The sequence below is a fragment of the Pinus tabuliformis genome, chromosome 1_1, assembly GCF_031772625.1.
Source record: "Pinus tabuliformis cultivar Carrire ecotype Pingquan chromosome 1_1, CPIR1, whole genome shotgun sequence".
In the NCBI taxonomy this organism is placed as follows: domain Eukaryota; kingdom Viridiplantae; phylum Streptophyta; class Pinopsida; order Pinales; family Pinaceae; genus Pinus; species Pinus tabuliformis.
Window position 1 is genome coordinate 591263518 of NC_142297.1, and position 72089 is coordinate 591335606.

The window sequence follows — 72089 nt, forward strand, 5'->3', positions numbered from 1 at the left end:
TTTCAAAACTCTATATATAAAAGTATCTCATATTTTATTTTATTAAAACCTTGATTTAATATCTATGGAATATCCACTAAATACTTTTAGTGAGGGTATAAAGTTTAGATATATATCAAAAGTATAACTTTTTTTCTTCTAGATTTAATTTTAAAAAAATGTTATAAAATAAGTTAAAATAAAATATTTTGATTGTGATATGAGTTACGATTTTTCAGCGTGTGAAATTGATAAGTCATAGTATTGGCCCATGGTCCATGGTAAAGTGGGGGTGAATATAAATTTTGTTATGTTGTAAGTTTATCGCAAGTATTAAGTTTTTATGTGCTTATTAATTAAATTTAAATATGGTTTGACTCTAAAAATAGATTTTCCGATTGACCATTATTAATTTATCATTCACCTATTCAACTTATAATGTTTAACTTTGAAAAACAATATTTGGTTTTCAATATCATTAAAAAAAATAGTTTTCAAACATTTGATGGAACCATAACTTGAAGGTCTTATTGTAGTTTTTGCCTAATATAATCTCATCTAGATAACTACATCACATATTTTAAGCCATAATTTATAGATATGATTCCAATATTCATGCATGATTTTTAGATATTTGTATCCAAAAATAAAAATAAAAATTCAAAATAACTCATACTCACGTAAATAACATATTTACCATAAGTTACTCCCCATCATAATTTAATCAAGTCCTTGCATAAAAATGGGTAGAAATAAGATGTAAATAAATATACTTATTAGGAGTCACTTCCCACCATTATTTATGCTTTCCTTGCCACTTATTAGGAGTCACTTCCCACCATTATTTATGCTTTCCTTGCCACTTTTGTAGGAGTAAAACTATAAATGTACAACTTATTTATTTAACAAAATTTATGCAAGTCCTTGGGCCTCCATGATCAATTAATTTATCCACTTCACAGCTCAATTTATTAGCTTCTTCCAAGGCAAGACTATACGATTGCAACATTTGTTTTAATATATATGTTAAAATAGATCTTAAAATATAACTAGTATTTATATGTTATATATTTTAATGTGAGCATAGTCTAACTTATAGACATTTAAATGATTTTTATTTTTTTCAGATCATTTTTTCTAGTTAATTTTAATCAAAATCTAGCAAAGATTTTTAAAAACTTGAGTTTAAGTTGTTTAATTTGTAAAATTTGAGTGTCCCATAAGTTTCTCAGAACAAACCAACATTAAAATATTTATGCCGTAAGGCGTTTCCCTTTGAAATGAACTTCCCTAAAATCCACTTGTCATATCTTTGTGTGCCGTTAGATTGTGTGTTAGACGATTAGAAGATTGTTAATCGTTCGATCAATGGAAGGTAGTTGAGTGGTTGCAACTGTTCACAATATTTGAAACAGTTGCAAACCCTCCGCTGAATGTTGCTAGATCGGAGCCTGAAAGATTTGCCTGGGGTACCCTTTTCGTCTTCTTTTCTCTTGCTTCCCATGCTGCCCTGACAGACCTCTGAAACAGGCTCCATCGAATCTCTGGGGCAAATTTCATCCATGGCTTTCCTGAATGTAGAAATGAGATCTTGGGATATTGTGTTACATCATAACAGTGTTTTCTGAGTCGGTAGGCATGGCGGCCCTATGATGCTTGTAGTTTAGCGAGGAGGAAGAGAAGATGATGCCAATGAAGACGAAGCAGGCAAACGGGAATGGAAACGGGGTCGTGTACGGGAGGAAAGGTCCGATGGTGCCCTTGGTGGAACTTCTGAAGCGTGAGCTCAAAAATGAGAAGATCGAGAAGCCGACTATTCGACATGGCCAGGCGGGCCAAAGCAAGAAAGGAGAGGACTTCACTCTTATGAAATTGGAATGCCAGAAAATTCCAGGGGACGGGTCCTCTACCTTTGCTGTTTTTGCGATATGTTCTGCTTATCCTCTTGTGGCAATTTATTCAGAAATTTTCTGTTTATTTTGTTTTGTTCAGCTTATGGTTTAGGTTCCTCGGCTATCTGTCTTTATTTATTCTTTACCAATTAAATCTTAGGGGTTTCTTTGTGCGAGAAAAGAGATTTGAACTCGTACCTCGTGCATAACTAAATAGTATTTCACCGTGGGAAAACAAAGGGTTGAGGGGGGTCATAAAAGAAGTTGTGAATTTGGTTTGCGATGTCTAATTTTCAGGTCTCCGTTCTTCGGAATTTTGTCGGTCGTTGATTTATTAGGACGAAGAAAGAAAACGAGCCCTTAAATGCATTTAGGCACATTTTTTTCCCATGCTTGAAAACTTCATTATATTGTGTGTGAATCATGAAATGAAATGAGCAAGTGGAGTGATAAATGTTGTTATGTCATTTCAGATCTTCAATGGGCATAATGGATCAGCAGAAACTCTATATTCAAAGGAAAATACACTGAAAGATATTATAAGTGCCATGCCAACAGGTTTGAGTAGAGAAGACTGGTTATCAGCATTGCCAAGAGCCATGGTCGTAGGCTTTGTCAAAACCGACAAAGAATTTCAGGTCAAAGGTATATAGATATATGCCTGTGGATGTGCCATTAATATTTTGTTAGCTGCATGTCTTGTATATCTTTACTAGTGGCGCTTCCTATCCTTCTCGTTCTGATATCTGTTGGTTTTACCAGAGCAAATATATATATATATATATATATATATATATATATATATATATAGATATAGCACTCTTTTGTTAACTTTTCTAGAGTTTTGCAAAGATAGAGATAATTAAATGCAAATTGGACGTTTTGGATTAGGTAACAGATGGCGGTTTGAATGCTTCCACCACGTGGAGGGAAGAATCTTGATTTATGGCTCCAATCTAGACTTCATGTCTTCATCCAATTGGTATTGGGCTAGTACATTCACATTAATGGTGGTATGCGGGAATGTGGTGGTTGCTCTAAGTCAATTGCTGAATGTGGTGGAGGCAATTACAAGAGGTGTAATGTTATGGTTAAATGATGGTTTCGGCATCAAGATTTAACAATGTAAACTATGAAACGGGAACTATAAACTCAAAACGGGAACTCTGGCCAAAAAACCCCAAAAAAACATCAAAAACAGTGCTAAAAACGAAAAGTGTGTATACTAGAACGATGTTTTTATTTTTTAGGCGTTAATTTTGAACATGTTTTAAAAATGGCAGTAACTACGAACTTTACTATGAAATTTTCGTGCAAAATATAGGTTCAAAATGAAAGTGATGATACTGGAATAATGATTTATTTTTTTTAGGGTCAATTTTCAACATTTTTAAAAAATGCTAATAAAACCAAATTTTTATGTGTCAAACAAAGTTGTTTATGAGGAAAAAAAACACATTAATGTTTTTGGTAGAATATCATTTTTCTTTCCTAAGTATAAATTTAACATGTTTTCAACCATAACATGCTAGGGTGGGCGCCACAACGCGACTCGTCCCCTACCTCTAACCCCCCTCTCGACACCCTTACTACCTTCACCCACAACCCACACCCATGGCCCCTTTAATCCCTACCAACCCAACCCAACGCCTGCCCGAGCGCCCTCACCCTTCCCCCTGCCCGGCCCGGGCGGCCTCTCAACCCCCGCCCCCCCCCCCCCCCCCCGCCGGGCGCCTTGCAACCCTCCCCGCCCGGGCGCCCACACAACCCCCCGTGCCCAATCCCTCTCCATGCCCCCCTCCCCTGGCACGGGCGCCCTCACCCGCCCCCAGAACCGACCCCCCACCCGGCCCCGGCGCCCTCACCCGCCCCCCGGCCCTGGTGCCCTCACCCACCCTCACCCGTCGACCCACCCGGCCCAGGCACCCTGCCAACCCCCCCCGCCCGGGCGCCCACACAACCGCCCGCGCCCCAACCCTCTCAACCCCCCCTCCCACCAGCCCGGGCACCCACAACCGCCCCCCCACCCGGCCCCGGCACCCTCACCCACCCCCGAGCCCGGGCGCCCTCAACCACCTTCACCCGCCTGCCCGCCCGGCCCGGGCACCCTCACCCGCCCGCCCGCCAGGCCCGGGCGGGTGAGGGCGCCCGGGCGGGCGAGGGCGCCCGGGCGGGCGGGTGAGGGCGCCCGGGCGGGCGAGGGCGCCCGGGCGGGCTCGGGTGAGGGTGCCCGGGCGGGCGAGGCCGCCCGGGCGGGCGGGTGAGGGTGCCCGGGCGGGCGAGGGCGCCCGGGCGGGCGAGGGCGCCCGGGCGGGTGAGGGTGCCCGGGGGGGCGAGGGCGCCCGGTGGGCGGGTGAGGGTGCCCGGGCGGGTGAGGGTGCCCGGGCGGGTGAGGGCGATTCCGGGAATCGCCCGGGCGCCCTCACCCGCCCGGGCGGGCGGGCGAGGGCGCCCGGGCGGGTGAGGGCGATTCCGGGAATCGCCCGGGCGCCCTCGCCCGCCCGGGCGCCCTCACCCGCCCGGGCGGACGGGCGAGGGCGCCCGGGCGGCTGAGGGCGCCCGGGCGGGTGAGGGCGATTCCGGGAATCGCCCGGGCGCCCTCACCCGCCCGGGCGCCCTCGCCCGCCCGGGCGCCCTCACCCGCCCGCCCGGGCGGGCGAGGGCGCCCGGGCGGGTGAGGGCGATTCCGGGAATCGCCCGGGCGACCTCACCCGTCGGGGCGCCCTCGCCCGCCCGCCCGGGCGGGTGAGGGCGCCCGGGCGATTCCCGGAATCGCCCTCACCCGCCCGGGCGCCCTCACCCGCACGGGCGCCCTCACCCGCCCAGGCGGGCGGGCGAGGGCGCCCGGGCGGGTGAGGGCGATTCCGAGAATCGCCCGGGCGCCCTCGCCCACCCGGGCGCCCTCGCCCGCCCGGGCGCCCTCACCCGCCCGGGCGGACGGGCGAGGGCGCCCGGGCGGGCGAGGGCGACCGGGCGGGTGAGGGCGATTCCGGGAATCGCCCGGGCGCCCTCACCCGCCCGGGCGCCCTCGCCCGCCCGGGCGCCCTCACTCGCCCGCCCGGGCGGGCGAGGGCGCCCGGGCGGGTGAGGGCGATTCCGGGAATCGCCCGGGCGACCTCACCCGCCCGGGCGCCCTCACCCGTCGGGGCGCCCTCGCCCGCCCGCCCGGGCGATTCCCGGAATCGCCCTCACCGGCCCGGGTGCCCTCACCCGCCGGGGCGCCCTCGCCCGCCCGGGCGCCCTCACCCGCCCAGGCGGGCGGGCGAGGGCGCCCGGGCGGGTGAGGGCGATTCCGGGAATCGCCCGGGCGCCCTCGCCCGCGCGGGCGCCCTCGCCCGACCGGGCGGACGGGCGAGGGCGCCCGGGCGGGTGAGGGCGCCCGGGCGGGTGAGGGCGATTCCGGGAATCGCCCGGGCGCCCTCACCCGCCCAGGCGGGCGGGCGAGGGCGCCCCGACGGGTGAGGGCGCCCGGGCGGGTGAGGTCGCTCGGGCGATTCCCGGAATCGCCCTCACCCACCCGGGCGTCCTCACCCGCCCGGGCGCCCTCGCCCGCCCGGGCGCCCTCGCCCGCCCGGGCGCCCTCGCCCGCCCGGGCGCCCTCGCCCGCCCGGGCGCCCTCGCCCGCCCGGGCGCCCTCGCCCGCCCGGGCGCCCTCGCCCGCCCGGGCGGGCGGGTGAGGGCGCCCGGGCGATTCCCGGAATCGCCCTCACCCGCGCGGGCGCCCTCACCCGCCCGGGCGCCCTCGCCCGTCCGCCCAGGCGGGTGAGGGCGCCCGGGCGGGCGAGGGCGCCCGGGCGATTCCCGAAATCGGCCTCACCCGCCCGGGCGCCCTCGCCCGCCCGGGCGCCCTCGACAGTGAACTCACAAGCCCGCAACAATCTAATTTCCTTACCACCTCTCGAAATAACAATGTAAACTATGAAACGGGAACTGATACTGTTACCCGTTTCGTAGAGATAGCTAAAAAGTGACCTGATTTTGAAAATGGGTGATGCAGAACGCACATGTTTTTTCTAGAGCATAGTTTTTAGCACTTTAGTTTTTTTTATGTACATCACGTTTTAGAATGGTAGTGATTTTCATGCTGATTTTAAAAAGTGAGCATTCTGCATCACACTCCTTTCTTAAAAGCCCTGTTTTTTGGCTTTAAATTTTTTAATGTATAAAATGTAAATAATTATTTAGTAAATTTGATAATTTTTGAAGTGGTCGTTTTCTTCACATTTCCTTGTTTTCTATTATAATTTTAAAATTTTTTTTCGTGAGCTTTTTACTGTTTTGCATTTTTAAATTAGAAGGTCGATATTTAGACTTTTCGATATTCTACATATTTATACATCCTTAATTAATTTTTCAATCGACATGAAATAATTGTTTCTAAAAAACAATATTTTTTAACAATGGACATAAAAATAACCATTTTTAACATAAATATAACTAAAAAACTACACGTTTTGATAATTTTTTGTTAGAATTGACATGTCAAAATCACAATTTTTATACGATAATTTTAACTAAAAATGGTTAAATAATAGTTTTTTCTATGAATTTCATGTCAAAAAAATAATAAAAATCACTTTTTTTTTTCAAAAAATAATGATTAACTTAAAAATCAATGAAAAAATCACATATTACCAATATTGAACGTATAACAACCATAATTGAGTGTTTATTCTTCTCATAAAATGTCAAAGTCAAAACATTGCAAAGCTTGATTTACAAGCATAACTTAAATTTAATCAACAATGTCACGTAATCCAAACTCTTCGTCCTTTAGAGTTTCATCATTGTCCTCTTCCACAATATTTTCTGTTTCATTTTGCTCATTTTCCTCTTCTAATGGGTCTTTGATGTCTGCGAAACTCCCAATGTATGTCTTTCCAAACATTCCATGTAATGGTGGTTGGGGTTCCTTTGCCTTTTTTGCCACACGTGATTCACCAGGCGGGGGCGCGGGCGAGGCAGGCGCCACCCGGGCGGCCCGCGCCCTCGCCCGACAGGCGGCAGGGCGATTACCAGAATCGCCCTGCCGCTTGCCGGGCCGGGGCAGGGGCCGCCAGGGTGGCGCGGATGAGGCAGGGTGGGTGAGGGCGCCCCGGGGGGGAGGGTGGGTCAGGGCGCCCGGGTAGGGGGGCGGGCGGGTTAGGGCGCCGAGCAGGTGAGGTGGGTGAGGCCGCCGGGCGAGCGGGCAGCCGGGTGAGGGCGCCGGGGCGGGCGGGCGGGGGCGCCCGGGCGGGTGAGGCGGGTGAGGGCGTCGGGCGGGCGGGCGAGGGCGCCTGGGCGGGTGAGGGCGTCGGGCGGGCGGGCGAGGGCGACTGGGCGGGTGAGGGCGCGGGGCGGGCGGGCGAGGGCGCCGAGCGAGTGCGGGCGGGCAGGTGAGGCGGGTGAGGGTGCCGGGCGGGCGAGGGCGCCGAGCGAGTGCGGGCGGGCAGGTGAGGCGGGTGAGGGTGCCGGGCGGGCGAGGGCGCCCGGGCGGGTGAGGCGGGTGAGGGTGTCGGGCGTGCAAGGGCGCCGGACGGGCGGGCGGACGAGGGCGCCAGGGGGGGCAAGGCGGGTGAGGGCGCCGGGCGGGCGGGGGGGTGAGGGCCACCCGGGCGATTGCCGGAACCGCCCTGCCGCCTGCCGGGGGGGGTGCGGCCGAGGCAGGGTGGGTGAGGGTGGCCGGGGGGGGCGGCGGGTCAGGGCGCCCGTGCGGGGGTCGGGCGGGTCAGGGCACCTGGCGGGCAAGCGGGTGAGCGCGCCGGGCGGGCGGGTAAGGGCGTCGGGGCGGGCGAGGCTGGTGAGGGCGCCGGGCGGGGGGGTGTGGCGAGTAACGGCGGCGGGCGGGCAGGCGAGGGCGGGCGGGCGAGGGCGCCGGGCGGGCGAGGGTGGGTGAGGGCGGGCGGGCGAGGGCGCCGGGCAGGCGAGGGCGGGCGGGCGAGGCGGGCGGGCGAGGGCGGGTGAGGCGAGTGAGGGTACCGGGCGGGCGAGGGCACACGGGCGGGTGAGGCGGGTGAGGGTGGCGGGCGGGCGGGCGAGGGCCGGGCGGGTGAGGAGGGTGAGGGCGCCGAGCGGGCAGGCGGGCGAGGGCGCCCGGGCGGGTGAGGTGGGTGAGGGTGCCGGGCGGGCGGGCGAGGGCGCCCGAGCGGGTGAGGGCGCCCGAGCGGGTGAGGCGGGTGAGGGCGCCGGGCGAGCGAGGGTGCCGTGCGGGCGGGCGGGTGAGGGCGCCGGGCGGGCGAGGGCGTCGGGCGGGTGTGCGGGTGAGGGCGCTGGGCGGGCGGGCGGGTGAGGGCGCCCTGGCGATTCCAGGAATCGCCCTGCCGCCCGGGAGCACTCACCCGCCCGCCCGCCTGGCGCCATCGCCCGCCCGGCGCCCTCACCCGCCCGGCGCAATCACCCGCCCGCCCGGCGCCCTCACCCGCCTCACCTGCCCGGCGGGCGGGCGGGTGAGGGCGCCGGGCGGGCGGGCGGGTGAGGGCGCCCGGGCGATTCCCGGAATCGCCCGGGCGCCCTCACCCGCCCGCCCGCCTGTGCCCTCGCACCCCCGGCGCCCTCACCCGCCTCACCCGCCCGTGCCCTCGCCCGCCCGAAGGGTGAGGCGGGTGAGGGCGCCGGGCGGGCGGGTGGGTGAGGGCGCCGGGCGGGTGAGGGCGCCGGGCGGGCGAGAGCGCCGGGCAGGTGAGGGCGCCGGGCGGGTGAGGGCGCCAGGCGAGCGGGCGGGTGAGGCCGCAGGGGCGGGTGAGGCGGCCCGGGCGGGCGAGGGCGCCTGGGCGGGTGAGGGCGATTCCGGGAATCGCCCGGGCGCCCTCACCCGCCTGGGCGGGCGGGCGAGGGCGCCCGGCCGGGTGAGGGCGAGGGCGCCAGGGCGGGTGAGGGCGATTCCGGGAATCGCCCGGGCGCCCTCACCCGCCCGGGCGGGCGGGCGAGGGCGCCCCGACGGGTGAGGGCACCCGGGCGGGCGAGGGCGCCCGGGCGATTCCCGGAATCGCCCTCACCCGCCCGGGCGCCCTCGCCCGCCGGCCCGGGCGGGTGAGGGCGCCCGGGCGGGCGAGGGCGGCCGGGCGGGTGAGGGCGCCCGGGCGGGTGAGGGCGGCCGGGCGGGTGAGGGCGATTCCGGGAATCGCCCGGGCGCCCTCGCCGGCCCGGCCGCCCTCACCCGCCTGGGCGCCCTCACCCGCCCGGGCGGGCGGGCGAGGGCGCCCCGGCGGGTGAGGGCGATTCCCGGAATCGCCGGGGCTCCCTCGCCCGCCCGGGCGCCCTCACCCGCCCGGGCGGACGGGCGAGGGCGCCCGGGCGGGCGAGGGCGCCCGGGCGGGTGAGGACGATTCCGGGAATCGCCCAGGCGGGTGAGGGCGATTCCGGGAATCGCCCGGGCGCCCTCACCCGCCCGGGTGCCCTCGCCCGCCCGGGCGCCCTCACCCGCCCGCCCGGGCGCCCTCACCCGCCCGCCCGGGCGGGCGAGGGCGCCCGGGCGGGTGAGGGCGATTCCGGGAATCGCCCGGGCGACCTCACCCGCCCGGGCGCCCTCACCCGTCGGGGCGCGCCTCGCCCGCCCGGGCGCCCTCACCCGCCCGGGCGGGCGGGCGAGGGCGCCCGGGCGGGTGAGGGCGATTCCGGGAATCGCCCGGGCGCCCTCACCCGCCGGGGCGCCCTCGCCCGCCCGGGCGGACGGTCGAGGGCGCGCGGGCGGGTGAGGGCGCCCGGGCGGGTGAGGGCGATTCCGGGAATCGCCCGGGCGCCCTCACCCGCCCGGGCGACCTCGCCCGCCCGGGCGCCCTCACTCGCCCGCCCGGGCGGGCCAGGGCGCCCGGGCGGGTGAGGGCGATTCCGGGAATCGCCCGGGCGGGCGGGCGAGGGCGCCCCGACGGGTGAGGGCGCCCGGGCGGGTGGCGGACGGTCGAGGGCGCGCGGGCGGGTGAGGGCGCCCGGGCGGGTGAGGGCGATTCCGGGAATCGCCCGGGCGCCCTCACCCGCCCGGGCGACCTCGCCCGCCCGGGCGCCCTCACTCGCCCGCCCGGGCGGGCCAGGGCGCCCGGGCGGGTGAGGGCGATTCCGGGAATCGCCCGGGCGACCTCACCCGCCCGGGCGCCCTCACCCGTCGGGGCGCCCTCGCCCGCCCGCCCGGGCGATTCCCGGAATCGCCCTCACCCGCCCGGGCACCCTCACCCGCCCGCCCGGGCGCGCTCGCCCGCCCGGGCACCCTTGCCCGCCCGGGCGCCCTCGCCCGCCCGGGCACCCTCACCCGCTCGCCCGGGCGCCCTCGCCCGCCTGGGCGCCCTCGCCCGCCCGGGCACCCTCGCCCGCCCGGGCGCCCTCACCCGCCCGGGCGGACGGGCGAGGGCGCCCGGGCGGGTGAGGGCGCCCGGGCGGGTGAGGGCGATTCCGGGAATCGCCCGGGCGCCCTCACCCGCCCGGGCGGGCGGGCGAGCGCGCCCCGACGGGTGAGGGCGCCCGGGCGGGTGAGGTCGCCCGGGCGATTCCCGGAATCGCCCTCACCCGCCCGGGCGGGCGGGTGAGGGCGCCCGGGCGGGCGAGGGCGCCCGGGCGGGCGAGGGCGCCCGGGCGGGTGAGGGCGCCCGGGCGATTCCCGGAATCGCCCTCACCCGCCCGGGCGCCCTCGCCCGTCCGCCCGGGCGGGTGAGGGCGCCCCGGCGATTCCGGGAATCGCCCTCACCCGCCGGGGCGCCCTCGCCCGCCCGCCCGGGCGGGTGAGGGCGCCCGGGCGGGTGAGGGCGCCCGGGCGGGCGAGGGCGCCCGGGCGATTCCCGGAATCGCCCGGCCGCCCTCACCCGCCCGGGCGCCCTCGCCCGCCCGGGCGCCCTCACCCGCCCGGGCCGGCGGGCGAGGGCGCCCGGGCGGGTGAGGGCGATTCCGGGAATCGCCCGGGCGCCCTCGCCCGCCCGGGCGCCCTCACCCGTCGGGGCGCCCTCGCCCGCCCGCCCGGGCGGGTGAGGGCGCCCGGGCGATTCCCGGAATCGCCCTCACCCGCCCCGGCGCCCTCGCCCTCACCCGGCCGGGCGCCCTCGCCCGCCCGCCCAGGCGGGTGAGGGCGCCCGGGCGATTCCCGGAATCGCCCTCACCCGCCCAGGCGCCCTCGCCCGCCCGGGCCGCCTCACCCGCCCCTGCGGCCTCACCCGCCCGCCCGCCTGGCGCCCTCACCCGCCCGGCGCCCTCACCTGCCCGGCGCTCTCGCCCGCCCGGCGCACTCACCCGCCCGGCGCCCTCACCCACCCGCCCGCCCGGCGCCCTCACCCGCCTCACCCGCCGGGCGGGCGAGGGCACGGGCGAGTGAGGCGGGTGAGGGCGCCGGGGGTGCGAGGGCACAGGCGGGCGGGCGGGTGAGGGCGCCCGGGCGATTCCGGGAATCGCCCGGGCGCCCTCACCCGCCCGCCCACCCGGCGCCCTCACCCGCCCGCCCGCCGGGCAGGTGAGGCGGGTGAGGGCGCCGGGCGGGCGGGTGATTGCGCCGGGCGGGTGAGGGCGCCGGGCGGGCGATGGCGCCAGGCGGGCGGGCGGGTGAGTGCGCCCGGGCGGCAGGGCGATTCCCGGAATCGCCAGGGCGCCCTCACCCGCCCGCCCGCCCAGCGCCCTCACCCGCACACCCGCCCGACGCCCTCGCCCGCCCGGCGCCCTCACCCGCCCGCCCGCACGGCACCCTCGCTCGCCCGGCGCCCTCACCCGCCTCACCCGCTCGGGCGCCCTCACCCGCTCGAGCGCCCTCGCCCGCCCGCCCGGCACCCTCACCCACCTCACCCGCCCGGGCGCCCTCGCCCGCCTGCCCGCTCGGCGCCCTCACCCTCCTCACCCGCCCGGCCCTCGCCCGCCCGCCCGGCACCCTCACCCGCCTCACCCGCCCGTGTGCCCTCGCCCGCCCGGTACCCTCACTCGCCTCACCCGCCCTCGCCCGCCCGCCTCGCCCGCCCGCCCTCGCCTGCCCGGCGCCCTCGCCCGCCCGCCCTCACCCACCCTCGCCCGCCCGGCGCCCTCGCCCGCCCGCCCTCGCCTGCCCGCCCGCCGCCGTTACTCGCCACACCCGCCCGCCCGGCGCCCTCACCAGCCTCGCCCGCCCCGACGCCCTTACCCGCCCGCCCGGCGCGCTCACCCGCTTGCCCGCCAGGTGCCCTGACCCGCCCGACCCCCGCACGGGCGCCCTGACCCGCCGCCCCCCCCGGCCACCCTCACCCACCCTGCCTCGGCCGCACCCCCCCCGGCAGGCGGCAGGGCGGTTCCGGCAATCGCCCGGGTGGCCCTCACCCCCCCGCCCACCCGGCGCCCTCACCCGCCTTGCCCCCCCTGGCGCCCTCGTCCGCCCGCCCGTCCGGCGCCCTTGCACGCCCGATACCCTCACCCGCCTCACCCGCCCGGGCGCCCTCGCCCGCCCGACACCCTCACCCGCCTCACCTGCCCGCCCGCACTCGCTCGGCGCCCTCGCCCGCCCGGCACCCTCACCCGCCTCACCTGCCCGCCCGCACTCGCTCGGCGCCCTCGCCCGCCCGCCCCGCGCCCTCACCCGCCCAGTCGCCCTCGCCCGCCCGCCCGACGCCCTCACCCGCCCAGGCGCCCTCGCCCGCCCGCCCGACGCCCTCACCCGCCTCACCCGCCCGGGCGCCCCCGCCCGCCCGCCCCGGCGCCCTCACCCGGCTGCCCGCTCGCCCGGCGGCCTCACCCACCTCACCTGCTCGGCGCCCTAACCCGCCCGCCCCCCTACCCGGGCGCCCTGACCCACCCTCCCCCCCGGGGCGCCCTCACCCACCCTGCCTCATCCGCGCCACCCTGGCGGCCCCTGCCCCGGCCCGGCAAGCGGCAGGGCGATTCTGGTAATCGCCCTGCCGCCTGTCGGGCGAGGGCGCGGGCCGCCCGGGTGGCGCCTGCCTCGCCCGCGCCCCCGCCTGGTGAATCACGTGTGGCAAAAAAGGCAAAGGAACCCCAACCACCATTACATGGAATGTTTGGAAAGACATACATTGGGAGTTTCGCAGACATCAAAGACCCATTAGAAGAGGAAAATGAGCAAAATGAAACAGAAAATATTGTGGAAGAGGACAATGATGAAACTCTAAAGGACGAAGAGTTTGGATTACGTGACATTGTTGATTAAATTTAAGTTATGCTTGTAAATCAAGCTTTGCAATGTTTTGACTTTGACATTTTATGAGAAGAATAAACACTCAATTATGGTTGTTATACGTTCAATATTGGTAATATGTGATTTTTTCATTGATTTTTAAGTTAATCATTATTTTTTGAAAAAAAAAAGTGATTTTTATTATTTTTTTGACATGAAATTCATAGAAAAAACTATTATTTAACCATTTTTAGTTAAAATTATCGTATAAAAATTGTGATTTTGACATGTCAATTCTAACAAAAAATTATCAAAACGTGTAGTTTTTTAGTTATATTTATGTTAAAAATGGTTATTTTTATGTCCATTGTTAAAAAATATTGTTTTTTAGAAACAATTATTTCATGTCGATTGAAAAATTAATTAAGGATGTATAAATATGTAGAATATCGAAAAGTCTAAATATCGACCTTCTAATTTAAAAATGCAAAACAGTAAAAAGCTCACGAAAAAAAAATTTAAAATTATAATAGAAAACAAGGAAATGTGAAGAAAACGACCACTTCAAAAATTATCAAATTTACTAAATAATTATTTACATTTTATACATTAAAAAATTTAAAGCCAAAAAACAGGGCTTTTAAGAAAGGAGTGTGATGCAGAATGCTCACTTTTTAAAATCAGCATGAAAATCACTACCATTCTAAAATGTGATGTACATAAAAAAAACTAAAGTGCTAAAAACTATGCTCTAGAAAAAACATGTGCGTTCTGCATCACCCATTTTCAAAATCAGGTCACTTTTTAGCTATCTCTACGAAACGGGTAACAGTATCAGTTCCCGTTTCATAGTTTACATTGTTATTTTGAGAGGTGGTAAGGAAATTAGATTGTTGCGGGCTTGTGAGTTCACTGTTCTGAGTGGAGTAGGAATTCTTGAACAGAAGAGCTCCTTCCAGTCGACTACGTCTCACAGGTTTATAGGGTTAGGCTCTCCTTCAATTTAGTTCGGCTGGCTAGTTAGGAGGGTTACATCCTTGCTCTCCTGATCTTCGCTCACATTTATGTTGGTTCAGTTCTCCTGTTGGGTTCTTTGGCGTCAAAGATTTTGGTGCTTGCTTTGTTGGAACTAGTTGGGGGGTCTTGTGATTGCAGTCGGTCTGTTATTCTAAAGCTCTGGTTCATAGGTTCCTTTTGGAAATCCATTATCCATGCAGTGTGTGCATTATTCAACAAGGTGGATTTCTCTAAATTTGTTGCAAACATTTATGTTGTTGTATTGCTAATTTATTTAGAATCTACTACTACCTCCTTTTCTTGGAATATTAAATTTATTATCACCCCATGATGATAATCCCTCTAATTATTGGAATCACAATTTTTTCCACTTTAGTGGGTTTACCTTCAACCTAAAGAAACATGAATTTGAGTCACTCAATTAAAAAGAAATTGCTAAATTGCTATTTATCAGGTTTTGAGTAAAAACAATTAATAACTCATATTTACAACCCTTCAAATATTTACAACCTTTTAAGTCTTGTATTTATAACTCATATTTATAACCCTTTAAAATGAAACTAACTATCTATATTTTTATTAATAATAAAAAGAATCTTCTTTATCAAACTGACACTCACATGCTACTCCTATTGAAAAGGAATCAATACTCTTTGATAAGCAATATTCTTTGATAAGCAAGGAAAGCATTATACTCGACCTCAGGGAACTCAGTGGGCAAAATTATCAATAACTAGTTAATATTGATTTGCATCAATTTCTTTTGGTCCAACCAGCGATTAAAATCCATCCCCTGCCACTGCAACAATAATACACCATATATCACCTTCCCATTAAAACTGAGAATGAGCTGCAAGTAAACTATGAGAATGTGGATGCCTCATAAGCATGGAGTTAAGTTTGATCCCTGAGCTTTGCTACAATCCTCAACTGTAGAAATATTGAAATTTTTAAGAAGACTCTGGCCATTTCATAAGCAGCTGAGTTGACAGCAGAGTTTGTCTGTTGCTGAGTCCCAATCATAGAGATGTCTATATGAGTTATGTCAATGTCTAAGTAGATCTGTTGAATATGGAATGTCGGTGTAAGTCCTCATCTCTATCCAACTTATGTCAAAGCAAGGATGCTACATAGGAAGAAAGAATTGGTTAATCGGTTGTGGATGATGGCATTTTCTCTAGAACATGCAATATCTCCTTCATTGATTTCAAAACTCCATTGCTTCACTTTCACCTATCTTCTCAGGCTTTCATACTGATAAAAACAATGTAGAAAATTTCGGTTGAGTTAGTTTCAAACCATAAAATCTACCCCAACTTCATCTAATGGGCTTGTAATATAGCCTTCTTTCCCACAATTTCTTGATTATAAAATAATGTCAAAGTAAAACGAGAGTTAGAAATATTTTTCAACAATAGTCACTTGCATCAACTGATTATTATCTCGCTTGGTTTTCATCCTTATGGCTTAATATGGACGAACCATTTTCTACAAGATTAGGAAAGCCTACTTTGTCTTTGAAAGATTGATTTGATTAATGAAAGACATAAGCTAAAAATGCAGTGATCATCCTGTAAACAAATATATATACTCTATATATATCAAAGCAGCAGACTGAAGGCACTGAATTTGCCCATTTCAGACTCATATATGATATATCTATTCAGATGTTTACATAAACCAATATTTCATCCACAGTGGCTAAGAGAAGTATATATCAAAGACTGAAGGCACTGAACTTGCCCATTTAAAACATATATCTATTCAAATTTTTAAACAAACCAATGTGTGATCCACAGTGGCTAAGAGTATCTATCAAAGTAGCAGACTGAAGGCACTGAACATGCCCATTGCAAAATTCAGACTCATATCTATTCAAACTTTTACACAAACCAATGTTTCATCCACATAGGCTAAGAATATATATCGAAGTAGCAGACTGAAGGCACTGAACTTGCCCTTTTCAGATTCATGGCCATTTCATAAGCAGCTGAGTTGACAGCAGAGTTTGTCTGTTGCTGAGTCCCAATCATAGAGATGTCTATATGAGTTATGTCAATGTCTAAGTAGAGCTGTTGAATATGGAATGTCAGTGTAAGTCGTCATCTCTGTCCAACTTATGTCAAAGCAAGGATTCTACATAGGAAGAAAGAATTGGTTAATCGGTTTTGGATGATGGCATTTTCCCTAAAAATGCAATATCTCCTTCATTGATTTGAAAACTCCATTGCTTCACTTGCACCTATCTTCTCAGGCTTTCATATTGATAAAAACAATGTAGAAAATTTCGGTTGAGTTAGTTTCAAACCATAAAATCTACCCCAACTTCATCTAATGGGCTTGTAATATAGCCTTCTTTCCCACATTTTCTTGATTATAAAATAATGTCAAAGTAAAACGAGAGTTAGAAATATTTTTCAACAATAGTCACTTGCATCAGCTGATTATTATCTCGCTTGGTTTTCATCCTTATGGCTTAATATGGACGGACCATTTCCTGCAAGATTAGGAAAGCCTACTATGTCTTTGAAAGATCGATTTGATTAATGAAGGACATAAGTTAAAAGTGCAGTGATCATCCTGTAAGCAAATATATATAGTCTATATATATCAAAGCAGCAGATTGAAGGCACTAAATTTGCCCATTTCAGACTCATATATGATATATCTATTCAAATGTTTACATAAACCAATATTTCATCCACAGTGGCTAAGAGTAGTATATATCAAAGACTGAAGGCACTGAACTTGCCCAATTCACTAATATATCTACTCAAATTTCTACACAAACCAATATTTCATCCACAGTGGCTAAGAGTATATATCAAAGTAGCAGACTGAAGGCATTGAACTTTCCCATTTGAGACTTATATATCTATTCAAATTTTTAAACAACCAATGTGTGATCCATAGTGGCTAAGAGTATCTATCAAAGTAGCAGACTGAAGGCACTGAACATGCCCATTGCAAAATTCAAACTCATATCTATTCAAACTTTTACACAAACCAATGTTTCATCCACATAGGCTAAGAATATATATCAAAGTAGCAGACTGAAGGCACTGAACTTGCCCTTTTCAAATTCATATATCTATTCAAACTTTTACATAAACCAGTGTTTCATCCACAGTGGCTCGTGATTTTCAAAATATTTATGTATGCCATAATAAGCACTTCACGAATCAACTAGGAATTGAAGGCACTTGCACAAAGAATATAATAACAGAAAACCAACGTATTCTTGCACAATAATATTATTGATGATAACACTATGCATAAATTGCTATTGCTTTGTTGTAAGCCAGAGCAGGATCTTGATCTTCCTTGGCACATATGTTACTATCAGATGGACTGAGATGAATTTTTGTAGCCCCATTCCTCAATCCAACTTTATTCCTTTTCAATTTTGGGGCCATGAGAATCTGATAGCAGCTAACAGCTTTCTTCTTCTCCTTCTCAACCATCTCACCACCATCTTTCTGCTTTTATTGATCTTTGCCATGTTCCTTGCATGCACTACTGTTGAAGTCTTGACAGCGGGATTGCTGTTCTTGGGCATCAACAACATTATTAGGTTTAATGGACAGTAATTTTCCCACAAATGAAGGCCTGGGTTCGACAGGATTCCCCATCAAATCTCTGAAACCCACAGCCCCCCCAGTTGCAGGGATGAATCTGTTCATTCTGTGAAGATCTACTCCATCAAGAATCATGGTGCCAAGGTTGAGAATGCCCTGTGGGTGACCAGAAGGACGACGGACCTGCAGTGCCAAGAAACTCATCCCACTGAAATCTGTGCTCCCGTAGCCCTTGAGGAGAGTGGAAAGCAAGACCCTCACAGTGCCTAGCAGGGTATCCCTGAGGCAACCCACGCAATATATCTCCATCATCACAACAGAGGTTTCACAGCGGAGAAAACTCTCTTCCACTCTGAATATGGCCTTGTCGTTCCAAGTAGGGTTTGCGCCCCCTGTTCTGTCAATTTGCGTCGTCAGTTTTTTCTCGAAATTGATCCATACAACACAGTAGGTCTACATCATGCTAAAAAAATGCATCTCCTTCAGATCTTGAGCTGAGATGATGTTAAGCTCCAACTGTGTGTAAGCTTCCCCCATGATGTAGAGTGAATTTACTGCACAAGGAAACACAATATTCAGAGAGCACCCTGATTGAAATTATAGGAGAAGAAACGCCATGAATGAAATCATTTGAAATCTGAACATTGTATAGAACTGACTTATAAGACAAAACACATCATAGACTCTCTAGCTCATGATGATGAAAGCAGATGGAAATCAGTGCAGAAGCCCACCCCAAATGGTCATGATCGAAGCCAAGAAGCAAAAAAACCCATTCATAGATACAACAATAATGGAACAAACAAAAACAAATTTGTACCAAATCCATTTGTTGTTTCATTTTAGAATTTTATTGTTGTAATTTCCATTTCAAAACTCGATTACTTCACCTGCACCTATAGTCTCACGCTCTCATATTCATAAAAACAATGTACAAAATTTTGCTTGAGTTAGTTTTAGATTATAAAATCTACCCATTTCAAAACTCCATTGCTTCACCTGCACCTATCTTCTCAGGCTCTCATATTGATAAAAGCAATGTAGAAAATTTTGGTTGTTAGTGTTAGACTATAAAATCTACCCATTTCAAAACTCCATTGCTTCACCTGCACCTATCTTCTCAAGCTTTCATATTGATAAAAACAATGTAGAAAATTTCGGTTGAGTTAGTTTCAAACCTTAAAATCTACCCCAACTTCATCTAATGGGCTTGTAATATAGCTTTCTTTCCCACATTTTCTTGATTATAAAATAATGTCAAAGTAAAACGAGAGTTAGAAATATTTTTCAACAATAGTCACTTGCATCAGCTAATTATTATCTCGCTTGGTTTTCATCCTTATGGCTTAATACGGACGAACCATTTTCTGCAAGATTAGGAAAGCCTACTGTGCCTTTGAAAGATCGATTTTATTAATGAAGGACATAAGTTAAAAATGCAGTGATCATCCTGCAAACAAATATATATACTCTATATATATCAAAGCAGTAGACTGGAGGCACTGAATTTGCCCATTTCAGACTCATATATGATATATCTATTCAAATGTTTACATAAACCAATATTTCATCCACAGTGGCTAAGAGTAGTATATATCAAAGACTGAAGGCACTGAACTTGCCCAATTCACTCATATATCTACTCAAATTTCTACACAAACCAATATTTCATCCACAGTGGCTAAGAGTATATATCAAAGTAGCAGACTGAAGGCACTGAACTTGCCCATTTGAGACTTATATATCTATTCAAATTTTTAAACAAACCAATGTGTGATCCACAGTGGCTAAGAGTATCTATCAGAGTAGCAGACTGAAGGCACTGAACATGCCCATTGCAACATTCAGACTCATATCTATTCAAACTTTTGCACAAACCAATGTTTCATCCACATAGGCTAAGAATATATATCGAAGTAGCAGACTAAAGGCACTGAACTTGCCCTTTTCTGATTCATGTATCTATTCAAACTTTTACATAAACCAGTGTTTCATCCACAGTGGCTCGTGATTTTCAAAATATTTATGTATGGCATAATAAGCACTTCACGAATCAACTAGGAATTGAAGGCACTTGCAAAAAGAATATAATAATAGAAAACCAACGTATTCTTGCACAATAATATTATTGATGATAACACTATGCATAAATTGCTATTGCTTTGTTGTAAGCCAGAGCAGGATCTTGATCTTCCTTGGCACAGATGTTACTGTCAGATGGACTGAGATGAATTTTTGCAGCCCTATTCCTCAATCCAACTTTATTCCTTTTCAATTTTGGGGCCATGAGAATCTGATAGCAGCTAACAACTTTCTGCTTCTCCTTCTCAACCATCTCACCACCATCTTTCTGCTTTTCTTGATCTTTGCCCTGTTCCTTGCATGCGCTATTGTTGAAGTCTTGACAGCGGGATTGCTGTTCTTGGGCATCAACAACATTATTAGGTTTAATGGACAGTAATTTTCCCACAAATGAAGGCCTAGGCTCGACAGGATACCCCATCAAATCTCTGAAACCCACAACCCCCCTAGTTGCAGGGATGAATCTGTTCATTTTGTGAAGATCTACTCCATCAAGAATCAAGGTGCCAAGATTGAGAATGCCCTGTGGGTGACCAGAAGAACGATGGACCTGCAGTGCCAAGAAACTCATGCCACTGAAATATGTGCTCCCATAGCCCTTGAGGAGAGTGGAAAGCAAGACCCTCATAGTACCTAGCAGGGTATCCCTGAGGCAACCCACGCAGTATATCTCCATCATCACAGCAAAGGTTTCACAGTAGAGAAAACTCTCTTCCACTCTGAATATGGCCTTGTCGTTCCAAGTAGGGTTTGCGCCCCCTGTTCTGTCAATTTGCGTCGTCAGTTTTTTCTCGAAATTGATCCATACAACACAGTAGGTCTGCATCATGCCAAAAAGATGCATCTCCTTCAGATCTTGAGCTGAGATGATGTTAAGCTCCAGTTGTGTGTAAGCTTCCCCCATGATGTAGAGTGAATTTACTGCACAAGGAAACACAATATTCAGAGACCACCCAGATTGAAATTATAGGAGAAGAAACGCCATGAATGAAATCTTTTGAAATCTGAACATTTTATAGAACTGACTTATAAGACAAAACACATCATAGACTCTCTAGCTCATGATGATGAAAGCAGATGGAAATCAGTGCAGAAGGCCACCCCAAATGGTCATGATCGAAGCCAAGAAGCAGAAAAACCCATTCATAGATACAACAATAATGGAACAAACAAAAACAAATTTGTACCAAATCCATTTGTTGTTTCATTTTATAATTTTATTGTTGTAATTTCCATTTCAAAACTCCATTACTTCACCTGCACCTATAGTCTCAGGCTCTCATATTCATAAAAACAATGTACAAAATTTTACTTGAGTTAGTTTTAGATTATAAAATCTACCCATTTCAAAACTCCATTGCTTCACCTGCATCTATCTTCTCAGGCTCTCATATTGATAAAATCAATGTAGAAAATTTTGGTTGTTAGTGTTAGACTATAAAATCTACCCATTTCAAAACTCCATTGCTTCACCTGCACCTATCTTCTCAGGCTTTCATATTGATAAAAACAATGTAGAAAATTTAGGTTGAGTTAGTTTCAAACCATAAAATCTACCCCAACTTCATCTAATGGGCTTGTAATATAGCCTTCTTTCCCACATTTTCTTGATTATAAAATAATGTCAAAGTAAAACGAGAGTTAGAAATATTTTTCAACAATAGTCACTTGCATCAGCTAATTATTATCTCGCTTGGTTTTCATCCTTATGGCTTAATATGGACGGACCATTTTCTGCAAGATTAGGAAAGCCTACTGTGTCTTTGAAAGATCGATTTTATTAATGAAGGACATAAGTTAAAAATGCAGTGATCATCCTGTAAACAAATATATATACTCTATATATATCAAAGCAGCAGACTGAAGGCACTGAATTTTCCCATTTCAGACTCATATGATATATCTATTCAAATGTTTACATAAACCAATATTTCATCCACAGTGGCTAAGAGTAGTATATATCAAAGACTGAAGGCACTGAACTTGCCCAATTCACTCAAATATCTACTCAAATTTCTACACAAACCAATATTTCATCCACAGTGGCTAAGAGTATATATCAAAGTAGCAGACTGAAGGCATTGAACTTGCCCATTTGAGACTTATATATCTATTCAAATTTTTAAACAAACCAATGTGTGATCCACAGTGGCTAAGAGTATCTATCAGAGTAGCAGACTGAAGGCACTGAACATGCCCATTGCAAAATTCAGACTCATATCTATTCAAACTTTTGCACAAACCAATGTTTCATCCACATAGGCTAAGAATATAAATCGAAGTAGCAGACTGAAGGCACTAAACTTGCCCTTTTCTGATTCATGTATCTATTCAAACTTTTACATAAACCAGTGTTTCATCCACAGTGGCTCGTGATTTTCAAAATATTTATGTATGCCATAATAAGCACTTCACGAATCAACTAGGAATTGAAGGCACTTGCACAAAGAATATAATAATAGAAAACCAACGTATTCTTGCACAATAATATTATTGATGATAACACTATGCATAAATTGCTCTTGCTTTGTTGTAAGCCAGAGCAGGATCTTGATCTTCCTTGGCACAGATTTTACTGTCAGATGGACTGAGATGAATTTTTGCAGCCCCATTCCTCAATCCAAATTTATTCCTTTTCAATTTTGGGGCCATGAGAATCTGATAGAAGCTAACAACTTTCTTCTTTTCTTTCTCAACCATCTCACCACCATCTTTCTGCTTTTCTTGATCTTTGCCCTGTTCCTTGAATGCGCTACTGTTGAAGTCTTGACAGCGGGATTGTTGTTCTTGGGCATCAACAACATTATTAGGTTTAATGGACAGTAATTTCCCCACAAATGAAGCCCTGGGTTCGACAGGATTCCCCATCAAATCTCTGAAACCCACAGCCCCCCCAGTTGCAGGGATGAATTTGTTCATTCTGTGAAGATCTACTCCATCAAGAATCAAGGTGCCAAGGTTGAGAATGCCCTGTGGGTGACCAGAAGGACGACGGACCTACAGTGCCAAGAAACTCATCCCACTGAAATCTATGCTCCCGTAGCCCTTGAGGAGAGTGGAAAGCAAGACCCTCACAGTGCCTAGCAGGGTATCCCTGAGGAAACCCACGCAGTATATCTCCATCATCACAGCAGAGGTTTCACAGCGGAGAAAACTCTCTTCCACTCTGAATATGGCCTTGTCGTTCCAAGTAGGGTTTCTGCCCCCTATTCTGTCAATTTGAGTCGTCAATTTTTTTCTGGAAATTGATCCATACAACATAGTAGGTCTACATCATGTCAAAAAGATGCATCTCCTTCAGATCTTGAGCTGAGATGATGTTAAGCTCCAGCTGTGTGTAAGCCTCCCCCATGATGTAGAGTGAATTTACTGCACAAGGAAACGCAATATTCAGAGACCACCCTGATTGAAATTACAAGAGAAGAAACGCCATGAATGAAATCTTTTGAAATCTGAACATTGTATAGAACTGACTTATAAGACAAAACACATCATAGACGCTCTAGCTCATGATGATGAAAGCAGATGGAAATCAGTGCAGAAGCCCACCCCAAATGGTCATGATCGAAGCCAAGAAGCAGAAAAACCCATTCATAGATACAACAATAATGGAACAAACAAAAACAAATTTGTACCAAATCCATTTGTTGTTTCATTTTAGAATTTTATTGTTGTAATTTCCATTTCAAAACTCCATTAATTCACCTGCACCTATAGTCTCAGGCTCTCATATTCATATAAACAATGTACAAAATTTTGCTCGAGTTAGTTTTAGACTATAAAATCTACCCATTTCAAGACTCCATTGCTTCACCTGCACCTATCTTCTCAGGCTCTCATATTGATAAAAGCAATGTAGAAAATTTTGGTTGTTAGTGTTAAACTATAAAATCTACCCAACTCCATTGCGTTTCCTGGACAGTCACGGTAGCATTTGTAGGTGATTCTTGCTGCATTCTTGAATCGCCTAGAGGGTTGGTTTCTCTTTTAACTGTTGATCACAGGCTTGAGGCCAATCTTGAAGAGTAAGATTCTTGCCATGATGCAGAACAAACCATGACCCTTTGTGCTATACGAGTGTCTTTATTCCTTTGGTCGGTTGATTGTGGAAACCAGTCTTTGTTTAGCCAGTTTATTGTTTCAAGCTCTTGATTTGTATTGATATAAGACACTGTAGGAGAGAGCGCATAATGGCCAGTGGTGGTGAGATTGGTAGATTGAATACTGTTGGTGGAGCCGAGGTAGGAATCTGCACAAAAGATAATGACTCAAGAATGACTCTAAGCTTACTAGATAACCAAATTCTCAACATACCTTGCAATTTCCACACTAGCCACTTACGGATTTTCAAACATCAATGTTTAGATAATAAATAATGGATGGGCATAAAAAAAACATAGACATTAACACCAAAAATAATAAAAATCACATGAACCTACTGAGAAAGCAGAAACACATAAGATATCATCTTCACATTGGATACTTTGGAGAAAGGCAATCTTGAGTACCACGATCAAATAAAGAAACACCAGACTACGGGAGAAGTGAGTGTTAATTTTTAAAATTTTGATATAAACATTGGTTTTCAAGAGAAATTGCAATTAACAATGTACAAATTACTGAATAAATAATTACCAATTAAACTTTTAAGTCACGTTTTAAAGGTGCAATTAAGTTGAGCTTTTATCTTGTCATTCAATTGATGGACACTGAATATTAAATATAAGATAAATATATAGGAGTAGCATGTGAGTGTCAGTTTTATAAAGAAGATTCTTTTTATTATTAATAAAAATATAGATAGTTAGTTTCATTTTAAAGGGTTATAAATATGAGTTATAAATACAAGACTTAAAAGGTTGTAAATATTTGAAGGGTTGTAAATATGAGTTATTAATTGTTTTTACTCAAAACCTGATAAATAGCAATTTAGCAATTTCTTTTTAATTGAGTGACTCAAATTCATGTTTCTTTAGGTTGAAGGTAAACCCACTAAAGTGGAAAAAATTGTGATGCCAATAATTAGAGGGATTGTCATCATGGGGTGATAAGAAATTTAATATTCCAAGAAGAGGAGGTAGTAGTAGACTAAATAAATTAGCAATGCAACAACATAAATGTTTGCAACAAATTTAGAGAGATCCACCTTGTTGAATAATGCACACACTACATGGATAATGGATTTCCGCACTTTATACCTTACGGCATTTTCTTTGCAACATCTGGTGCAAATGCTAGTTATACTCATTTAAGGGTACTACAATATCTCTCCAGAGTACAACATCTCTTCAAAGCTCTATATCACTTTTATACTAAATTGTAGAACGCCAGTCCAACCGCAAATACATCATAATCTGGAGATGGCCAATTTAATCAAGTCCTTTCTTAATATCTTTCATACCGCATTTTTTGGAATCTCACTTACAAAAGCCACATGACGAACCTTCTTGTATGGTGCCACCTATGAAGACAAACCCAAACCAGGAAGAAGTATGACATGTTTAATAATGATAGTAGCGACATAATTTGGAGATGGCCAATTTAATCAAGTCCTTTCTTAATATCTTTCCTACCGCATTTTTTGGAATAAAGCCACATGACGAACCTTCTTGTATGGTGCCACCTATGAAGACAAACCCAAACCAGGAAGAAGTATGACATGTTTAATAATGATGGTAGTGACATAATTTGGGAAGCTTGATGAAATAATTAAAAAATTCAAAACTATCCCCCTGCTAGTTAGCAATTTTCAAAACCTCTATTGACAGTCTAAATATACCGTATTTACAACGCAAATTACCTGTTGAGCTACAAAGTTGATTACACTGTTTTGAGATAGTGTGCTTCCCGCTTTCGTTACAATATATGTCATTGGAACCAGGCCAGCTTCTTTGTCTGGAAACCTGAAACCATGCATAATATTTTAAATATGACTCTTCAACACCATAGAAATCAATGACCAGGTATAATATATTTTGCATAGAGGATTCCTTGTGATTGACACAACTCAGGATTATAATTGTAAACTTTGTACCTTTGACTCTTAGGGGATCGGTCACATCATGAGCGTTGGTCTTTTAGTAGCCTACCTTGTATCTACCATAATAACCTAACAGAATACAACATGATGTTGATTTGGTTTGGGTGAAGCACAAGGCCCAAGTATAACTCTGTGATGATTAGGCATTCATGATTATTAGGAATCCATGTCTTTACTGTGGCTTGGGAAGTTCATATCAGCTGGTTATAAATACAACACCTATAGGCATTTTGCACCATTAGGTCAAGAGAATTTGAGATGAAACCTTATAGTTAAATAACAGAATAGGAAACCACTCTGAAGTAGTTTTCACGTCAGTTTCTGAACAATGGTCATGGCAAATGAAAATTTAAAAAAGGCAAGAATTACTCAGAACTACATGCTAAAAATTGAGTATGAAGAAACATTGTACTTACGGTATTACCGCAACATCTGTAATCTCAGGGTGAGAATGTAGAAGTGATTCTGATTCAACCAGAGCAACCTACAATGCCATGTCCAGGAAAAATTAAAAATTATGTTATGGTTGAGGTTAAGTATTGAATCATTTGCAAAATTTGGACATCAACAAGTTAAGAGACTTCTCAAAGAGAAGCAGATTATACCTGGTAACCCTTATATTTGATCAACTCTTTCAATCTGTCCACTACAAAGATGTAGCCTTCATGATCAATGTAACAGAGGTCACCTGTTCGTAGCCAACCATCCGAATCCAGAGTTGAACTAGTCGCTTCCGGATTGCTGAAATAACCTGCAATAGAGTAAAACTGATTTTTTAAATCTTTAAATCTGACCTTTAAAAGATCTGTTTATTTAAGGCAACGATACATATCCACGATCCTCATCTGCCAGAAGTTTCCTTTTCCAAAAGATGTAATTTTCTCAGGGTTAAGCGAAGAAGTCAAGTTCAAGGGCTTGCTTCACCACAGCTAATTGAGAACCTCCAGAGAATTGGATTGGAATTCTTTCCACTTGCATAACTCTATTCCACCATCTTAAAATTTTGTTTGTTGGTATAAAACTTCGATGAAATACTTCCTCTCTAGAGCAGGTTTTGAACTATGCATTGTATTTAAGGTTGTCTCTTGTTCAATATCTTTATTATGAACAAAAGAAAGTTTCAGAAAGAGAACATACCTTTCATGACATATGGACCACGAAGCCACAGTTCTCCTTTCTGGTTTGGGGGCAGAGGAGCTCCTGAAACAGGATCAACTATCTTTGCTTCAGTATTTGGAGACAACAAGCCAGCCGTTCCATAGTGTCTACTTTCTTCTTGACTGTCTGTGGATGCCCCATTCCCATTGTTTCCGTTAGCCCATAGCACTGCAAAATATCATGCAACCTTACTTGAGAAAAAGCATAGCCTAGGTGTAAGCTTACCGAGATAGTTGTAAGGTCATGGCTCTAATACCTTGGTAGCAAGCAAAAAAATGGCAGAAACTGTCTTAGTTGTTGATGATTAGTCAGAGATATTCAATGCTCAATGCAAGCCCCTGTACTTGTTAGATGCTTGTGTGTAAGCATGGCTAGGCATATACACGCTGGCTAAGAAGACCCCATAGGTGTGATGTTGCTAATATCTGCGATCCACCATCCAGGATATACTTCAAATTACCTCTAAATGCTTTCTATGTTTGGTACACGTGCCCCTGGGCTCTAGAGTATCATATGGGTGGGAAAAAGCTATCAGTCAAACCTCTGTGCAGGCCAAGAAAAGGCTGATCCTACCCATACAATCATCTGCTCAGTAGGCTTCAAGTTTGTGACTAGCTATTTTTTAATCCCAGATGCCTAGTCACCCAAGCTATAGCAATTTGGTCCCAAAGACAAACACCACTACTGTGCACAGATTTAGCCAGACTACACAACCTGGTTTGTTAAGAGGAAGGAAATCTGCCTAACATCGAAGCCGGAATATAGTCTAATGAACTCTACTTTTCCTTGAGGTGAGTGATTCTTGAATGCAGATTCTTGTTTCTAAAAACTTGAAAAAAGTCCGTGGATTTTAATCTTGACTTTGTTATAGCTAACTAGAAGGAAAAGTTATTGCTTATTAGTTCAATTCCAAAATACTTTTCTCTGATCCATAGCTAGGGCCAGATGCATTTCAACAATAGATTCCAAATCTGGCTGGTAAAAGCTCTGTTGTATAGGTACTGAAAGGTCAATCCTGTGTTTAAAGGTAAAGATAGAAGGCCCCTGTTAGCCCTCATTTTCCCTTACAGGAAGACCACTGCACTAGGCTAAAAATGAATGAGGCACACTTAACCTACCTAATAAAGACGGATAGTAACTTTTTATACCCTCCTGAGTGGTTGGAGAGAGTGATTATCTAGTCAGTGTCCATATCTTTAAATTATGTAAAAGAAAGCAAAGTTAGTGTTCTAGTATTTGTATTTCTATAGTAAGTAGACCAGCATGGCAGAAAAGAAGAAAACAACTTTACTTGTCTTATTGTGACTCCAGGGAACCAAGAAATAAACTCCTCTGTAGACTCTTTGCTCAGGGGAGCTCCACCACATATAACAGTGTGCAAAGAACTCAAATCATATTTCTTTGCAATATCGACTTTGTTCATAGCCAACAGGATGGGAGGCACAAGAGGCAAATAGGTGATTCTGTACTTCTGAATCAACCGAAGCATCTCCACGAGATCAAACTTAGACAGCACAACAATGGTGGATCCGGAACCAAGCAACGCACAAGCAAAAGCCGCAAGCCCATATATATGAAACATGGGCACCATACCCAGGAACGAATCAGTCTGATTCCGGGTACTATTCTCAGGAGTGAATCCCAAGCGCTTCAGCACAATGCAAACCATAGCAATCAGATTTCTGTGGGTGGAAATGACCCCTTTGCTCATTCCAGTAGTCCCGGAGGAATAGAGCAGTGTGGCAGTATCGTCTTGCCGGATTTTAACAACAGGGGCATGGGCAGGATTCGAAGTCAGGAGCTTGTCTAGAGTAGAGATGTAATTTTGGTCATTCTGGGAGGTTAATTCAGATGAAGAAGAAGAAATGAGCACAATGGCCAATTTGGTGGCTGCCAATTTGACAGCCAAAGATGGCGTGGCGAAGGCCAACACGGCTGCCGAGTCTCTGGCTCCAATGGACAAGACAGCCATGCAGATTATGGGGAAATACATTGAATTCGCCGAGAGGATGAGTACAACGTCGGATTTTCTGATGCCAAGGCCGGCTAAACCAGCGGCAAGTGACTTTACGCTCTGCCATAGTTGAGGAAATGTGGTGGTTTCCCCAGTGACAGAGTCGATGAAGGCTATGCGGTCATTGTGGCGAAGCGAGGAGACGTAGGTGGGGAGATCCAGGAATTCGTCTTGGGGAAAATCCACTGGTTTTCGATTGCTGTAGTACGTCTGGTTGGAGCTGCTGCGGGGATCGATCTGGAGACCCATTGCTCTGTGGAATTCTGGATTCAATACACGAGGAAAAAAGAAAATAAATTTGTGTGCAGGGAAGGGAATTAGCAGATGGACGGAATGGAAAGGATTGGGACTGGGTTTTCATGGTATATATAGATGCATGCTCTGTTAATACGACAAAATATAGTACAAGGACGATGGCCTGTGATGCTCGTTCTGTTAATATATGGTAACAGGCCGAGGGCGACTGCGCGCGAGATGGTTATGGAGGGCTGTTGGGATTTTATTATGATCGGAGTTACATAATATGGAACCTTTATGGATGTGGGTTTTTTTAATGGTTATGGATCCACCACAATTATCACAAGGTATCTTGTCTCCTCATTGCAAGGGAAAAAATTAAATTAGGCTTTTTTTAGTTATTAGAAAGAAATTTAGATTTGTGTTATTTAAATTAGTTTTTTTTACTGTATATATTGAGCATTTGGATTGTAGAGGTTATTTATCAAGTTTGTGATAAATTATCGTTAAATTAGAAATTAAATAAAAAAACTCACAAAGTTTCCAAAAAATCTCACTAAAGACAATTTATTTTAGTTGTCCAGCACAAAAATTAGAATAATTAAAGATAATATCTTTATATTAAATATCAGATTATATAAATATATAATAGGGACTTTTAGGTATCTTTTTAGCGGGGAAATTGGAATCATTATATTTAATATTATAATATATTAATTTATAATAAACATTAAAATATTTACTTCATTAATTTATAATATACATCAAAATATTTACTTTATCCAATTGAAATTTAAAAAATAACAAAAACTATCTAAATTATAATTTTTTCTTCATTATTATTATTGATTATAAAAATAATTAACATACAAGTTAAACATATATAGATTTAAAAAAACAAGTAATAAGATTCTTAACCATGGAGATTCACCCTTATTTTATCATGGAGATTCTTGTAAATAGGTTTTGTTACAATATAATGAGCCAATACCATGACTACAACTCATTTCATATAACATTTGTTCATATAACATGTTTTTAATTAATCAATTATATTAAATGGAGAAAAAGGCATAATTATTTTAGAAATAAATTTTAACATTGATTATTATTCTATGGAAGTTAAATCTCTATAATTCACCTAATAATTATTATGTCGATAGACATGCCTATTTCAATATAGGCCTTTCAAATTTCTAATATAATTATTAGGTGGATGGTTTGTAGAAATATGATGTAGAATTGCAACTGAAGTTTTATCTAAAATCAAGAACATAATCCTACTCTACTGATTTGTGGAATTTAATTTACAATTTAGAAAAATAATCTCAAATATGCAATAAGAAATAAGACACATGCACAATATTTTTCCAAGGGAAAGCAACTGCTAAAAACTCCTTAAGCCTACTTGCATTAATCAGATGAATAGGGATGTATCACAATTGCTTGCTCGCTCTGAGCACAACTTGCAAGTGAATAACATATTTGTGCTCAATGAGAAGCTCTGATCATAGTCAAATTCCGCCTCAGCTTGAGCCCCTATTTCCTTACACAATTCCTAGAGAATTAGGCCTTATTTTTTAGGATTTGTTCTCCAAATTGATTGTGTGATTCTCAAGGTTGATCATATGGTTGCATGCAACACCTGTACACTCTGAACTAGTCTACATTTGATGTTACACTTCCTTGGAATCTCCACCACAACTGGGGAACACAAATTCTCTACATGCACTAGTTATTTTGGGTTGATTGACCAATTAACTAGATGATCACTAAGTTAGATTATTGTTCCACTACACAACTGGCCTTCCACTAGTTCCTCCAACTATTAGAACTAGTTTAAATGAATACAACTTGAAATAATTGACCTTGATTGCTACAAATTAACAATCACACATGCTTAACTGAACTCCAAGCCCTCTAACTCGAATTTACAGAGTAAACTGAGTGACAAAAGCCATGTCACACAAGTTAACTGCATACAATTTATCGGATGATGTGGAAATTCAAATTTTCTCAATTTGACCAAGGCAAAATCAAATTGAGACTTTCTTGTTGCACTTCTCAACACTCCCTCTCAGCAAGAAAGGGATTATCAACCACCCCTATCCTGCACCTGTGGAACTCGAACTTCCCTCTTGACAATGCCTTTGTCAAGATGTCAGCGTCTTGTTCCTCTATTAGAATGTATTGTAGCAACATTATCCACCTTTGCATGCAATCTCGTAAATGATGATATCAAATATCTATATGCTTGGATTGATCGTGAAATACTAGATTCTCAAAGAGCTTAATGAAACTATAATTATCACAATAGATCATTGTTGGATCCATCATCTAATGAAACAGTCCCACAAGTGTCTTTCTTGTCCAAATCCCCTCACATGTTGCTTGACTTGCAACCATGTATTATGTTTCTATAGAGCTTAGCACCACAAATCTTTGCTTCCCGCTATACCAGGAAACTGTTATGGAGCCAATACTGAAAATTCTGCCTAATCTACTCTTTCAGTCAGATGGACTCCCTGCCCAATTTGCATCTGTGAAGCCACACAGTTTCACTCCCTCTGGCCATCTATACCATAATCCATATTGGGTAGTGCCTCTGAGGTACCGTAAAACATGTTTCACTGTCTTCCAATACAATTTGGTTGGCTTAACCATAGCTTTTTTTAGTTGGCTCACTGCATAACACATATCTGGTCGTGTGTTCACAAGATACATTAGTGAACCCACTAATTATTGGTAAATGGTAGCATCCACCTCTTCACCTAAAGTGGCATTCTCCTTCCTCTAGTTGATCTCTAAAGGTGTCTCCATGGGCTTACAACTCTCCATGTGGAATCTCTGCAGTATCTCATTTTCATACTTGTCTTGAGACACAAACAATTCTCCATCACCTTGTCATACTTCTAGCCCTAGGAAGTAGTGCATGAGACCCATTTCCTTCATTTCAAATTTCCTTGCAAGATCCTCCTTGCAAGCATTAATCAGCTGCTCATCACCTGTCAATATTAAATCATCAACATATAAAACAATGATAAGCAATTTACCTTCTACCAAAATATGATAAAGGTTCGCATTTGCTTCACTTTTGGTGAATCCCAAACCAGTGAGATAATGGTCGATCCTGGTGTTCCAAGCACGGGGTGCGTGTTTGACACCGTACAATGCTCGCTTGAGTCTGCACACATGAGACTCCCGATCAAATGTCTCAAAACCTTCTAATTGCTCGATATACACCTCCTCCTCAATAACACCATTAAGAAATGTTATTTTTACATCCATCTGGTGATCTTCCACCCCATATGTGCATCCAGTGCAATAATTGATCTAATGGATGAATACCTTGCTACAGGAGAAAAGATTTCCTCATAGTCAATTCCCTTAACTTGAGAGAATCCATTGGCCACAAATCTGGCCTTATACTTCTCTATGTTTATGTTTGTTCCATGCTTAACTTTGAAGATCCATCTCGAACCCACAACTAAAATATCTACCAATGTTGGGAGCACTTCCAAAACACTATTCTTCATGATGGATTCATATTATTCCACCATTGCATCAACCCAAACAGATTTCTCAACTGCTTCCTCAAAAGAGGATGGCTTAGTTCTACAAGCTTAGTCATTAGAGCCATGTAACTAATGTACCTCTCAAGTGACCTCCTTTGCCTACATAAGTTTGAAGGAACTCCTACATTCTTCCTTGCATCGTGCACCAATCTATCAGCTCCCCTGGTTTTTTTTCTCCCTTCTCTGGATGGTTCTACTTGAGTGGATGTCTCCACTCTGCTTCCTCTTTGTTCCTCCATTTGTGGTTGCTCCACAACTTCCTAAGGCTCCTTCTTTGGAACTAAAATATCCTCTTCTAGTAGGATATGAAGCTCCCTCTCAAGAGAGCACCACATCACTTTCTCCTCATCAAACTTTACCTCTCTTCGCACAATTAACATTCCTAGGGGAGGTAAGTATACATGGTAATTATGTGGAGTTTCAATGTAACCCACAAAAACTCCCAACTCTATTGTTGGCTCAACCTTCTTCCTCGAATGTTTGGAGACATGGTAGTAAACAGAGGCTCCAAAAATTCTGAAGTGAGACACATCTGACTTTCTCCCCAAGAAAGCTTCCTCTGGTGTAATCATACCAAGAATCCAACGAGGACTCCGATTTTGCAAGTAGATTGTTGCGTTACATGCCCCGACCCATAAATGCAGTGGTATGCCTTGGTCATGTAACATAGCTCTTGCAGCTCCAACAACGCTATGGTTATTTCTCTTAGCTACCCCATTTTGCTGCGAGTTTTGGGTTGTTGTCATCTCTCTTCGAATGCCTTCTTTCACACAGAAATCCTTGAATTCATTAGAAAGATAATCACCTCCATTGTCGCTCCTATGAACCTTCACCTTCTTGTCAGTATCTTTCTCAACTAGTGCCTTGAATTCTACAAAATTTGAGAATGTCTCATCCTTCTTCCACATGAAGAAGATACAACACTTCCTTGAGAAATCATCAATAAATATAACAAAATACTTATGTCTAGGAGTGAAGGTTGTTGAGAAAGGTCCACAAACATCAAAGTGGAGTCTTTCCAAAACTGCATGTGCTTTGTTGTCTCAATCATGGAATGTGGATTACACATACTTTCCCAAGGTACAACCTTTTCATACATCTTTCTGCTCAAGTGCTTCTTTTGAGAGGCCAGTGGTTATTTGCTGCATAATTTTCAGGGTGCCATGATGCAAATGGCCCAATATCCTGTGCTAAAGTTCACCAACCTCGCGGCTCTGCACTTTCTCTGCCTTACTGCTTATTGCAATACAATCTTCCACATCCAAATTGTACAAGTTCTTCACCCGAACCCTGATCTGCTTCACTTGTCTAGTGGCTATGTGTCTCAGGAATGATTTTCCTTAGTTGAAGATCACATCATAACCACAGTCTTCCAAAACTGCAACAAAGATGAGATTCTTCTTTAGGCATGGAGAAAACATGACATCTTTGAGGCGAAGAGGGGATCTTGATTCCCTCTGAAAGGTGACTGTACCAATCCTGGTAGCATTGTACCTTCTGTCCTCCCCTAGCTGAATATGCATCTAGAAATATTTCTCCTCTAGGTCACTGAAAAAATATCTACACCATGTCATGTGGAATGAGACACCGAAATCCAAGTACCACACACTCCCCATCACAGAGTTGGCCATGCATGCGATAAGGGTGAAGTCTAGCTCAAACTATGAAGACGATGCCTCACTTGTTTCTCCTCCTGAGTTCTTCTTGCTAGACTTTGTGTGGACACTTCGTAACATAGTGCCCAAATTCATGACAATTGAAGAAATTTATTTTGGACAAGTCTTTCTTCTTTCCCCCTTGGCTAGATTCAGGTTTGGTTTGAGATTTCTTCCCTTTGCCCTTCTTTCCCTTTCCTACCAATGCAAAATTTTCTTCATCCTCTACTTTGGATGGAGTTCCATCCAAGTTATTTCTTTTGAACTCTTCTTGTACCATGTCAAACTACTACCTTTCCCACTTTGGTAAATTTTCCCTTCCATTCACTGAGTCCTGGTAGTTGTGCCAGGATTTTGGAAGTCCTAGAAGAGTTAGGCTCACCAAGTCTCTTCTGCAACAGCCACACCAACCCCTCCAATTTCATCTCGAACTTGCGTAAATTTGGTGAGATACTGCAAAATAGTATCATTCTTCTACATCTTAATGTTTCGAAGTTTGTCTTTGAGGGCCATTTTTATATGATCACTGCTATTCTCAAACAGCTTTGTCAGTTCCTTCCACACGTGAAAGGAGTTTCTTTTTCATGGATATTTGGGACAATGTGGTCTCACAATCCCTCCAAGATTGTTCTCCTGGACTTGGCTAATCTTTCTTCCAATGGGATAGGTTTTGTGCATCAAACGCTTGTGGTTTTGCAATATTTATCTTGACATATTCTAGCAATCCATTGTCATCAAGCACTGCCTCCATGAGATCCTTCCATGCAATGAAATTCGAGTTTCCTTCCAAGGCATACTATAATCTCAGCCGTTGAATATCATCTTCCCAATACTAAAGAAATACTGCTACACTGAAGCTGTAAATTTGAACCTCCTGAGGAACAACTTCGAAATTCCAATTTGAATGTGAATCATGCTCTGATACCATGTAGAAATACGATGTATAATTGCAACTGCTCAATCATTTTTATTTAAAATCAAGAGACACAATCCTACTATATTGATCTGTGGAATTTAATTCACAATTTAGAACAATAATATCATACATGCAATACGAAATAACACACATGCACACTATTTTTCCAAGGGAAAGCAACTGCTAAAAAACCCTTTAGCCATCTTGCATTAATCAGATGAATAAAGATTTATTACAATTGCTTGCTCCCTCTAAGCACAACCTAAAAGTGAATAACCTATCTCTCTACTCAATGAGAAACTCTGATCGAGACTTTGTAAAATTTTACCTCAACTTGAGCCCCTATTTCCTTGTGCAATTCTTAGAGAATTAGGCCCTATTTTTTAATAATTATTCTCCAAATTGATTGCGCAATTCCCAAGGTTGATCATCTGGTTGCATGCAACACCTGTACACTTAGAACTACTCTACAATTGATGTTACATTGCCTTGGAATTTCCACTACAACTAAGGAACTCGAATTCTCTCCACGCACTATCTATTTTGCACCGAATAATCAGTTAACTAGATGATCACTAAGTTAGAATGTTGTCCCACTGCACAATTGACCTTCCACTAGTTCCTCCAACTATTGGAACTAGTTTAACTGAACAAAACTTGAAATAACTGACCTTGATTGCTACAAATTAGAAATCACACATGCTTAATTGAATTCCAAGCCCTCTAACTCGAATTTATTGAGTAAACTAAGTGACACAAGTCATGTCACACAAGTTAACTACGTCCAAGTTGTCTACTAATGTGGAAATTTAGATTTTCTCAATTTGACCAAGGCAAAATCAAATTGAGACTTTCTTGTTGCACTTCTCAATAGGTAGAGATTGGACCTCTATGAAATATACTGAAATTTTCATAGTAGTATTCACAAATCAAGGGTTCATATTTATCTCCAAATTAGTTATGCTCTTTTAATTAATTTATCTCAAATGAATTAATTTAAAAAATGTCGGATCAAGAACTCTCATATTGAGTAAATGGCATTGACAAGTCACAATATTGGCCCATGATATTATAATAAAATCTATTCACAAATTAATAATTTCCATGGTAAAATGAGGGTGAATTTTCATGATTAAGAATATTATTTAACTCATATATTAATTCTTTTTATAATTAATAATAATAATAATAATTTAAAATAAAGTTTTAGTTAATTTTATGATTTTTTTTTTAACTTGATGTGAGATGTATTGTGGCCATTTAATTTATATGGTTACACCAATTAACAATTAAATTAAAATTCCAAAACAAACATATCTTATTCCAAAATAAACATGTCTATCAACATAACTATTTATCTATATATAATTGGTGTAAATTAAATTTATTTACAGTGAAATATTATTATAAGTATAATTTTTACATATGGTTTTTATGTTTAACATTTTAGCTTAAACTTCGATAATCATTAAATTTTATAAAATAAAAATTATATATATATATATATATATATATGAATATATATATATATATATATATATATATATATATATATAAGTTTAAGTTAAAGGAGTCTTTCATTGTATGGGGAGTTTAAGTCTATATACTAAAATAGTGGTAGTTGTTTTATCTGGTGAAATAGTGACAACGGTATATACAAAATTACTAATTCTATTGAATAAAATGTACTCATTTCTATTAAAAAAGAAAAGAAAAAAATTGTATGAATTAAATGTGTTATATTAATTAAAATAAAATTAAAAAAAAATAGATTTATTATAATAAAAGGCTAAATTATTTAAAATAAATTATATATATATATATATATATATATATATATATATATATATATATATATAATAAAAGTAGAATTTCATTATAAGTCAAAATCATATGTACAGTAAATATTGTTTTTAATATTTTATATAATTTTAAATGTGTTTAATTTTTTAAAATATTTTATTGAATTCTAAATGTATTTAAATTTTTAAAAATGGCTTGTGTATTATTGTTTTTAATATTTTATTTAATTTTAAATGTGTTTAATTTTTTTTTAAATTCTAAATATTTAAATTTTTAAAAATTATTGAGGCATTATTAGATCTAAATTTTGATAACCATAACAAAGATTATTATAAGAATATTTGATTCTTAAAATATCTTATTAGTATCTAGATTAACTTGGTCTATCAAATATGTATTAAACTCCATTATTGATAAAAGGAAAGGTCAAACACCTTACCTCACATGCATATAATGGTTCTATATTCATGTTTGAACATGATTTTTTTTGCATGGAAATACCTCACCCCAATAACTAATAGCATGATACATGCACCCATGTTTTCACCTTTACTCATCATGTTTTCAAGCAATATGTGCAAGTTAATGATAGTTTTTTTTGTTTATAGCTTAAGGATTGTCATTAGTGCTTATAGTTTACCCAAAAGTTAGAATAAATTAAAAATCATCCATTACCACATATGGAATAGACAAGACATTTATACAAAACATCTTAAAAACCCTAGTCGGTACCAATGAAAATAGTTATACACCAACCCATAGTGCATTCCCCATTTTGATGTGGTACTCATCTCCTCACCAAAATGTAGACAAAAAATAACTTTAATCATAATGAATTAGGATATTTGTTCTTTAACATTTCCATACTCAATTGCACTACATCACATTTCTTGATTATCAAACTTAATATTTAAAACTCAATAATAATTTTTTTCTAAGATTTATATACAATTTTCAATTCCAATTAATATGTGTGTGTGTTGGGGGGTGGGGTGGGGTTTGGGGGGGTTAAGCTTAGCAATACTTTTCATTCATTCATCTATAAACAAGCAGGTTACAATTATATAAGTCGTTTTGTGGTCTTAACTTACCTAGTGGGAAACCAGGTTTGTTGGCCACTGAATCACATTATAAGTCATCCAAAACATAAATAGTTTGGGTCTATTTAACCAAGCCTTATAAGGCTGATAGTGTGGAAACCAACTAGTAAGCATAACACTGAAAACATAAATGCTACCCGACATATACAACCAAAATTAACAGACATAACTTCGACCAACTAATCATATGATGATTCCACCAACACAGGGTCTTTAGCACTTGATCCTAACAATTTAGATTGCGACAGACATGGGATATATCGTTCAATACGACCCAAGCAAGCATTCTGATTCTGCAACTGAAATTAAATAAACTAGAATTTTTTTGAGTGTCTCATAAACCCAACTGAAAAATTTTAATATTTAAAAAAAATTATATATTAATTTATTTTTTTCCAAAACATATCAAATAAAAATTAATATTTAATTTTAAACAAATTTCATAACTATAACTATAAAAATACATTCTAAATAAAAAATTTAAAGTATCATTTTCTACCCTAAAATGTTTATAAAATAACCAACTTTCATAATCTCCTCTAATTTCCCTTCTCTCACAATCTTAGCCATAGAACGTTTGTATAGGATTTCGTTAAGAGGAGGTTTCTTAAAGCCTCTTGAATTCAGGGAGTGAATCATTTGCTCATCCTTTAAGCATGTGAATATCGACTTCTAGGGACTAATGATGGATTGACTTCTTCCTAACCTTTTTAGATGTTTGAATTTAGGCTTCTGTGATCCATATTAATTTTTGAGAAGATTCTTCGGCGAAAATCACATAGAGATACTTTTGTCGACGTGTTTCGAACCAACCAGTGTGATTCATCGTTAGGAAAAGTTGAGTGAGCAGATCTCGCATTGCACATTAAATAGATATTTATTAATGATTTATTTATTTAAATGTTTCAAAGCCTTTCATAGTGGTTCAATTTTTTTTTAATAAGATTTTAATAATATATGTGCTTCTATGTTTTTATGATATATTAGTTTTTTAATGATATATTTTTTTTAGCCCCTTTTTTTTTAATAAGTTATAAAGAGGATTGAAATTTGGTTAGTCACCTATTTAGAAAGTCTTGCGGAAAGTTCTTCTATATAATGGAATTTAAAGGTAGTCATACAAAGAATTGATATTGGATATAAAGGAGAGGGATGGGATATAAAGGAGAGTAGGTGGGAAAGGAAAATAAAGAGTGTAAATATAGAAAAAAAGAAAGAGAATATGGTAGATAAAAAATTTATTGATATTGTATTATTTATGGAATTGAAAGATAGTTAAACAAGAAATTGATATTGATGGGAAAGAGTAAGTGAGGAAAGAAAAATGGGTGAGTACAAGAATTACAAGAGAGAAGAAAATTATAAATGTTTAATGAGAGAAAATTGAAGAGATTTTATGAGACTAAAATTTAATGTTTTGTTATCAAGTCTATGTTTATCTAGATAATTAGTTTTTTAATGTACTTTGAGATGTTTGGGATTGATGATATTATAATTTTCAATATGATGTCATTTCAATTTGATTATATTAAGTATATATTTTTGCATATTATAGAAGGTTATACATTTAAATTTAAATTTAAAATACCAGAGATTAATACTCAAAACAATAACTTGAAGATTGCATTCCAAATACTACAATTTATAGACAAAATCCATTGGAGATTCAACAATGAATCCATCAGCTATCAAGGACCCCTGCGAATTAATAATTACAAACTTTCTACCCCTTGTATTTTTCCGACTAGGGAACAATCATTGTGATCAATCGCCTATACTTCACCGACATGTGAACAACCATGATTATTTTGACACCTCCCCTTAATCACAACCTCTATGTTTACTTGTTTGCTAGTCTAAGTCTTAGCTACGCTTACAGCATAATTTGGATTTTCTACAACACACAAAGGTTACTTCTACAAATTTAAAATTTAGCCTTTCCAAGAGGCTTGGTGAATATGTTAGCCACATTTTCATCTGTATTAAAATATGTTAAGTCAAATTCTTTTGATTCCACTTTTTCTCATACAAAATGATGTGTTTCTATATGTTTTGACACTGCATGATATACATGGTTTCTTGCCAATTTGATAGTGCTTTGATTGTCACATCTGATTGTTGTAGGTTCTTGTTGTATTTCTCCAACATCTTCAAGTATCCTTCTAATCCATATTGCTTCACAAGTACGAATGTTTAATGCTTTATACTCAACTTCATTGGATGACAAGAAAAAAATTGGTTGTTTCTTACTGCTCCATTATATCACTCTTGAACCTATATTGAACATGTATCCAGTAATAGATTTCCTGTCATCTAGATTTCCAGTCCAGTCAAAATTAAAATAATTTTCCAACTCAACATCAAATTCATCAATATACAAAATACCAAAATTAAGTGCTCCTTTCACATATTGGACTTTCTTTGTTGCTTTCCAGTGGCTTTCACAAGGCTTAGCCATGAGCTGACTATGTTGATAGAATATGTTATATCTGGCCTGGGAGTGGTGAGGTAGTTCAGACTTCCCACCAATTTACAATACAAGGTTCCATTCACCTCTTTGGTTCCATCTCCACTATACAATTCATCATTCTTTTCTAAAGGAGTAGATACTGGCTTGCATTCAATCATATTGAACCTTTTACAGGTTTCTCTTATATATTTACTTTGTGTGATTAGTGTCTTACCAGGTTCCCTCTAAACTTGAAGACCTAAACAATAATGCAATTCACCAAGGTCTTTCATCTCAAATACCTGTGACAACTAACTTTTAATTTCTTCAATCAACTTGGACACATTGCTTGTAATGATAAGATCGTCAACATATACAAATATCAAAGCAATATTCCCATATTCATCTTTCTTGATGTATAGATTAGGATCATTTTTGCTTTTCATAAAACCTTTCTCATAGAAGAAAGAATCAATTTTCAGATACCAATATCTTGGTGCTTGTTTCAAACCATATAAATCTTTCTTTAACCTGCAAACAAGATGCTCATGTCCCTGTTTTACAAACCCTTTAGGCTAAACCAAATAAACTTCTTCTTTTAACTCACCATTCAAAAAAACAGGTTTGACATCTAATTGATGCATTTTCCAATTATGTTTTGTAGCTAATGCAATCATGATTCTAATTGTGTTCAACTTAGCTACAAGTGCAAATGTATATTCATAATGAATTCCCTCTATTTGTGAATAACTTTTTGCAACCAATCTAGCTTTATATTTATCAATACTTCCATCAATATTAAAGTTGGATTTATACAACTATGTGCGTCCAATGTGAACTTTATTTTTACGCAATTTTGTTAATTCCCATGTATCATTATTCATTAGAGTTATATTCTTCATTGATTACATCTCTCCATTCTTTATATTCTTCATAACTTGAAGGATCTACAACATTCATTACAAGAGACATTAATGCACAATCTTCATATCTTATATGTGTCTGAATTTGACGTGATGACCTACTTGGAGTTTTACTGCTTTCATCTTTCTTTCTTCTTTGTGGAGTCTCCTCTCCTCTTGTTGGAGTGTCATGACTGCTTGATTCTCCTTGCTCTTGAACCCGTACCTGTTCATGTTCTTGTTCTTTTTCTTTTTCAACACTTGTATCTATTTTGACATAATCATCAATATCTTGCCATACACTAGTATCATTCATTTTTTCACCTTCATCTACATTCTCATGAAACACCACATCACTACTTGCAAGCAATATATGAGAACTAGGATCAAACAACTTGTATGTTTTTTTATCACCACAATAACCAATAAATGTGCACTTGATTGACTTTGCATCAAGTTTTCTTCTTTCATCTTTTGGAATATGAGGAAATCCCTTGCATCCAAAAACTCTTAAATGACTCACTTTTGGTTTATACCCATAAAATGCTTCAAAAGGTGTTTTAAGACCTAAAATTTAGGGTTGGACTCCGATTTTTCAAATAAACTGCAGTATTAATGGCTTTAGCCCAAAAACCATTAGAAACATTTTTACCTTGAAGCATACTATGTGCACATTCTACTAGTGTTATGTTTTTCCTCTTAGCAACTCCATTTTGCTGAGGTGTAGGTGGCACTGTAAATTATTGTAGAATCCCATTGTTTTTACAACATTGATTAAATTCTCTTGATTTATATTCTCCACCTTGATCAGATATGAGAATTTTGATGCACTTGTGAGTTTGTTTTTCCACCATATTTTTGAACTCTTTAAAGTACTAAAAAAAACCACTCTTCTTTCTTATGAAATATACCCATGTATATCTAGATCTATCATCAACAAAAATAAGAAAATACCATGCTCCACCAATATATCTAGTTTTCATAGGCCCACATACATCAATATGAATTAATTCAAGTATTTTTCCTCTTTCAACGTCAACAATGCTATGGTTCTTTTTCTCAGCTACCCCATTCTGCTGTGGGTTGTGGGGTGTTGTCAGTTCCATTCGATTTCCTTCTTTCACACAAAAATCCTTGAAGTCATTTGAAACATACTCACCTCCATTGTCACTCCTTAGATCCTTCACCTTCTCGTCAGTCTCTTTCTCAACTAGTGTCTTGAATTCTACAAAATTTGAGAATGTCTCATCCTTCTTCCACATGAATAAGGTCCAAGACTTCCTAATACTTATGTCTGGTAGTGGAGGCTATTGAGAAAGCCCACAAACATCAGGGTGGATTCTTTCCAAGGAATGTGGATTTCACATACTTCCCCAAGGTACAACCTTTGCAAACATCATGTTGCTGAAGTACTCCTTTCAGGAGGCCAGTGGTTATTTGTTACATAATTTCTAGGGCACCATGATGCAAATGTCTCAATCTCATATGCCAAATTTCACTGATGTCGCGACTCTGCACTTTATTTGCCTTAGTGCCTAATGCAACACAATATTCCACATCCAACTTGTATAGGTTCTTCACCCAAACCTCGATCTGCTTCACCTATCTAGTGGCTATGTGTCTCAATAATGCTTTCCCTTTGCTGAAGATCACATCATAACCACGGTCTTCAAAAACTGCAACAGGGATGAGATTATTCTTTAGGCATGGAAAAAACATGACATCTTTGAGGTGAAGAGGGGATCTCGGCTCCCTCTGAAAGGTGACTGTACCAATCCCGGTATCAATGTGCCTTCCATCATCCCCCAACTCAATATGCATATGGAGATCTTTCTCCTCCAGGTCAATGAAAAAATCTCTACACCCTGTCATGTGGAACAAGGCACCCGAATCCAAGTACCACGCACTCCCCATCATAGAGTTGGCCATGCATGCGATAAGGGTGAAGTTTGGATCAAACTATGAAGCCAATGCCTCACCTGCTCCTCCTCTTGATTTCTTCTCGCTCAACTTTGTGTGGACACTTTGTAGCATAATGCCCAAATTCATGACAATTGAAGCTTTTTCTTTTAGACAAGTCTTTCTTCATTCCCCTAGGCTAGATTCAGGTTGGTTTGATATTTCTTCCCTTTGCCCTTCTTTCCCTTTCCAACCAATGCAAAATTTTCTTCATCCTCTACTTTGGATGAAGTTCCATCCTGATTATTTCTCCTGAACTCTTCTTGTACCAAGTCGGACCACAACCTTTCCCACTTCAATAAATTTTCCCTTCCATTTACAGAGTCCTGGTATTTGTGCCAAGATTTTGGAAGGCCTAGAAGAGCTAGGCTCACCAGGCCCTCTTCTACAAAAATCACACCAACCCCTCCAAGCTTATCCCAAACTTGTGTAAATTTGGTGAGATATTGTGGAATAATATCATTCTTTTGCATCTTAATGTTTCGAAGTTTGTCTTTGAGGGCCAATTTTCTATGATCACTGCTATTCTTGAACAACTCTGTCACTGCCTTCCACATTGTGAAAGGAGTTGCTTTTCCATGGATATTTGAGACAATGTGGTCTCGCACTCCCTCCAAGATTATTCTCCTCGCCTTGGATACATCTTTCTTCCAATGAGACAGGTTATGTGCATCAGATGCATGTGCTTTTGCAATATCTACCTTGACATATTCTAGCAATCCATTGTCATCAAGCACCACCTCCATGTGATCCTTCCATGTAATTAAATTTGAGCTACCTTCCAAGGCATACTCTAAGCTCAGCTAGTTGAAGGTCATCTTCCCTATCCTGAAGAAATTCTACTACACTAAAACTGCAAATTCAAACCTCCTGAGGAACAACTTCTAAATTCTCATTCTAATGTGAATCTTGCTCTGATACCTAGTAGAAAAATGATGTAGAATTGCAACTGCTCAAGAAGTTTTATCTAAAATCAAGAGACACAATCCCACTCTACTAATCTGTGGAATTTAATTCACAATTTAGAACAAAAATTTGATACATGCAATAAGAAATAACACACATGCACAATATTTTTCTAGGGGAAAACAACTGCTAAAAATGATCCGAATTTAAACAGGAACGCAACAAATTACAGATATAACCATAAATACAAAAATGTAGCATAAATAACACTTCCTTTGATTAATATCAAATAATGAAGTATGCTTACAAACAATATGGAAATAAGACAAGCTCGACGATGGTAACTTATCTCTGAGAAGAGATGTGGTGGCTACATGCCTATGAACTGCATTACAATGAGGCTCAAGGGCCATTTTATTATTGAACAATAAGAGCGAACCCTAAACAACCAAAACCCTAACCCGAGGAGATGTAACACCAAGAGTTTATGGGCCCCGTTGGGGTTAGCTGGACAACCAACTTCCCGGGGTTGTGACTTGGTCATATTATCTCCATTTGATGCACATAATACCCCATTGGAAAGATCTATCTGAGGACTACAACAAAAAAGATGATTTTATCAAAAAACCAGTAGTGGTAGATTGCCCAAAAAAAAATTGTTTAGGGCCTCAAAATGGCTCCGGAAGTTTAGGACCTAAAAAACTGCTAAAAATAGTAAACTATGCTACAATTAAGGAAATTGAAAAACTGAAAGAAACAATGTTGGGGTTCCAAGTGGAATTGGCGAGTGGCCACCAATATCCACTTGGATCAAAAAATCCTTTAAGCCTGTTTGCATTAATCAGATGAATAAAGATATATTACAATTGCTTGCTTGCTCTGAGCACAACCCATAAGTGAATAACCTATCTCTCTACTCATTGAGAAGTTCTAATCGAGACTTAGTCAAATTTTGACTAAGCTTGAGCTGTTATTTCCTTGCGCAATTCCTAGAGAATTAGGCCCTATTTTTAGGAATTATTCTCCAAATTGATTGTGCAATTCCCAAGGTTGATCATCTGGTTGCATGCAACACCTGTACACTAAGAACTAGTCTACAATTGATGTTACATTGCCTTGGAATCTCCACCACAACTGAGGAACTTGAATTCTCTACATGCACTAGCTATTTTGGGTTGATTGACCAATTAATTGGATGATCACTGAGTTAGATTGTTGTCCCACTGCACAACTGACCTTCCACTAGTTCCTACAACTGTTAGAACTAGTTTAACTGAACACAACTTGAAATAAATGACCTTGATTGCTACAAATTAGTAATCACGCATGCTTAACTAAACTCCAAGCCCTCTAACTCGAATTTACTAAGTAAACTAAGTGACATAAGCCATGTCACATAAGTTAAATGCATCCAAGTTGTCTGTTGATGTGGAAATTCATATTTTCTCAATTTGACCAAGGATAAATCAACTTGAGACTTTCTTGTTGCACTTCTCAACAGGTAGAGATTGAATCTCTATGGAACATACTGGAATTTTCATAGTAGTATTCACAAATCAAGGGTTCATATTTATCTCCAAATTAGTTATGATCTTTTAATTAATTTATCTCAAATGAATTAATTTTAAAAATGTCGTATCAAGAACTCTCATATTGATTACATGGCATTGATAAGTCAAGGTATTGGCCCATGATATTATAATAAAACATATTCACAGATTAATAATTTCCTTGGTAAAGTGAGGGTGAATATTCATGATTAAGAATATTGTTTAACTCATATATTAATTCTTTTTATAATTAATAATGCTAATAATAATTAAAAAAAAAGTTTTAGTTAATTTTTAAGATATTTTTTTAACTTGAACAATGTTTGATGTATCGTGGCCATTTAATTTATATGGTTACACTAGTTAACAATTAAATTAAAATTCCAAAACAAACATGTTTTATTCCAAAATAAACATGTCTATCAACATAACTATTTATTTATATATAATTGAGTGTAAATTAAATTTATTCATAGTGGAATATTATTAGAAGTATACTTTTACATATGGTTTTTAAGTTTAATATCTATTAATAAAATTATAGCTTAAACTTTGATAATCACTAGATTATATATATATATATATATATATATATATATATATACTTTCAACGGGTAAAACAACTACAAGTTCTATATATTATTTCTCCAACAGTAAAACTACAAGTTATCTTAGAAATAGTTGTTCCATGTGCTAAAATAGTGGTAGTTATTTTACCTCGTGAAATAATAACAGTGGTATGTATATACCACTATTACTAATTCTACCAAAATAAAATGTAATTTCTTTTTAAAACAAGAAAAAAGAAAAATAAATGTATTAATTAGATGTGTTATATTAGTTAAAAATTAAATTATTATAAAATAGAATTATTATAAAAAAAAATTAAATTATATATATATATATATATATATATATATATATATATATATTATTTCACCAGGTAAAATAATTACCACTATATATTATTTGTTTAGTAAGGTAATTTTGGAAATAATTGTTCTATGTGCTAAAATAGTGGTAGTTGTTTTACTTAGTGAAATAATAATAGTAGTATGTATATACTGCTATTACTAATTCCACTAAATAAAATGTAATTTCTGTTTTAAAAAAAGAAAAAAGAAAAAAATGTATTAATTAGATATATTATATTAATTAAAAATAAAATTATAAAAAATAGAATTATTATAAAAAATGTTAAATTATATATATATATATATATATATATATATATATATATATATTAATTAAGGAAGGTAATTTTGGAAATTAAATTATTTAAAATAAATATTATATATATATATATGTTAGAATTTTTAAATATGATTAGAATTTCATTATAACTCAAAATCATATTTACATTAAATATTGTTTTTAAATATGTTTATATTTTTAAAAGTTACTTATGTATTATTATATTTAGATTATATATGATTTTTAAAATATCCTATTAGTATCTACATTAATTTGATTCATCAAACATGTGTTAAACATCATTATTGATGAAAGGAAAGGTTAAACAACTTACCTCATATGCATATAAGGGCTCTACACTCATGAGTATTTGAACATGGTTTTTTTACATGGAAATACCTCACCCCAACAACTACGTGATGGTTTTTTTATATGGAAATACCTCACCCCAACAACTATGTGATTGCATGATTGATACACCCATGTTTCCATTTTTAATCATCATATTTTCAAGCAATGTGTGCAAGTTAATGATAACTTTTCTTTGTGTATAGGTTAAAGTCGGTCTTTTGTTTACCCAAAAGTTAGAATAATTTAAAAATTATCCATTACCACAAATGAAACAGACAATATATCTATACAAAACATCTTAAAACCCTAGTTGATATTGTTGAAAATAGTTATACACCAAATCATAGTGTGTTCCCCATTTTAATGTGAAACTCATCCCCTCACTCAGAAGACAAAAAAAAAAATAACTTTAATCATAATGGATTAAGACATTTGTTATTTAATGTTTCCATAGTCAATTGCAGATCAGATCCCTTGATTATCAACCTTAACATTTAAAACTTAATAATATTTTTTTTCTAAAATTTATATAAATTTTTAATTTCAATTGATATTTAAAAATATATATATATATATATATATATATATATATAAATTAATTTTTCCCCAAAACATATCAAATAAAAATTAATATTTAATTTTAAACAAGTTTCATAACCATAAAAATACATTCTAAATAAAAATTTTAAAATAGAATTTTCTACCCTAAAATTTTAATAAAATAACCAACTTTCATAATCACGTCTAATTTTCCTTCTCTCACAATCTTAGCCATAGAACGTGTGTATAGGATTTCGTTAAGAGGAGGTTTCTTAAAGCCTCTTGAATTCAGGGAGTGAATCATCGACTTGGATTGACTTCTTCCGAACCTTTTTAGATGTTTATTAATGATTTATTTTTTAAATGTTTCAAAGCCTTTCATAGTGCTTCAAAGTCTTTCTTAACTAAGTTTTTAATAATATAATAATATATTTTCTTTTATGTTTTTATGATATATTAGTTTTTTAATTATTTATTGCATTTAGCCTTTTTTAAGTTATAAAGAGGATTGAAATTTGGTTAGTGTATCACCTATTTAGAAAGTATTGCTGAAAGTTCTATACAATGGAATTTAAAGGCAGTTCTATAAAGGAGAGAGATGGGATATAAAGGAAAGAGTAAGTGAGGAAAGAAATAGAGAGGAATTATAAGAAAGAAGAAAACTATAAATATTAAATTGAGTTTATGAGAGGAAAATTGAAAAGATTTTGTGAGATTACAATTTAATGTTTTTGTCATCAAAGGTCATGTTTTTTTTAAGTAGTTAGTTCTTTAATGTATTTTGAGATGTTTCGGATTGGTGATATTATCATTTTCAATATGATGTCATTTCAATTTCATTATATTAAATATATATTTTTGCATATTATAGAAAGTTATAAATTTAAATTTAAATTTAAACTTAAATATCAAAGATTAATATTCAAAATAATAGCTTGAAGATTGCATTCCAAATACTGCAATTTATATACAAAGTTTGCTGGAGATTCAACAGTGAATCTGCCAACTACTAATGACTCCTGCCAAATTTTAATTATAAACTTTCTACTGCTTGTATTTTTCTGACTAGGGAACAATCATTGTGATCAACCACCTATACTTCATCGACATGTGAACAATCATGCTTATTTTAAAACCTCCCCTTAATCATGATCTCTATGTTAACTCGCCTGTTATTCTAAGTCTCGGCTAGGCTTACAACATAATTTGGATTTTCTTCAACACACAAAGTTTAGTTCTACAAATTTCAAATTCAGTCTTTCCAAGAGGCTTGGTGAATATGTCAGCGACATTTTCATTTGTATTACAATATGTTAAGTCAAATTATTTTGATTCCCCTTTTTCTCATACAAAATGATGTGTTTCTATATGCTTTGACCCTGCATGATATACATGATAGCTTTCTAATTGGATAGCTTTGATTGTCACATTTGATTACTATAGGTTCTTGTTGTATTTCTCCAACATCTTCAAGTATCCTTCTAAGCCATATTGCTTCACAGGTAACACTGCTTAATGCTTTATACTCAACTTTAGTGGATGACAAGGAAATGATTGGTTTTTTCTTACTGCTCCATGACATCACTCCTCAACCTATATTGAACACGTATCCAGTAGTAAATTTCCTGTCATCTGGATTTCCAACCCAGTCAAAATCAGAATAACCTGCCAACTCAACATCAAATTAATCAGTATACATAATACCAAAATTAAGTGCTCCTTTCATATATCAAAGGACTTTCTTTACTTCTTTCTAGTGGCTTTCACAAGGCTTATCCATGAATTGACTAAGTATGTTGACAAAATATGCTATATCTGGCCTGGTAGTGGTGAGGTAGTTCAAACTTCCGACCAATTGACAATACAAGGTTCCATTCACCTCTTTGGTTCCATCATCACTATACAATTCAACATTCTGTTGTAAAGGAGTAGATACTACCTTGCATTCAATCATATTGAACCTTTTAAGGATTTCCCTTATATATTTTCTTCATGTGATTAGTGTCTTACTAGATTCCCTGTAAACTTCAAGATCTAAAGAATAATGCAATTCACCAAGGTCCTTCATCTCAAATACCTGTGACAAATGAATTTTAATTTCTTCAATCAACTTGGATGCATTGCTTATATGATAATATCATCAACATATACATATATCAAAGAAACATTCCCATATTCATCTTTCTTGGTGTATAGATTAGGATCATTTTTGCTTCTCATAAAACCTTTCTCATAGAAGAAACAATCAATTTTCACATACCAAAAACTTGTGCTTGTTTCACACCATATAAAGCTTTCTTTAACCTGCAGGCAAGATGCTCCTGCTCCTATTTTAGAAACCCTTTAGGCTAAACCAAATAAACTTATTCTTTTAACTCACCATTAAAAAAAGAAAATTTGACACCTAAATAATGCATTTTCCAATTATGTTTTGCAGCTAATGTAATCATGATTCTAATTGTGTTCAACTTAGCTACAGGTGCAAAAGTATCTTCATAATCAATTACCTCTTTTTGTGAATAACCTTTTGCAACCAATCTAGCTTTATATTTATCAATGCTTCCATCAACATTAAACTTGGATCTATACAATCATTTGCATCCCATGGGAACTTTATTTTTACGCAATTCTGTTAATTACCATGCATCATTCTTCATTATAGATTTATATTCTTCATTCACTGCATCTCGCCATTCTTTATATTCTTTAGCTTCTTCATAACTTGAAGGTTCAACAACATTCATTGCAAGAGACATTAATTCACAATATTTATATCTTATAGGTTCTGAATTTGACATGATGAAATTAGTGGAATTTTATTGCTTTCATATTTCTTTCTACTTTGTGGAGTCTCCTCTCCTCTTGTTGGAGTGTCATGACTGCTTGATGCTCCTTGCTCTTAAACCTGTACATGTTCCTACGCTTGTTCTTGTTCTTGTTCAACACTTGTATATATTTTGATATAATCATTAATATCATGCAATACACTAGTATTATTCATTTTTTCACTTCATCTGCATTCTCATGAAACACCGCATCCCTACTTGAAAGCAATCTATAGGAACTAGGATCAAACAACTTGTATGCTTTTTTATCATCACAATAACCAATAAATGTGCACTTGATTGAATTTGCATCAAATTTTCTTTTTTCATCTTTTGGAATATGAGCAAATGCCTTGGATCCAAAAACTCTTAAATGACTCACTTTTGGTTTATACCCATAAAATGCTTCAAAAGGTGTTTTAAGATCTAAACTTTTGGTTGGACTCCTATTTTTCAAATAAACTATAGTATTAATTGCTTCAGCCCAAAAACCATTAGAAACATTTTTACCTGAAGCATACTATGTGCACATTCTACTAGTGTTCTATTTTTCCTCTCAGCAACTCCATTTTGCTGAGGTGTATGTGGCACTGTAAGTTATTGTAGAATCTCATTATTTTTACAATATTGATTAAATTCTCTTTATTTGTATTCTCCGCCTTGATCAGATTTGAGAATTTTTGATGCACTTGTTAGTTTGTTTTTCCACCATATTTATGAACTCTTTAAAGTACTCAAAAACATCACTCTTCTTTCTTATGAAATAGACCCATGTATATCTAGATCTATCATCAACAAAAATAAGAAAATACCATGCTCCACCAAGAGATATAGTTTGCATAGGTCCACATACATCAATATGAATTAATTCAAGTATTTTTCCTCTATCATTTTGCTTTATGTACAGGAAATTCCTCTCTAAGTTGCTTTCCAAGTGCACATGCTTCACATTCAACATGATCATTCTTCATAATAGGAATACCTTCAACCATTCTTTTCTTTTGAAGTAACGTTAAATCATTGTGATTTAAATGCCCATAACTTTGATGCCATAAGTCTACTATTGACATTGTTGTAGATGCCAACCCTTGATGACCTGTCCTAGTCACATCTAGCTTATACAAAACTCCAAGTCTGGTACCTGTGGCAATAAATTGTAGTGATATTGAATGTCTTTAACAACACATTGCGATTTAACAAATTTCACCTTCAAATCTTGGTCAACAACAACAACAACAATAATAATAATAAATATTTTTGATACCAAGAACATACATCACATTATGGATGTGTCTCTCTTGTCCATTAGGAAAATTCACACCTATTACTCCATAACCTTGAACTTTAAGTGATTTGTTATCTCCTAGATAAACATATGTTACATCAATGTTCTCATAATATTCATCAAACAAATCTACAAGCCATATGGGGTGATGCATTAGAATCAATGAACCAAACTTCACATCATCAATTTCTGTAGACAATGCTGCATCAGAAACAAACAATCTAAGATTTTGAAATCCATCACTGATTGAGGTGTCTTTATCCACAAAATTTCCATTATGCCTTATGTTTCTTTGTTTAGACTCATTATATTTTATTTTATAGCAATCTTTAGAATGATGACCAAGTTTACCACAATAATAACAATCATTATTTCTCTTATCATGAGTTGGAAATTTAGATTGTGCCATACCTTTATGTTTTGCTTGAAACTTGCCTCCTTTGTTCTTTTCCGATGGATTTAATTATATGGTTTTTTACCCTAGTCTACCAATGCCAAATATGAAATACTAGATCCCAAATTAAAGGTATTCATCCTCTCTTCCTCTTGTAGAAAAATTTGTGTCAATTCATCAAATGTAGGGGGCTTCTCTCTAGCTAAAAGAGCTGAAACACAAGTTTGATAATGTTTCACTAAGCCATTTAATGTGATGGTAACCAAGTAAGTACTTGACACCTTTTTACCAATATCTCCTAACTTATCACTTAAATCTTTGATACAAGACATGAAATTGCTTATATTTTCATTTTCTTTCAATTTTATAGACAAAAGCTTAGTCTTAAAAATAAGATTTAGTTTGTATTTGTTGTTTCATACAAAACTTTTGAGCATATCCCATGTTTCTTTGGATGTCTTGCAATCTCTGATGTGAGGAATAATGTTGTCCTTTACAAACATTCGCAATAACACCTTTGATTTCATCTCTTGTTTCTCCAATCTAGAACAAAAGCCGCAATAGTGGGTTTGGGTTCATCCCCACTCACAATTGACCACAAATTATAACCCTCAACAATTGTCAACAACTTGAATTTTCAATTCACATAATTTCCTCCATCAAGTTTAGGGGATTCATTCAAATAAGTATCAGCTAAATTTCCCAATCTCAGATAAAAACCAAATACCCAATACCAAATAATCCTATATCCAAACACCAAATATAAGAAATACTTTCATGGCACACTTTTAATACCCAATACCAAATAACCCTAGATCCAAACACCAAAGATAAAAAAATACTTTCACCACACACTTTTACCGCATCATAAAAATTTCTACCAACAACCTTTTTTATTTATTTAAAAATCCTTTCACCACTTAAAAAAGGCAACTATTTTAAAAATCCTTCTCTCTCCTTTAAACTCAAGCAATTTACCTTCCATTAAAAAACAAACTCAAATAAATTATTTTCACCATTAGGAAAGCACCCGACTCATTTGTTTTTAAATAACATCACCACACAATTTGGGCTCTTTTAATACCAATATAATTCCTTCTCAATAAGTAAAACCTTATATTAAAGCAAAAGACTTAATCCACATGTTCATACCAAGTTTTGATATTAGAAATAAAAAGCTCTCTTCACTAATGGACTTGTCTCCTTCAACGATGTCCAAAACCCATATACTTTCTTCATTCCAATGAACAGTGGCTATGGCTACCCAATCAGTTCGCATTTTAGCACTGTATCACACTCAGATTTCAAACTTTTCAAATTTCAACTAGTCAAGACAGTCAGCGATTTGCAGACAATGACTCCTTAACAACGACGATGGCTCTGTAAAACTTTACCAAACCTCCCACGCAGTGCTCACACAACAACTTCACACAAGAATCTATATCGCTTTCACGCAACAACATCTACCACAGGTCTCATGCTCTTTGAACATTGATTCACCAAACCTCCCATGCAGTTCTCAGACTTCACAAAGGCTTCACAACCTTGTTTTGATATTGTATCAGAGATGAACACTCAAAACAACAGCTTGAAGATTGCATTTCCAATACTGAAATTTATACACGAAGTTCGTAGGAGATTCAACAATGAATCCACTTATCAGTGTCTCTTGCCAACTATCAATTACAGAGTTGTTTTTAGTGCCAGTTTTTAGAAGTTTTTCCAGTAGATTTTCCGCTCTAATTTCTCTTAAATCTGGCATGAATTCATTGAAATCGCAAGATTGATGGGTAAATCTTGCACAATAAAAAGTGCCTTGGGGGTTTTTCATGGTGCTAAATCCATATATACAGTAAAAAAGCTAGTTCACCTCAAATTTTTCCACTTGATTCTGGCACACCGAAAACTCCAAAAAATCGCACTATAGACAACTCCATTAATTACAAGCATTCTACTCTCTATACTATCGACATGTGTACAGTCATAATTAACTAAATGTAAAAAAATTAATATTATAAGTTTTGAGTAATTTTTTATTTATTTATTATTATTATTATTATATTTTTAATTAAAATTTTATTTATATTTATAAAAAATAAAATAATATATAAACATTTTTTTGGTATTAAATTAAAATTATTAAGTAATTTCAACAAATTGTTTTTGTTCTAGGATTCACATCAATAACCATCATTTCACAATATAAAAGTTGTGAAGATAAATATTAATGATAATAAACTAAATTGGCTACATATATAGTCAAATTCATTATTATTTTATAGATTCAAAGATTTGTTTTATTTTTCTGGGTTAGCTGATCCAAGGGTTTGAACCCAAAAAATCATAAGACATAATTCTTCCTTATCAAGATGATTTTAGATCGAGCTATTGATATGAATTTAAAAAACTTTTAATTTAAAATGCTAAAATATATTATTATTATTATAAAATATATTATTATTATTATTATTATTTTATAATATGCATATAATGTCATGATGACACATGTTTAAAAAACTAAATTCAACTATTTTGTATTTGTTTTAATAGTGTCCAATTCCATGTATTTATTTGTAAACATTGAACTGTGCCGTCATGTAGCTAATCCCTATTAAAGTAGGGAATATATTGTTTTATTTGCAAGTCAAAAAGTGTTTTTAATTTTGCATCTTATTCTTATTGATAGGTGAAAAAAAATCACCAATGCAAAATATAATATGTGTTTTTTGAATGTAATTTATTTTTAAAATATATAAACAAAAAAATTACATTTAAAAAAATATATTTATTTTTAAAATATATAAACAAATCTCCAATGGGGTGTAATAACTTCAATAATTGAGGTCATTAATTAAGAATGGGGTTCTCATATCCCACTTGTTCATTACAGAAAATGACATAGCACATGGAGGCCAGCTTACATGATTGAGAGGTCAGCTCGCATGCCTTGGCCAACTTTCATCCTTGGATTTCAAATACTTGCATGTTGTTACAGTCGGGGTGGCAAAGTGTAGTGGCGCAGAGAGGAGAGGGTGAGGCATTCTCCTCCCCTCGCGCCCTTGGCTTTCTTGTTATGTTTATTGATGTTTGGCTTATAGTGGAGGGTGAGGTTCTTACCTATCGTTGTGGTGGTATTGGTGATTTGTGGTCGAAGGTCTCGAGGGTGGCGAGTCTACTTTTTGTAGAGACAACCAGTGGTTTTTCGTTCCAAGACTTGAGGGTGGTGAGTTTGCACTTGGTGTTGAGGAATTTTTTCTCATGGAAGGGCTTTGTTATGTTGTGGATGGTGGAGAGTATATCTCAACATGCCTTGTATACCAGTTAAATGTTCTTCATACTTTTCTTGCATAATTCTAAACATGGCCCGAACTTTGAACTGGTGGTCATCCTTTCAACTTCGACACCCTTGGTTCTTGACTCAACAGGTATTTCATTCATCTGACCCATCTTGGTTTGTGGATGTTGGTACCCTGGAAACTTTTCCATCTCATATTAGGGTTAATATTTATGAATTAAATTGTTGGTCAACTCATCACTTGAGTGTTTTCAGTTACCCTGTCCCTTGTAAACCTGTGTTATTTCAGATTTGGGAATATTGGGCTTGTGCTAGTTTTGGTTCTATCTGTTTCAGTATGTTTTCAATTTTCGTCACATGGTCACTTCATCCACTACAACTCCTTTATAGTTCTTATCTCTGGGTTGGTTTAAGTTTTGGAGCAGTAAGTGTCCACTTTTTGCATTGGTTTTCCTTTCTGATTATTAGGGTTGTCGCTATCTTCTGGTTCATTGTTGTCAACAGTTATCCTCAATTGTATTCAGGCCCTAATTTTGTTGTGGCGTGTTGGGTGGACAACTTGATCTTATTTTGTGTGTCTAGTTCCATTCCTTGGCTTCCTCTCTCTGTTTCTCTAGTTAGTCTCACTCCTATACTTGGAGGTATTTTATTCCCATATACCATGGCCCCCCTGCCAATGACAACCTAATTGTTGAGGTGGGTCTAGTTTGGTTCATTTGCAACCCTGACAACTTTTCACCTGGGAATAAATCACTACATATTTTGATTTAGTGCCTCTAGAATTAAGAAAAGAAAATTTTCATATGGAATCTCAAGTATTTGGAGAATGACCCTATTTTTCTGATTCTGAAATTGGTGATAAGGGCCTTAAATGGATCCCAATCTCAAGAAGGTTAAAAACTTAGAGGCTATACTTTCTTCATTCCTTGACAATCCATCATCAATTGGACACTTTGTTCTGAATGATTTTAAGGGACAAACAAGTGGATAAATACAAGCTTTTTGTTGGCTAGGAGGATATCAAACGGATCCACCAAAATCTCAGGTATTCTTTGGATGAAATCAATGCTCGATCAGTGGGGGTGGAAAGTTATGTGATCTCTGAATCTTCCTCAGGAGACTCGTCTGATCCCCCTGGTGGTTCCATGATTCCTTCAGTTAATAATCCACATAATCTCACAATCATTTCTTTTGACTAGCTTTGTCAAAGGTTATCGGATTAATATTTTGCTCTGACAGGTTATATGGATATTTTTGTTTATGGTTTTTTTCTCATCACAGTTTTTAGTCGCTACTAAGAGACATCCTCTTTCAGTAATAGTTTCACGGTTTCAATTTGTTGTTCTGGCATGGTTTGTTGCACACTTTCTGTCTTTCTTGAATTATTATGGTGTGGTGTATAGAGCATCCAAATGTTTGTTGGGCTCTCATTTTACTGCATGTTCCTCTCATTCAGATACCAACACTTATGGCTTGCCTGGTTTTGTTCTTTGGCTTATGCATGAAAAGCTATATCTCCAAAGCCTCTACTATTTTTGTTGGTCATTGGACGTTGATGCTCTAATCTTCGTTTATGATTAATATGTTTGTATGGAGTTTATGTTTTTAAAAGTCATAAAATGGCTTATGTGGTTTCTATATATATACTAGTACAATGGTGTTGTCATTTCTCCATTGGGTTAATGGCCTTGAAAGCTCTAAGGTGGCAAACTTTGCCTATGTTTTACTCATGACCTCACAGTCTATCATATGTATTTGCAATCCTTTTGTATATTAATAGAAATCCTTCGTATTAGCTTATATATATATATATAAACAAAAAGTTAAAAAAAAATGTTTAAGGATTTTTAAAATTGTTATGTAGTAACTTTCATATATTATTGTTGATTTTTGTTTCTCATATATATAAAAAAGAAAGCGATAAATATCATTTACATATAGTGTTTTGATTTTAAAGTAACTAATTTTATATAATTTATTTCAATGTTTTTACGAAGATATTCCTTGATTGATTGAGAAATTATATATCTATATATATATATATATATATATATATATATATATATATATATATATATATATATATATATATATATATATATATATATATATATATATATATAACCTCTTTTTTTTCTAATTTACTTTATGTGTTTCTCTATTCATTTTAAAACTTATTTATTTTCTCCCCCTGATCGGGGTGTGAGACAGCTAGAGGCTTCCTTGGGCTTGATTGATATGACAAATATTTTATTGTTTTGGGATGGTGGGTGGTATCCCCCACGCCCTCACATGCGTATTTAGTGTGATAATATGCAGCGTCACAGATCTTGGAAGATCTACGACGTGAAGGTTGGTAATCATTAGTGCCTACAGGTAGTGGGAGCAAAGGTGGAGTTAAGACCATATATCCAGCGTATAAACTTGGGTCCTCAACTTCTTAAGAAGCCTAAGTTTGTTATTTACAGGTTCGCGACGCTGGAAACGCGAGAGGAATACCCAGATGTTGCTTATCTCTACTCGAGTTTGGCGTATAAAGTCTGTTATGTTATAATGTTATTTTTGTATCCTGGGTGGGGGGAAGCTCTCGGGATAAAATTCGCACCTGAAGGGGAAACAAAACACTATTAGTAGTTTCTATGACTGGCAATATAGGCCTTCTCGATTATGTAATTTCAATTTCCATATTCTTTGGAAATATTCTTTCTCGCATGGGTGTTTATTGGTTTCGAAATTTTTATCATGATGTTTTCTCTGCATGTTGATAATTGAGTTTCCCGATTTAAGCTTGAATTGTTGGGACAAGCCCTCTAGAGAGCAAGGGTTTTGGAAAATGATCAGGGCCAAGTCTAAGGACTCAGGGCTCAGGGGGCATGGGGGACACCGTTCTTATCCTGTTGATACCTCCTATCTCTAGAGGGTTATTAATTATATATGTTTATTGTCTTAGGTGGTGGAATTTTAAGGGGATGCAGTGTTGTCCGGTGTTGCATATTCTTTGGAAATATTCTTTCTCGCATGGGTGTTTACTGGTTTCGAAATTTTTATCATGATGTTTTCTCTGCATGTTGATAATTGAGTTTCTCGATTTAAGCTTGAATTGTTGGGACAAGCCCTCTAGAGAGCAAGGGTTTTGGAAACTGATCAGGGCCAAGTCTAAGGACTTAGGGCTCAGGGGGCATGGGGGACACCGTTCTTATTCTGGTGATACCTCCTATCTCTAGAGGGTTATTAATTATATATGTTTATTGTCTCAGGTGGTGGAATTTTAAGGGGATGCAGTGTTGTCCGGTGTTGCATTTTTTATTTTTATTTATTATTATTATTATTTTATTTTTTTTTGTATTTTTTGTGTTTTATTTTATTTTATTTTTTCTGGCCATTGATTAAATTAATTCTTGTTTTTTGGGTGGTTCTCTATTTAAATTATATTATAGGTCCATTTATGTTGTCTTCACTTCTGGCCTCTATATACAGTGGGTTGGGTCACGAGTGTGGGAAAGTGGGAGAAAGGTAAAGAAAGGGGGCCCGACCTTGGAAAATATGGTGAAGTCTCAACCTTGCGGTGGAGCCTCGGGTCGAGATGGAAGAGGAAGAAGACACCAGAAAGATAAAGGAAAATATGAAGATCCATCTTCTGGCCAGACTAAGTGGCAGAGGACTGGGTGACAGAGGACTGCGCGACAGAGGATTGAGGGATGGGAGACTACGCAGCAGGGGACAATGCGGAGGGGGACTGCACAACAGGGGACTGTGCATTAGAGAACAACGCGCCAGGGGATTGCGCGACAGGGGACTGCATGACATATGGGTTGAAATAAAAACACTAAGGATTCTTAAGCCATGGTCCAGGCTTACTGCGAAGGGACCCCAGCGCAGGTGAAACAATTGATTGTGAACTAGGCGGCAGAGCTGAATTCGCAAGCTGAGCTTGAACTACTTGCTGAAGACTAGGGGGAACTAATCACGAACCTTGGGTACATGCATGGTAATCTCACCCTGTTCAGACAATCCATTCATCTTTATTGGTTAATGAAGTTCATAGTGGCCAAATCGATGGTTGTGACCACCAACATAACAATGCATAGTGAGGCCGAGCCGGGCCTACAAGACATTCAAAATGAGCTCCAACTTATCAAACGATAGTTGCAGAATCAGATTGCTTGTCTCGGCCACATCGAGCGACATATCCCATGTCTTTCGCAATATGAATTACTAGGATCAAGTGCTAAAGATCTTGCTTGGGTGCAATCGTTAGATGATTAGTGGGTCGGAGATATGACTATTAATTTTGGCTTAATTTTGGATGTTTATATCAGGTAGAATTTATGTTTTTAATATGATGTTTACTAGTTGGTTTCCAGACTATCAGTGTTATAAGGCTTGGTTAAAAAGACTCAAACTATTTATGTTTTGGATGTCTTATAATGTGATTTGGTGGCCAACAAAGTTTGTTTCCCACTGGGCGGGTTGTGGCCACCGAATTACTCATATATTTGTAACCTGCCTATTTATAGATGAATGAATGAAAGGTACTGCTAAGCTTAAAAAAAAAAAAATTATTTATTTTCTCAATTTTATATTTGAGAAAGTCTAATGACTTTGGCTTTGACCTGACTCTGTGAGGCAGCTGGAACCCTAGTTGCCTCAACCCTGGTTCGTGTTTTTTGTTGCCTCCCACAACTCATTTATGTCGTGATGTTCCTCATTGTTGGTGTGGCTATAGTTTGTGGTGGCCTTTCTTCAGATTTTGGTACGTGCTATTCTTTGTTTGGATCTTTTTGTATCACAAAGACTACTCTAGGGTTTGCTTCTAGGGTTTCTATTTCATTTTGAATCATAGACACCTCAGCCTTGGTTCACGTCATCGATTACCTCCCATGGCTCATTTTCGCCATGGTGTTCCCCTTTCTTGGTGTTGCTACAGTTCATGGTGACCTTTCTGCATATTTTGGTGTGTGTTGGTCTTCATTAGGGTCTTTTTGTTTCACAGATGTTGCTCCGGGGCTTGCTTCTATGGGTTATCTACATTGTTGTCATTTTCCATCTGTCGTCATTTTGTTGGATACCTATTGTGTCTACGTTCATTGTCGTTGGGGACGTCATTGAGGGTTATGAGCCTTGAAACCCCGTTTTCTTGTCATGAAATAGCTTTATGCTAGCTTCCATAAGCAATGAGGTGACCTTCCAAAGCATCTCTAGGCATTTATTTCCCGTCAGAGTATCTTTCGGTGTTTACATTCTTGCCTACCAGAGTATGTTCCTGCTATGTTTTTCTTGTAGTTCAGAATATCTTCCGGTGTGTCCAAGGTGCCCTTTTTTCATCTCTAGGTGCACCCAATATGGTCAGAGCATCTTTTGACTATTTTTCATGACTATTTTATGCATGTGCATGTGATGAGGCATGTTGGAGCATCTCCAGGTGCATACTGGTCAAAGCATTTTCCAACTATTTTTTTGCATGCCTCACACCCTTTTTTCTTTTAGATTTATGTTGGGATCTGTTGACCAGCATTGTAATGATTGACTTCCCTTTTGTTTATGTTATATATTGTGCTCCCTATGGGGTATTTTGGTGAGCATGCATGCATTGCTATCATGTTTCTTTCACAAACTATGTTAACAATTCCATTTTAATGAAAATTGTTGGTTTTTTCCTTCTGGAAAAAAATCTAACCACTTTGTGGCATGTTCACTTGTTTAGAAGAAAAATGTATCTTTTATTTCACAATTTGTTAAACATGAGACTAAACTGTCACATTTCATAAAGGGAGATTGTCCAACCCACAATGTAAGAATGTGATCCAAGTTCAAAAATATCCATATAAATTTGAAACCATTAAAATTTGAACACCATTCAAATTCATAGATGCATGTAAATAAATAATGTAGCATAAATTAACATGATCAAACTCATTAAAACTACATATCCATTCTATTCACAAAATTAATATAAACTTAGGTTGTAGAATTATAAATAGAGATGGAAGACAAAAAGAAAAAATATAAGTAGACATTTAATAGCCCCATTCCCCTCCTTTTATCTTCTCCTACGGTGGAATCATTGCTCCTCACATGCTCTCCACAACAATTTTTGACCTTTACATTGGTTTTTAACAAAATATTTACATATCTTGAACCATGGAAAGCTTACCTAATAGTGTATGAACATTGTACTTATTGCAAATTGTAATTACATGCATAACTATTCACTAATCAAGATTTGGCATTGATTTCAATGCTAATAATTCATACAACATATTTCGTCATAGCGTTCCTATTTCGACCCGAGGTGGATGGGGCGGCCTTGACTTTACTTTTTAATTTAATTCGATGGGTGAGATTTAACTTGAGCGAATATACCTAAAATGTGCTTCGTCTCTGTCTCACATCCACCACTGTGCCGTGAGGGACAATGAAGCCATGGAAAACAAATTATTTAATTTTGCGGTGGTGAAATTTTGTTGGCAGCAGCGGCAGTGACGCTCGTCGCTCATCTCCCTGTGAAAGTAATGGATTGAGCATTGCTTGTGATGGATTGTTCGTCAGAAATCATCATTTATTCATCCTGAGAGCGACACTTCATCTGATTATGATTTTAAAAGTATTCAAGCTCATTATATTTAATTTTTAATTTTTAATTTTTTTTTTATTTATTTTAGTTTTTAACTTTTAATTTTTTATAAAATATTTAATATATTAAAAAATATACATTTATACAAATAATATTTTTTAATATTATTATAATAGAGTTTTTAAATATAATTAAAAAATAATAATTAAGAATCAAAATTTTTGATGATCTTCTTCTTTGGTATCAAGAAGGTAGAGATGGGTATCAAGAAGTTGGGTGTTGGAAAAGAAAAAGATTTAGCTGAACTCCAAGCAGAAAATCTAAAGTGGGGCTCAAAGATCCTTGCACCTTACATTACAAAAATTTTCAACAACATCATACAACAGGGGCTCCCCACATATTGGACAACTAGTCTGGCAAAACTTCTTTTCAAGAGCAGTGACATCAATAATCCCTCCAAACATAGGACCATCATGAAAAACCCTTTGTTTGCAAAGCTATTTAGAAACATGCTAGAAAATAAAATTAGCAAGTGTGAAGAAGAAAGAGATAAGTGTGCTAAAGGGCAAGCAGGTTTTATACCTAAATATTCCACAGTTGATCGTTGTATAACTTTAAGGCACATCATTGAAAATGTTTGGGAGAAAAAAGAAGAAGTCTTTTGTTGCTTTGTTGATTTCAGAAAAGCATTTGACTCGGTTCTTAGGGATAAACTTTGGCACAGAATGGAGGAACTTGGGGTTCCTAAACATTTGAGAGCAGTTGTGCATACGCTGTATGAAGAGGTGAAAGCCAAAATTAAAACTTTAGCAGGCATTTCTGAAAGTTTTAGAAGCGATATCAGGGTCAAGCAAGGTTGCCCACTGTCTCCTACACATTTTGGTTTATACATCGACAAGCTTGAGGAGTGATTAAATTTGCAAGGGATTGATGGTCACATTATGGTATCTATTTGGACAAGTTTGTTATAAGGCTTCTTTTGTATGCATATGACCTTATTTTGAATGCTAAATCGACTCTTGGTTTGTAAGAGCACTTACTATCCCTTGAGCATTTTTATAGAAGTGTGGGGATGCAAGTCAATATCAGAAAAATGAAAGTAGTGGTTTTCTGTAAGAAAAGAAAACATAACCAACATAAGTTCTTCTTTGAAGACAACATTCTGGAAGAAGTTGTGGATTACAAATACCTCAGAATCGACTTCCACAAAAATCTAAGCTGTGATGGTTGTAGAAAGAAAATAACTTTGGGGGCTTGGACAACATTTTATGCTTTTCAAAATAGGTGTAGAGAGGCAGAGTTATGGGACTCGAAACCACTCAAACTATTTTTGGGCTTCTAGTGATTCCAGTGATTCTCTATGGTTGTGAACTATGGGTCAGCAGTACATCCGACATGTAGTGGAAACAAATTGAGAAAATTCAGAAGCGTTTGATTAAAAGAATTGAGAAAATGGAAGAGGGTAGATGGCCTAAGGTTGTCTTTAATGACAGATTGTGCAACAAAAAAAAACTTGGATGCAGCAAAATAATAAATGGTTTAGTAAATGGGGTATTTGCTTGAGCGCGTGTCCCATAAACAACAAACAGATACAAAATTTTGTTATGGAAAAGTTCCACAAGCATACTTGGGATAAGAAGCTAGGAAGAAAAAAAAGTACTATATTGAAGTGTTTAATTCCACTCATAGTCATCAACCAAAATCATACATATAGGCCAATATCTCTTGGAGAGCCAAAATTCTTATTGCTCAGTTAAGGACTAATTCTCATCAACTCCGTTGTGAAACGGGCATTGGAAAATGCCAAGAGAAGTGTGAGAGGAAAGAATATGCATTTTTTGTTCTTCCAGAAAAGTGGAAACATAAAAACATTTCATTTTAGAATTTGAGGCTTTCAAAGACAACAAGGAAAGTTATGCAGATATGCTAGCAGCTAGCTCTTGGGATAATCTATTTAGCAAGGGGTTTGTTGAGAAGATTGGAGCATTTATTGTGAAGCTTCACATAAAAAGGACCAAATACATCAAGCAGATGAAGAAGCAATATTTCCCATAGGCTATCTTTAACCTCGTGGACGTTAAAATAATTTCTTTATTCTTTCTTTACAAATAATAATTAACAATAAATATATGTATTACTAAATAACAAATAAATTTGTAGTATCCTTAAAATGCTTATGGAGATTTTAACTTATTTGTTATTTTTAATTTTCTATTTACAATTGTCATTCTTATTATATTTACACTTTAGCGTTGTTATGCCTTAGAATTTATCAAATATTATATTTTTCCCAAGATTCATGAATTATTTTCATTATTATTTTTTAAAATATTTGTTATTTTAGCTATTATTATTTAAGATTTTAGTTATTTTATTTAAAAAATATTTTGTTCTTTAATTTTTATTTCATATTTTCATTAAAATATTAATAATAAGATAATTAAAATTCATGTAATTTAATATATTCTAAAACCTCCAATGTCATGGAAATAGACACTTTTAATTCACATAGTTTTATTATAATTAATTATTATTATTTCTTTATAAAGGCTGGATCAACTATTTTATTGCTAGAAAAAAATTATTATTATTATTTAGTAGATCCTTGAGTTTATCAATCCCTTGGGTGTATTAAACTAAGGGTTCATACTCTTAAGGTATAATATGAATAATAGGGTTTATAATATTAATCCTAGGGTTTAATATAAATCCCCTTAGTTTATAATCATGGTCAACCATGGTCCAACGCCACATTGTGACAAAGATTTCATCACTGTGAAAATCAATCATGGCGAACCATAGTCCACCATGGTCCAACGTCGCATCATGACAAATATTGTGTCAATCTTAAAATCAATCATGATCAACCATGGCTTATCATGGTCAATCATGGTCAGACATGGTCCACCATGGTCCAACGTCACTTTGTGAGAAACATTGTTCTATATGAACATCAACCTTATGTGAACCATGGTCAACCATGGTCAACCATGGTCAATGATGGTTAACCATCATCAACCATTGTCAACCATGGTCCAACGTCACATTTTGACAAAGATTATCTCAATATGAAAATCAACCATGGTCGAAATGTTGGTGACATTGTGTCAGTCAACCAGTCAACCATGTTCAATCATGATCAACCATGGTCCACCATGGTCCAACATCACATTGTGACAAAGATTGTCTCAGTCTTAAAATCAATCTTGGTTAACCATAGCCAATATGAAAATCAACCACGGTCAATCATGTTTACTCATGGTCAACCATGGTCCAACATCATAGTGTGACAAATTTTGTCTCAATATGAACATCAACTGTATGTGAACCATGTTCAACCATCATCAACCGTTGTCAACCATGGTCAAACGTTGCATTTTGAAAAAGATTTTCTCAATATGAAAATCAATCATGGTCAATAACCATGGTAACATTGTGTCAAAGGTTGTCTCATGGTCCAACGCCACATTATGACAACCATGGTCCACCTTGGTCCAATGTCACATTCTAATAAAGATTGTCTCAATATGAAAATAAACCAAGGTCAACTAGGGTCCAATGTTGCATTTTGAGAAAGATTTTCTCAATATGAAAATCGATCATGGTCAATGATGGTCCAACAATGGTCCAACAAATTTAACCATTGTCAACCATGGTTGAATGTCACATTTCAACAAAGATTGTCTTAATATGAAAATCAGTCATGGTCAACCATGGTGAATAACCCTAGTCACATTGTGTTGAAGATTGTTTCATGGTCCAACGTCACATTGTGACAACCATGGTCAACCTTGGTCCAACGTCGTATTTTGACAAAGATTGTCTCCATATGAAAATCAACCATGGTCAACCATCGTTAATCATGGTCAACCAAGGTCCATTGTCACTTTGTGAGAAAGATTCTCTCAATATGAAAATTGATAATGGTCAGCCATGGTCAATAATCGTCCAACAATGGATTGTGACAAAGATTGTCTCAATATGAAAATCAACCATGGTCAACCATGTTTGTTTTAGGGTTTATAATGTTTATCTTAGGGTTTATATAGCTTGGGTTTACAATATTAATCCCTTAATTTTATTAGTGCCTTGAGTTTATTAATTTAAGGGTTTATCAATCCCTTGGGTTTATTAATATAAGGGTTCATATTCCTAGGGTATAATATTATTGATAGGGTTTATAATCTTAAAATAAATCATGGTCAATCACGGTCAATATGAAAATCAACCATGCTCATTCATGGTCAACCGTGGTCCAACATCACATTGTGAAAAATATTACCTCAATATCAACATCAACCTTATGTGAACCATAATCAACAATGGTCAACCATCATCAACCATTGTTAACCATGGTCCAACATCACATTTTGACAAAGATTGTCTTAATATGAAAATCAACCATAGTCATTCATGGCCAATAACCATAGTCACATTGTGCCAGTCAACCATGGTCCAACATCACCTTCTGACAAATATTGTCTCAATCTTAAAATCAATCATGGTCAACCATGGATTATCATGGTCAATATGAAAATCAACCATGGTCAATCATGGTCATTCATGGACAACCATGGGCCAATGTCACATTGTAACAAATATTGTCTCAATATGAACATCAACCGGATGTGAACCATTGTCAACCATGGTTGAACTTCACATTTCAACAAATATTGTTTCAATGTGAAAATCATTCATGGTCAACCATCGTCAATAACCTTAGTCACATTGTGTCAAAGATTGTCTCATGGTCCAACGTCACATTTTGACAACCATGGTCAACCTTGGTCCAACGTCGCATTTTGACAAGGATTATATGAATATGAAAATCAACCATGGTCAATCATTGTAAATCATGGTCAACTAGGGTCCAATATCGCATTGTGAGAAACATTCTCTCATTATGAAAATTGATCATGGTCAACCATGGTCAACGATGGTCCAACAACGTATTGTGACAAAGATTCTCTCAATATGAAAATCAATCATGGTCAAACATGTTTATTTTAGGGTTTATAATATTTACCTTAGGGTTTATATGGCTTGGGTTTACAATATTAATCCCTAGGGTTTATTAGTGCCTTGGGTTTATAATATCAATTCCTTGGGTTTATTAATCTAAGTTTTCATATTCCTAGGGTATAATGTAGGGATTTACAGGGTAAGTTCCTGAGACAGAACACCAAAGGAAACCACTCACAAACAGATCAAAGATCAATACACCAATATTCTTGACGTGGTTAAAACCCTCAAAGAGGGAAACAATCCACGGCCTGAGCCAACACGACCACTTCAGGCAATTTATTAATAAAAGAAATAAAATTTACATAGGCTTCTCTCATGAATGGTCAACCTACAAATGGCCCTCCATGCTATTTAAATAGATATCATGGACCAATCGGGTGTTAAGCGACAGATAAAGTGTTGGTAATACCGAGGAGACAATGAACCGTCAGATCACTTCATGTCTAGAACATATCATGACCGTTAAATTGTAAGTTACAAATGTACATAGTAAAGAAACACACTTTACCTAACTCTACATTAGACCAAGTTATACTTAACTATTTCCTATGTGTCGGGATATCTTAACACCCTCCCTTAAGAACAATTTGGGATAGGATTGAAGGATGTACAAATATGACACAATAGGAGAAGGAAGGAGGCATTAGAGGCTATACCCCCTTAGTGACAACTTCTTGAACTCCAACCATAAATCGAAGTTTAGTAAACTTTGCCTCTGTGAGAGCCTTTGTAAAGATGTCTGCAACTTGATCATTTGTTGAACAATATTGAACTTCATGAACATGGTCAAGGAATGAGATTTCTGATGAAGTGCATGTGTAGTTCAATGTGTTTGTTGCGTTGATGTTCGACTGGATATTTGCGTTGTTGAATGGCACTTTGATTATCATACCAAATTGTAGTTGGATGCTATTGCTGAAATCCAAACTCGGACAGGATCTAACGAAGCCACAGGGCTTCCTTACTAGCTTCTTTGACACCGCGATACTTTTCTTCTTATGAAGAAAGAGAAATGGCACTTTGTTTCTTGCAAGCCCATGTAATAGGTCCAGAACCAAGATGAACACATAACCTGCAGTAGACTTTCAATCATTAGGGTCACTAACCGAATCGAAATCAGTGAAACCAACCAATATAGGAGATTCTTCTACACTGTAATGAATCTCAAACTGAACTGTACCTCGAACATAATGAAGTATTCTTTTAGCTACTTTCCAATGACTTTCATGTGGGTTTTGCATAAATCGAGCAACAAGGCCAACAACAAAGGAAAGATCAGGACAAGTATGGGTCAGATACAAAATTTTTCCTACAAGATGACGGTATAAGGTAGGATCAACTTCAGGGGAAGTACAAGTGACTAAAAGTTTGGCTCCAGACTGAAAGGGAGAAGGGGTTGGCTTACAGTCTTCCATGTGAAAGTGGCATAGAAGATCACAAGCATACTTGGATTGGTAAATGGAAATACCTTCCTTGGTTTGCAAGACTTGAAGACCAAGAAACTAATGCAAGTGTCCTAAGTCTGTCATTTCAAACTTATTTTTAAGGCTAGACTTCACATGGTTTATAAGGCTGGGATCACTACTAGTAAGGATAAGATCATCAACATAAAGAACAAGAAAGATAAGAGACTTACCTACTTTATTGGGGTAGACAGTATTGTCAGAATGACACCTAGAAAAGCCAGTATCTAAAAGAAAGCTATCCATTTTGGCATACCAAGCTTGAGGGGCTTTCTTGAGACCATAAAGCGATTTTTTAAGTAGACATACAAGGCTGGAGTCTGTTTTTATATAGCCAGGAGGTTATTCCATATAGATTTCGTTATGCAAGAAGGCATATTTAACATCCATCTGATGGAATTCCCATTTGAAGGAGGTAGCAAGGGAAAGAACAAGGTGGATAGAGTTCATTTTGGCAACAGGGGAGAAGGTTTCAGTATAGTCAATGCCTTCAACTTATGAAAAACCCTTAGCAACAAGATGAGCTTTATGTCTATCAGCTTTTCCATTTGGTCTAAACTTGATCTGTAAACCCATTTGCATCTAACAAGATTTTGTCCCTTTGGAAGAGGAACAAGATCCCGTGTATCACATATGCCAATAATGAACAATATTCTTCATCCATAGTTGAATCCTAATCTGGATGGCCTGAAGCTTCTGCAAAGGTGTGAGGATCATAATTCGTTGAAGCTTGAGCCAGTAAGGAAGAGGCTATATCGAACTGAGAATGTGTACGTCATTTATTTGTAGGATCACTTGCTGCATCCCAAGTAGAACTGACCAATTTTGGAAGCTGAGGAGCTGAAGGAGGATCTTGAGAAGGTGGGGAGAATTGTCATCATGGCTGTCATCATCTAAAGAAGAAATATTTTCAGAAGTATAAGGGATAGAGAGAGGTGGCACATCCACCAAACTAGGCTTGTAGGCCGATATATTTTTAGCAAACTTTACATCTCTTCTAATGATAACATTTTTGAAATTAGGTGGAATAAGTCTATATCCTTTGACATCTTTAGAATATCCAAAAAAATAGATTTTTCACTCTTAGGTTCTAAAGCTTTATGTTTCTCATCTGGAATATGGGCCCATGCTTCACTTCCAAAAACACGAAAGTGACTTACATCTGGTTTAGTTGAGCTCCATGCTTCTTCTGGAGTGATATTCTTTAAAACCTTCGTAGGAGTGCGATTTACTATGTAATTTGCACAGTTAATTGCTTCTAACCAAAACTTAATACTAAGTCCTTTATATTAAAGCATACAATTAGTCATTTCCTTTAAGGTGCAATTCTTCCTTTCAGCTACACCATTTTGTTGTGGAGTATATGGAACAATATGTTGCATTTGAATTCCCTGCTCAATGAAATTTTTTATGAATTTGTTGTTAAAATATTCTCTGCCATTATCAGATCTTAGCTTAAGAATTCGATGTCTAGATTGTTTCTCAACAAAGGCCTTAAATGCCAAGAACATGTTAAAGACTTCACTCTTGAGTTTTAAAAAGTATACCCAAGTGCGTCTGGAGAAATCATCAATGAAAGTTAATAAATACTTGTAACCAGAGAATGAAACAACTGGAAGTGGACCAAATAAATCACTATGCACAAGCTATAAAGGGGTTGAGGTGTGCCAAGAGGCACGTTTTTCAAAACTATCCCAATGATGTTTTTCGAGTACACATTTGGAACAAACACCATCTCTACAAGATATCATAGGGAGACCTGTCACCATATTTTATTTACATAGATTTTGAAGGGAGCAATAGTTTAAGTGACCAAATCACTCATGCTAAAGTTTGCTCACTTCATCATTATGAGCAACAAATACCGAGGGAAGAGTTGATGACCCAAAGTTGTTAAACTTATACAACCTTGTAGAATCATTAGCAATGCCAGTAGCTAAAATCTGTCTAAGATCTCTTAGGTCCTTAATTACAACATCATGTGGTCAAAATTCAACGATTTTACCTTCCCCTGAATGAGTTATTTGATATAGAGATAGAAGGTTGCAGGATAAGGTTGGAACACATAATACATCATTAAATTAACCATTGTCTAGATGAACAGTTTCGGTCCCTACAACACTAAGAGATCTATCATCACCAATATATATATTTTTGGTGTTACAATCATTTAAAGAAGAAAACATGGCTTTTTTTTTGGCCATGTGATAAGAAGCTTCATAATCAATGAGATACTCATGAGAATGAGAAGAAGAAGATACATTTAGTGCATAACCAGACCAAGATGCTTGACAACTGATGAGCCCCAAAAATGGACAATTATTTGGGCTCATTCAACCTCCTAAGTTGACTTAATCCACCATTCTCATTGGTTTATTGCATGTTTTTGATTATTTTTATGTTAATAGAGTGAATTTGGTTAGTCATTATGCCAACAAGTCTAATGGGTGCTTTGTGTAGCCTTTTTGGTCAACTTGGAGACAAAATTGAAGGTCTTAATGAGCACTTGGCAGCCAAATTCGTGGGAGAACAAGCTAGAGGATTTGTAGGAAGGTGTCCCCCTCATTTATGGGCCCTTACCTCGAATTCTCCACCGTTAGCTCGGAGTTCAAAGGCCACCAAATCAATGAGCACAAGGGCAGCCAAGCAAGTCAAGTTGGACTGCTGTTAACTACAAGTCTTGGGCAGCCAAGCCCCTAACTTTTAGGAGGACTGTTGGGTCCTCAAATTGTATAAATGAGAAGGCTTGGGGCCTCATTTTGGTTAGCTAGTGGTTAGTCATTTTGTAGCCAGTTAGTCATTTTGTTTCAACCATTAGTTAGCTAGTTTGTAGTTCGATTTTTATGCAATAGATTAGCTTTGCTTTCAGCTCATTCTCAAGCTCTCCTTGTGGACAGTTTTGATGTAACTTTTCATTCTTGATTAATAAACATGAATCCAGCTTTGCACCAGCTCTAAATCTTTCTTAGGAAGCTGTAGCTCTTGGGTTTGGGCCCATCTCAAGCGCCCAGTACCTCCTTTGTTTATCTTTATGTGTCTTTGCTGCATTCTCATAATAAAATATGCCATTTAGATTTAAATGTTGTGTTGTTGTTTAGGTTGCTTTTGATGATTAAAAAGGTTCTTCATGTTCAGATTTACTTGCTAGGTTAATCACAGGGAATATATTCAGAAAAAGGCTACCAAGTACTTTGGATCTCACCTCCCCTTCAATGGAATCATGAGCTGGGACCAATGTAACCTTGCTGCCCACAAAAACACATTCTTTGCTTCACCATGCAATTAAT

The 72089-nt window shown here is 39.9% G+C and overlaps 1 protein-coding gene and 1 pseudogene across 2 annotated transcripts; both read right to left on the reverse strand.

Annotated features, from left to right (window-relative positions):
* Window positions 1–17417: 17417 nt before the first annotated feature.
* LOC149214643 (uncharacterized) lies at window positions 17418–17819 on the reverse strand. Its single transcript, XM_089389459.1, has one exon. It carries the CDS (start codon window positions 17817–17819, stop codon window positions 17418–17420), a length of 402 nt encoding a protein of 133 aa, XP_089245585.1.
* Window positions 17820–26044: 8225 nt separating this feature from the next.
* LOC149214644 (beta-phenylalanine coenzyme A ligase-like) lies at window positions 26045–29263 on the reverse strand (annotated as a pseudogene). The gene is made up of 4 exons (XR_016250406.1): window positions 28082–29263; window positions 26770–26958; window positions 26238–26383; window positions 26045–26116 (listed from the first exon to the last, which is right to left on the reverse strand). The product of XR_016250406.1 is annotated as a beta-phenylalanine coenzyme A ligase-like (transcript).
* Between the last annotated feature and the right edge of the window lie 42826 nt (window positions 29264–72089).

Bases quoted from the DNA above. Each gene is read 5' to 3' on its own strand.
- LOC149214643 (XM_089389459.1), bottom strand. From the start codon at position 17,819: ATGGAGATATATTGCGTGGGTTGCCTCAGGGATACCCTGCTAGGCACT.